The 72,089-nt window shown below is 38.3% G+C and overlaps 1 protein-coding gene across 1 annotated transcript; it reads left to right on the top strand.

Annotated features, from left to right (window-relative positions):
* Positions 1-3,216: 3,216 nt before the first annotated feature.
* LOC101279708 (zinc finger X-linked protein ZXDB-like) lies at positions 3,217-29,480 on the top strand. The gene is made up of 2 exons (XM_049704595.1): positions 3,217-5,719; positions 28,444-29,480. The coding sequence occupies exons 1-2, from the start codon at positions 3,239-3,241 to the stop codon at positions 28,480-28,482; spliced, it is 2,520 nt and encodes an 839-aa protein (XP_049560552.1). The 5' UTR covers positions 3,217-3,238; the 3' UTR covers positions 28,483-29,480.
* The last annotated feature ends 42,609 nt before the right edge of the window (positions 29,481-72,089 follow it).

The raw sequence follows: 72,089 nt of genomic DNA on the forward strand, positions 1-72,089 counted from the left end.
AAATTGGTAGAATCAATAAAAGAGTTTAGATAGCTGTTTGTAGGATAAAATATCAATATACAGAAGCCAATTGTATTCTATTTACCAGCAACAAATTTACAAAATGAACATTTCAAAGGCAGTATTTGCAAAATATGAAGTACCTAGGATAAAATGTCCTCTTATAGGAAAAATATGAAGTATTATTGGGACACATTAAGGAAGTTCTTATTAAAAGGAGAGATAGACCATATCTATTCAATAACATTCCATATTATTGACAAGGAGTCAAATCTAAAAGTTCAACGCAATCTTAATTAGAACCTCAAACAAGATTTTGGTTGAAACTTTTCTGATGAATTGATAATATAAGTGGAGTTGAGACAGGCCAAAAATAACCTAGACATTCTTGAAGAACAAGGCAGAATTGAGTGGCCTTATCCAAAGATCAGAATTGTTTATAGATCTGTAGTAATTAATATTGATATGTGGTATTTAAAATGGACAGATAAATAGAGCCATGGTACTTAATAGAGAGTACACAAACTAGCCCATACATAGGTAGATGCGTGATTTATGACACATGTGGCACTGCAAATCAAGAGTAAAAGGGCAGACTTTTCAATAAGTGGTTCACTGAGACAATCAGATATCCACATGAAGAAAAAAAATGAAACCCTACTCAACACTATACACAAACATCACTTGTAGGTGGATTATGACCTAACTGTGAAAGGCAAAACCACAAATATTTCAGAAGGAAATATAGAGAATATTTTCATTGCCCCAGGGCAGGGACAGATTTCTTGAAACAGAAAAGCACTAACCACAAGGAAAAGAATGATAAATTTGACTATGTTATAATTAAGTATGTTATAACTAAGATTTGTTCACAAAGCACGGCATAAAGCAAGAGAAAATACAAACAACAAAGCAAAGGACTATTTTGGCCACACATATAACCACCAATGGACTGGTATTTAAAACACATAAAAAACTCATTGGATCAGTAAAGACAAGATGGAAAATAGAATAGAAAAATGGTGAAAGAGTTGAACATGAACAGGCTTTTCACAGAAGAGAAAATCCAAGAGGTTCATAAACATGAGAATGTGCCCAAACTTAGTAGTGGTAAAAAACAGTAAATTAAATTCTGGCAATACTTGGTGTAGATGAAGATGTGCAGGAGCAGGAACTCTCTGTGTTACTGGTGGGATTGTAAATTGGTACAACCACTATAGAAAACAATTTGGCATCGTGTAGAAAAGCTGAAGATACGCATACTCTGTGGGCCAGTGATTCTGTTCTTGCATGTATACCCAAGAGACTTTTAAACATGAGTCCCATGAAAAATGTCCAAGAATGTTCATTGTACCATTGTTCATAATAAAAAGCTAAAAACAACCCTGGATGAACCCAGTGTTCATCCAGTGTAGAATGAAATAATCATATCATAATCACTTTGCTAAAATCATGCACTGGAATGCTAGTCAACAATGGAGACAAAAGATCTACAGCTACTAGGAACAACATGATGAGTCTCTCAAATAAATATGATACACAGTGAAAGAGGCAGGCCATAAAAGGGAGCATGCAGCATGATTCTGCTGATATAACTTCATATAAACTGTATTGTTTAGGGATGCATACAAAAGTTGTAAAGTCATATTAAAAAAAAAGCACTGAAATGATTATCACAAAGTCAAGATAACGACTATATCTATAGGGGAGGGTATGGTTTGTGATTGAGAGGAATACGGTGGATGTATTCTGGAAGGCTGGCAATGGTCTATTTCTTGACCTTCGTCCTGGTTACACGGGTGTTTGCTTTTATAAATTATCTAAACCTGGCAGATATATTTTATGCATTCCTCTATACCTCAGATTTGAAAAAAATGTTTCCTCCAAAAAATGTAATAGAAAGAAAAATATGTGATGTAGAAATTTTGATGAGGCTTGAATTGTTATGGATGAAAAACTTGATCTTTTAATCAAGAGATCAGCAAGTGTCCATTATCATTAAAAGAGGGGAAAGAAGGGATTACTTAAACTATAGGTATCCCATAATCTAGTCATCACTCTAAACCTTTCTCTTGCCAGATTAATTCACCCTGTATTTATATCAATTCCCAACTCACTGATGACAGACAAATTGAAGGATCATCATCAACATTAATAAGATCATTAGGCATCATAGGCCAAATACATTACAGTGAGACTAGGCCACCACACTTAAATGCAAGCAGGCACATTGGGGCTATTGGGCATGCAAAAGGCATCTGTGCCTTGTTCTCAGGAGAGTCCACTGCAGTAACTTAGGGTTTAACCTTATCACATTTAACTAGTACTCTTGTCCAGAGACCTCCGTGTGCTGGAGAATCTAGAGTAAGCTGAAGAATGTCCTCATCATGCTGTGAGATTGGACATAAAATTTACCATGGTGCAACCAATGGTGGAAGAGCAGAGTTGGTTTAGGTTGTGTACCTTATAGGGAGAACCCAGGAGTGGGTTGGGTTCTCCAGATTTCAATATAAATTGTTTCATCCTCCAGGCTTTGCATTTCTAGGCTGAACAGTGCTAATCTGCTTCGGCCCCACCTCTTACTCAATCTAGTCTCTGCACCAGCAGGACAAAAAATTTAACTATGCGACAAATTTTCCTAAAGACATTGCTCAAGACAGTTCTGGATATGGAAGCTTTCCAGGAAATTTTTTTAAAAGACAACCTTTTCAGTAGGAATTGGTGGCACTATGGTTGTTTAATCTTGACACATAGCGTATTCTCTCAGGAATTTTCTGTCATCCATTAATCCAGCCATCCATCCAGTAAACAATGTTTAATACAGGATAAGTGCTAACCACCATGTTTAGCACTGGGAGGGGCTGGGGGTGTGTTTATTTTGGTACATAAATCGGTAGTGAGGTACCGATTTATGTTGCATTTAGCAGATAGATAGCTAAGGTATTCATTCCAGCACCATTTCCCCTGTATCTGGGAAGACCTCCTTGATTTCCTACTAATATTAACTGTGGAACTTATTTATGTATACGAGGCTCTGCCCCTGGGCTTTCTATTCTGTTCTAGACACCCAGTACCAGAATATTTAAATCACGGTGGCGTTAAACACGCTTTTATATCTGATAGGGCCAGTTTCTGCGCATTGCACATTTTTTTTTTTTTTCCTTTCAGGAACGTGTTCGGGCCCGCGGCAGGGGGCGGGGTCGCACCTCCTCCGCGATTCTGGTTCCAGCGGAGCCTCATGGACGCGGAGATGGAAATCCCGAGGCTGCTCCCGGCTCGCGGGTCGCGACAGGGCGGCGGCGCTGGCAGCCCCGGGGGCGGCGGCCGGATCCACGGAGGTCCTGACCCGCGGGCCGGCCAGGCCCCCGCGCGCCGCCTCCTGCTGCTCCGGGGCCCCCAAGATGGCGGGCCCGGGCGGCAGCGTGAGGTGGCCCGCGCGGCCTCCCCGGGCCCGGGCCCTAGCCCGTTGGTGCCGAGGCCCGATCACGCTGGCGGCGGCGGCGGCGGCGGCGGCGGCGGCGGCGGCGGCGGCGGCGGCGGCGGCGGCGACGACGATGGCGATGACTTCTTCTTCGTGCTGCTGGACCCGGTGGGTGGAGACGTAGATTCCACGGGCGCCAGCCAGGCCGCAGGGCCCCTATGGAGGGAGGAGGCCGGGCTGGGCCCACGGTTCCATGGGCACGAAAGCGGCGCGAACCCCGAGGGCCGCCCTGCGCTGGGCCCCAGCTCCCTGTCCGCTATCCGCGCCCCAGTCCCGGCCCTGGCCCCGATTCCCGCCCCAGTCCTGGGCCCCGCCGCGGCCTTCGCGGGCACCGTCACCATTCACAAACAAAACCTGTTGTTGCGCTTCGAGAACGGCTTCCTCACCCTGGCCACGCCCCCGCCGCCAGCCTGGGCGCCTGGGGTCGCCCCTGCCCCGCAGCCCGGGGGTCTGATCGCCCCGCAAGCGGGGATCCCGCACGCCGCGCAGCCTGGGGACTGTCCCGAGCTGCTGCCCGACCTCCTGCTGGCCGAGCGGGCCGAACCCGCGCCCGCCCCAGCGCCCGAGGAGGAGGCGGAGGGCCCGGTTGCTGCTGAGAGTCCCCGCGGGCCGCTAGGCCCGGGCCAGGGCGTGGTGCTGTACCTGTGTCCTGAGGCGCAGTGCGGACAAACCTTTGCCAAGAAGCACCAACTGAAGGTGCACCTGCTGACGCACAGCAGCAGCCAGGGCCAGCGGCCCTTCAAGTGCCCCCTGGGCGGTTGCGGCTGGACCTTCACCACCTCGTACAAGCTCAAGAGGCACCTGCAGTCACACGACAAACTGAGGCCCTTTGGCTGCCCGGCAGAGGGCTGTGGCAAGAGCTTCACCACGGTGTATAACCTCAAAGCACACATGAAGGGCCATGAGCAGGAGAACTCATTCAAATGCGAGGTGTGTGAGGAGACCTTCCCCACGCAGGCCAAACTCAGCGCCCACCAGCGCAGCCACTTCGAGCCTGAGAGACCCTACCAGTGCGCATTTTCGGGCTGCAAGAAGACGTTTATCACAGTGAGTGCCCTGTTTTCCCATAACCGCGCCCACTTCAGGGAACAGGAACTCTTTTCCTGCTCCTTTCCTGGCTGCAGCAAACAGTACGACAAGGCTTGTAGGTTGAAAATTCACCTTCGGAGCCACACTGGTGAGAGACCTTTCCTTTGTGACTTTGAGGGCTGTGGCTGGAACTTCACCAGCATGTCCAAACTCCTTAGGCACAAAAGGAAGCACGACGATGACCGGAGGTTCATGTGTCCTGTAGAAGGCTGTGGGAAATCTTTCACGAGGGCCGAACATCTGAAAGGCCACAGCATAACCCACCTGGGCACAAAGCCTTTTGTGTGCCCCGTGGAAGGCTGCTGTGCCAGGTTCTCTGCTCGCAGTAGTCTCTACATTCACTCCAAGAAACACTTGCAGGATGTGGACACTGGGAAAAGCCGATGCCCAGTCTCCACTTGTAATAAACTCTTCACATCCAAGCACAGCATGAAGACCCACATGGCCAAAAGGCACAACCTGCGCCAGGATCTCTTAGCTCAGCTAGGAGCTGCAAATTCTCTTACGCCCAGCAGTGAACTTACCAGCCAAGGGCAGAATGACCTCGGTGATGCAGAGCTTGTGTCTCTCTTCTCTGATGTGCCCAGTAATAGTTCTGCTGCAGTATTGGACACCGCATTGGTGAACTCTGGGATCTTGACTATTGATGTGGCTTCTGTGAACTCAACTCTGGCAGGGAACCTCCCTGTTAATAATAATAATAATTCCTTAGGGCAGGCGGTGGACCCTCAGGCCTTGATGGCCACCAGTGACCTTCCTCAAAGTCTGGACACCTCACTCTTCTTTGGAACGACAGCCGCTGGTTTTCAGCACAGTCCCTTAGATACGGATGATGTCTCAAGTCTAAGTGTGGGGCCTTCAGGATCTCTGAGCTCTTTGACTATGAAAACCTCGAGTCAAGAGCCCCAAGCTTTGACCCCCAGCAGTAAGCTAACAGTAGACACAGATGCTCTGACTCCTTCGAGCACCCTTTGTGAAAACAGTGTCTCAGAACTACTGCCGCCAACCAAAACGGAATGGAACGTACATCCTGATTCTGACTTCTTTGGACAGGAGGAAGAAACCCAGTTTGCATTCTCCAATCCAGCAGGAAACCATGGGTCTCAGAAAGAAACAGATCTTATCACAGTGACTGGCAGCTCATTTTTGGTATGAACTAAACTCTATCCATTCCTTGCCACATGGCTTACTTTTATTGATGACACTCAATTTTAAGAGTATTCTGGGCTAAATGTTTAAATGCAGTCATTTCTTATAGGTTTGAAAAAGAACAGAGCCCTGGGCTACAAGTTTGGAGGTTTAAATTCTGATCTTGAGTCTGGAACTGACAGATTGTGTGACCCTGAACAAGTCACTTATCCTATCTGAGCCTTATTTATAAAATGAGTGGTTTGAATAGATTGTTTCTAAGGTCATTCCAGCTCTATTTTCATCATTTTGTGCTCTTCCTTGAAAATTTTAAGACCTTTTAAAATGATTAACAATTGCATGTGCTCCTAATGTAATGAAAAATGCATTGAGAGTTAATGATATGGGAAGATGTAACTGGTGTTTAACTTTAAAAATTTAATGAAAATTTTACACAGTGCTAAAATATTTCTAAAATCTTGTGGTGAGCTTAAAAAAGAAGAAAGCTGAAAATCTGGGTTGGTTCTTTTTACCTGTTTATCTTTGTAGCCTCTTTTTTTTTTTTTTTTTTTTTTGATGGAAGGCTGTGTTGGGGAAAGTCCCAGTAATTTGATGAGACTCAGGCTCAGAAATACTGACTTTGTGGTGTTGAATAAGTGGCCTTATTAAGTCATTTCCTCTCACTAACCCTCAGTTCCCTAGGTGTAAAGCTGTTATTTTAACTTACACATACCTGATGCATTGTAGACTTCTTGTATCCTAGTAGTTAGGTATGGAGAGAAAAATGTTTTGTACTTTGGCTGTTTTAGTGAATTTTTACACCTTTCCTGTCCCTCTTATTCCCTTCCTCAAAGAAATTAGCATAATTTAACACCATGCTCATGTGCAGGCACTAATGCTTTATGCAGGTTAAGAAACAGAAAAGGGAATCTCTTCCTTCCACAGATTAAGGATTTTTCTCCACGCTATTCTGTGACTTTGCCAACTTTGCCAGTGTCTTTACTCTTGCATTCAAAGCCATCCTATAGAGTGACCGGAGAGCCTGTGGTTCCAAGGAAATCTGGGAATAGGCCAGAGTAAGGTTTTTCTCCCCTCTGTGCCCTGGAGAGCTCATTGTTTGCCTTCTCCCAGAGTTGGAATGAGAGTTTTACTTTGCATTTTGAGTAAATATTGTCTGTCTTACTTGAGTATAGCATTTTACAGTTTATGTAGCACTTTCACAACTGTTATATTTGATCTTCACAATATTTTAAGATAGTTATGGCAAAATTTCAACTATAAGACATATTAAAATTTACCTAACTCTTGCTTAGGAACTCTTGTGTGTGTGTGTGTGTATGCACATCAACTTTCATTCTACTCTTCTGAGTTTCATGATGACTTTTGTTTATAACCACTTGTTCCATTCCACATTAACATATGTCTCTTACCTTCTGCCAGCTCTGCTCCCTCTCCAACCTATTCTCTAGCGTGTCCACTCCATTCCTTGCCATGATCTCTCTTTTTTTTTTTAATTAGGTAAGCCTTTTTCATGGTCACCATCTCTCAGCCATTCAGGACATGGCCCATTTTTCAGTCCCAATATTTACTGCAAGTCTGAGTGTGCATTAAGAAATTATTTTCTGGATTTAGAGGTCAGTGTGTTTATATATGAATCAAATAATAATGGAAATGTCTTATATAAGGTTTTATGAGACATGTAGTTCTTCTATTCTTCTAAAATTTTTAACGTAGTTCGGCTGGCAAACACTATTAGTTGCTGTGAAATATTCTAATCCAGTACTGTTTGTATGTACATTTGTCGATAACAATCATAGCACTTTGGCAGTGCACTTTATAATTTGCCATTTTGAAATGCATCTGTACTGTCTAATTTTTAAATTGGTTGTACTCATTCAGTGAAAAAGCAAAAAGTATACATAAATTTGAAATCCAAAGAAATGGTCAGAGTGTGATTTTTTGTAACCATTTAACAGTTCTCCCTCAGCATTTTGGAAGGATTTTTAAGCCCATTTTAGAAATGTGTTGTCATTAGTTAAGTCCTCTTAAATAAGTTATTCTTCTTTTCCTACAGATAGGAATGCAGAAATCCCAGGTGAACATGCAGGTCTTAAGCATCTGTTAATATATATAACCATAAAAATATTTAAAAATCCTGTCATTTTGTTTCTTCAATCCCTCATTAAAAACAATCATAAAATATGCTTTTGTTCTATTCTGTGGAATTGTCAAAGGAAAGATTTTACTTTTCTTGAAGATAAAAATCTTGTAATTATTTATGGGCCCACATGGTTTCTTTCAGTCAATTTGTTCAAAAGATTTCCCATTCAATACCATTTTTCCAACATGATGGTGAAAATAGCATGAAATTACAGTCAAAAGTATCAGTACAAACATAATGGTTACATTTTTGTTAGTGTTGGCATAAATTTGCCATTTAAAAAAATGGGGTATGGTTTAATGTTATCTCACTTGCTTTTTGTGCTTCTTCAGTCCTTGGTTTATTAAAATTTTGCCAATTGAAAACACAGTAACAAAATACTTTGCAGGAAGGTTTGCATCCAGGGGACTCTTGAACATATTCATCATGAGTTAAAATACCTTTATTTTGACATTTTTACCCTGGTCTCATTATAGTATTACATAATTGAAAGGCTTGAGTAGTAGAAGTGAAACTTGATAGAATATGAGGGTCATTTTTCTCTGGATTAAATACTTCATATTCCCATCCAGCAAAAATGAGAGAAGGGTATTTATGACTATTCCTTGATTCCAGATAAAGCATTGATTAATTGCCTGTTTGGGAATATCCATAATCCCTTAGTAATTTCTGATATCAAACAGATCCACTTGATGATTCGGTAATAATAAAACCTAATTTAGATGCAGCTCATTCAAAATATTGATAATAGTGATAATTGAAATATAAGGCTGAGCTGAAATTTATGTAATTTATGTTTTTGAACAAAAGATTAGCAATTTTTTAGAAAGTGAAATGTGTTTTGCACATTTAAAGAACAGGTTATCAAGCACTTTGTCAGACCACAACTATATATTAAAAGCAAAGCACTCATTACAAATGAATTTTTTATATTTTTCAAATCTGATTTGATTTGGTAACCATTTTTAAGCTAGGGACCTCATTGTATATTCTGAGTTAATTTACTGACTATATACAAAAATACAAGGTAGAAGAGTACTAGGGATGTAGATAAGAGGTATAAAATGTGAGCTACTTCTTAATTTTGGAGAGAACATAGGAATTAAATATTTCACATCTAAACAATATCAGCAAGCATGTTTTCAGACACTAACTTAATGGCTTGGAGGGAAAGGAGGGGCAGTAACTATGCTTTAATGGATGGTTAGATTTAGTTACATAGATAAGAGAATAGGTGAATTCCAGCCAGGAAAAAAAAAGCACAAGGAAAGAATTTGAAATGGAATTGGCCACACAACACGGAAAGACAACCTAGCTCAAATGCAGGACGCCTGTTTGATAAGTGCTAAGTGTTAGGCTTAGACTGCCAATATGGAGCCAATCTGAAGAGTTAAGAAAACCAGTCACAGTGGATAGGACTTTATTCTGGACATGGTTAAGAGTCAGTGAAGATATTTAAGAAGAGAAGTCAAATGATGAATATATAGAAAGTTTAATATAGTAGACATGTACAATGTGAATTTGATGAGGAGAGATGATGGGAAAATCATTTAGGAGTCTATTGTAATAATTTCAGGGTTCTGTGATGAAGGTTTGGACTGGGGTTGTGGCAGAAAAGGACAGATTGGAGATGTCTCTAAATTGGAGAAACAAATATAACTTGGTGACTGACTGAATATATGAAACATTTATAAGAAAAAGGAAGATCAGAAATGACTCTAAAGATTTTTTTTGTTGAAACTAAAAATTACATTTCTTTAACATGAACAATACGTTGAGTATTGAAGTCTTTTCAGGAATATATATTGAAAGATAATTAGTTCAGGCCATGTTTAATTTATTGGGAAGTGATAAATCAGTTATCCCTGAATAAACTATACATATTGTGGATTATACACACCACTAGACAGTGAGTGCCATTTCATCTCCCTTGGCTCCCTCATGTATTCTCAGATTTATATTCAACGTTTGTATTCTTGTTTGCCTTTGAGTACTTACAGGCCTCTTCAACCTCATACAATATCCTCCCAGAATACACTGCATCAAAATGAGCTATGTCACCTTTGTCTGACAGTTCTTTCTTACTACTACTCTCTTCCCTACTATGGATATTCAACGGATGTTTTATGTGGTACTTAGTAATATAATAAATCATTTCTCCAGAATTTGGGGGATGCTGCTTAGTCATTAATTTCAATAGTTCCTCAATATAAACTGCAAAATTGAATTTTACCTGTATTTTTCTCAGATTGGAAGTGATAGGGCTAGAATCGTCCAAAAATAACTTCCATGTGATCCTTGGGTCTCCTTACTCATAATCCCCTCTGTGACTAACTAATGTGGTGTGGGAACTCAGTCACAGGGATCACATCCTCTCTTATTTACATACCCTAGCATATTTTCTCCTTTTTCTTGTTACTCTTACCACTAATGGTGATAACTCAGGAGGAATGGAGTCCAAAGAAAGAGTGAGAGAGTAAATAAGTAGCATAAATAACTACCTAACAATTACATTTTGTTTGATGGTGAATTTTGCTGTCCTGCATTGTCAACAGAAGGCTTCATCTCATTCTAATTTTCTGCTGACATTTATGGACCTGAAAAACACTTGGCCTACAGAAAACAATTCATCATTTTAAACAAAGCCAGACAATGATTCTTAACACTAATAAAGTGTGAATCCCTTAGGAATATCTCGTATTGTTATCAGCTTATTAAGAAGCTGGTAATTATTGAGTGCCTACTCTGTGTGAGATACTATAAGGTTTAAAACAAAAGCATATTTTATCAATTCATTCAAACAAACATTTTTGAGCACATATTTGACAATTTCTGTTGTTATGCTCACAAACATTATTATCCAGACAGAGAAAGAAAATCTCAAGCAATGAAAAATAATATATAATCAAGTTCTAAATGGTTACATTTTGGAATAATAAAGGATTAAATATTAGCTGTCATTCTTAGAGTATGGACTAAAAATCGTGATAAGGAAAAATTCAATGCACAGATTATCAAAAGTATTTCCAAAAATTCTAAGAATCTAAAATTTAATCTGGCATACAGCAGTTAGATTAAACTATCCTAAATTAAAACTTAAACAAAAATTTGAGTGATAGCTTAAATAATTATAGCAAAATTCTTTGGTAAATAACTTTTAAATTATGCTTTATTTTTATTTATTCTAAATTGGAATCCTGGATGTAGTGTTATACATGAAAGTGATCATATAAAACAAATATGTTATTTTGAAAGAGAAAACTATAGAATATAAATAAATGGTGTTAAGATAAATAAAATTTCCTTTCCTTATATTACACATAATGGCAAATTTTAATTTTCTGAAATAAAAAACAAGGACTTTAATTTGAATGTAACTATTTCATATAGGTACACTAGTTGAAAAGAAGAGTATATAAATTTCATGTGATATTTAGGACTGAGAACTGGAATTTAGCATGGTGAACCCTGAGAATTCACCAATTATGTGGTGAGGGTCAGATTAGTCATCAAACAAGAATTTAAGATTATGAATAAAATATAAGTAGCTTAACATATTTGGAAAGGGGAACAAAGTCCACCATAGCAAAATAAAACTCTCTTTAGTGACAAGCAACACTACATTTCCACAATGCAAAGCAATTACAAATGGTAGCAAAAACAAAGGTATTTCAACTCTAGGCATTCTCACTTTGGAATGAAGCCAAGAAATTATTAATCTTTATCAGGACCTACTTCCCTTTCCTGTTTACACAATACAATGGAGGGATATAACTGCAGTATGAGACTACATTACACTGGATGTGGAAGAACATCTGTTTGTGGGGAAATTAGCCAAAACAGAGAGCTGAAGTGGAAATTCCTCAGGCAATGACTCAGTGAATAGAGCAGCAGTTCATTCCAGGCTAGTTCCAATTTTAGAATGTGTGCTTCTGGACAGATATTTTTTTCCTCCTGATTCATGTTGGTATTAATTAATTAATGCCAAACATAGCACTTGGTGTTTCTAAATAAATGCAACATTTTTGCCCCTTAAAGTCACCTTACGTTCCTGTGCTTCTTAGAGCTAAATTTTTTTTGTTAATTATCAATAATATCAATAAGAAGTGTCGTCAGAGGCCATGACATACTAATAGAAAAAAATGTCATATATTTATTATTTTTGCCTCACTTTCCAAAATGTTGATTAAGTAAAACTTATTTTTCTATTTTTTTTCTTTGAAGATTCACTTTCCCATGGGTATGTCATTGTTTATGTACTTAGAAAGCAATAAGACTTGGGAGCATTGTTAAATAAGTGTTTGCAATTATAACCTTAGTAATTTGACTACCTTGAAAATTGGAGAAGCCTAGGCTAGATGTACTACTTTCCTAAATAACAGAGAGGGCTTATGGAAAGGAATGAAGGACAAATTCATTGAGAAAAAAGAGATTCATTTCTGTTATTAAATCAGACTTTGTATTTATCAATCTTACTGATTAATCTTGTACATTTTACAGCATATTATAGTCTGCTTTTAGAAGACTCCATATACAGCACTGAGTCTTTCTTTAGATGAGACCTTAAAAAATTGATTTGTTTTATATTTAATTTTTATCGAATTATATTTGACATAACAATATAATGTCGGTTTCAGGTGTATGGCATAGTGATTTGATACTTTTATACGTTATGAAATGATTACCACAATAAGTCTAGTTATCATCTGTCACCATACAAAGTTGTTACAATATTATTGACCATATTCACTATGCTGTGCATTACATCCCCGTGACTTATAGCTGGAAGTTTGTACCTCTTAATCCCCTTCACCCGTTTCACCTGTTCCCCCACCTGCCTCCCCTCTGGCAACTACCAGTTTGTTTTCTGGATCTATAGTAGACATTGGATAGTCCTTTTCACTACTAAATCTATGTACCAAATCTACTGAATATTGTAAAGACTTGCTGCATAGGATCTTGTTTGCAAAGTGATTCTGGTTGTCCTTCACCTTAGATTATTTTGGGGCAAAAAATTCCTCAAAGATAAAATGTTACCTGGACTTGCAAAAATTGTTAAGGATTCTTCCCCAAAACAGAAATGAAAATAAAATTTAAACAACAAAAAAAGAAGATAAGTTTTCTCTATAGCCAAGTGTTTTGGCTTTCCTAAGTGTCTCTGGTCTACAACATCTGTATAAAAGCACAATGGCGATTTAAAAACACACCCAGTATTTTCCAGTTACAGTTAGCAATATAAAACCTTCAAATAGATGTTATTGTAACATTGGTCATCTGTCTATCTAATACTATCTGGCTTTCAGAAATTCCATGAGGATAGTAAGAAGTGAAGAGAAAAGTTTTCCAAATTTAGGCTTGCCTATTGAAATGCCAAAATGTGGTCAAATTAGATGCTGTTTATTTTACATGTTTGACGTTTTAGTGTTTGGTGCTTTCAACTATTTCTACTCCAAATAGTTGAAAAAGTATTTTAAAACTAAATGTGAGTATTTGATTCATGACATTAAAGTTGATAATTCATTTTTATTGATTTTACTTTGCAAGATTGATGCATTGTTGAATTCAGTAAACATTCAGATAACAAACTATAGGTTATCTGTTTTGAAACTGCATTATATATTTTAATCATTCCTTGCTTTAAATTTTAAGCTACCATATATTGAATCATAACTGGGTCTATGAAGTATTTTATTTGTAAAATTTATTGTTTTTTATATTTTAATTGAAACAACATATATTACATACAGATCATAAGAATATGTAGCTACATGAATTTTCACAGAGTGAGTACATCCATGTAACCACTACCCAGATCAAGAACTAGAATACTACCAGAAGCTAAAGTTCCTTCATGTCCTCTTCCAGACACTATTATCCTGAACCAAAAAAATATCTTGGCTTCTAAAACCATAAATTCAGGCCTTTGTTTGTTTCTTTGTTATTATTTATTATTATTGAGATAAAATTCATGCAACATAGCATTCACTATTTTATCCATTTTAATGTGTACCATTCAGTGGGTTTTAGTACATTCACAATGTTGTGGAATCATCACAGATGGCCATTTCCAGAATATTTCATTATTCAAAAAGAAACCCCATACCCACTAAGCAGCAATCCCCCATTCCTCCCACCCCCTAGAAACTACTAATTTACTTTCTGTATCTATGGATTTGCCTATTCTGCATATTTCATCTGAATGGAATTATACAATATGTGACCTATTGTGTCTGGATTATTTTACTTAATATAATACTGTTTTCAATGTTTGTCTGTGTTATAGCATGTATCAGTACTTCATTCTCTTTGTGGCTGAATAATGTTCCATTGTATGGGTATACCACATTTTGTTTATTCATTCATCAGTTAATGGATTTTTGGGTTGTCTCCACTTTTGGGCTATTATGAATAATGCTGCTATGAACATTTGTGTACAAATTTTTGTATGAATATATTAAAACCATAGATTAGTTTTGCTTATTTTTAAGTTTTATGATGTGTATTCCTTTTGTGTTTGACTAATAAGTCAAAATAAGTAAAATATTACTCAACAGTTTGTAAGATTCAGCCATGTTTGCATGTAGAAATAATTCACTTTTTTCTTGTACAGAATTTTATTGTATGCCTATATCATAATTACTTTTACATTCTGTTTATGGGCATTAATGTTTTCAGGTTTGGGCAAGTATTAATTATGCTGCTATGAGCATTCAAATATACCTTTTTTGGTGAGGATATGTATTCATTTCTATGAGTTATATACCAAGAAGTGGAGCTTGATATGTCTAGTTTTAGTAAATACTGTCAAACAGTTTCCAAAGGTTCTTGTACTAATTTACACTCCTACCAGCAGTTATGAATGGTCTAGTTATTCCTCAACCTGACCAGGACCTGGTAATGTTTGACTTTTTCATTTAATCATTCTAGAGTGTGTTTACTGGAATAGCATTGTAGTTTTAATTTACATTTCTCAACTAAAATCAGGAATTGTTGCCTAGGTAATTACAGAAGAAAGCTTAAGCTTATTTAAAAAATTTAGATGTAACAATTTATTTGAAATCTGCTTTATAGTGAATTTTCTGGAAGTTTCTGTGTTTCAGAGAAATAGAATGCCAAAGCAATGCATATTATGTACCTTTAGTTATTAATAAAAATCACGTTGTAAATTGACATAGAGACTTTTAAACTGTATCTCTGTATATTGCTGCTGCTATTAATTCATATTGGTAAAGTGTTTAGATAAAAATTATTGGAAAAATATGGAGATAAAATTGAACTTGGCTTGTGGTTTTTTTTTTTTTAACATCTTTATTGGAGTATAATTGCTTTACAATGGTGAGTTAGCTTCTGCTTTACAACAAAATGAATCAGTTATATATATACATATATTCCCATATCTCTTCCCTCTTGCGTCTCCCTCCCTCCCACACTCCCTATCCGACCCCTCCAGGCGATCACATAGCACCGAGCTAATCTCCCTGTGCTATGCGGCTGCTTCCCACTAGCTATCTACCTTACTTTTGGTAGTGTATATATGACCATGCCTCTCTCTCGCTTTGTCACAACTTACCCTTCCCCCCCCCCATATCCTCAAGTCCATTCTCTAGTAGGTCTGTGTCTTTATTCCTGTCTTACCCCTAGGTTCTTCATGACATATTTTTTCTTAAATTCCACATATATGTGTTAGTACATGGTATTTGTCCCTCTCTTTCTGACTTACTTCACTCCGTATGACAGACTCTAGGTCTATCCACCTCAAGACAAATAGCTCAATTTCGTTTCTCTTTATGGATGAGTAATATTTCATTGTATATATGTGCCACATCTTTATCCATTCATCTGATGTTGGACACTTAGGTTGTTTCCATCTCCAGGCTATTGTAAATAGAGCTGCAATGAACATATTGGTACATGACTCCTTTTGAATTTTGGTTTTCTCAGGGTATATGCCCAGTAGTGGGATTGCTGGGTCATATGGTAGTTCTATTTGTAGTTTTTTAAGGAACCTCCATACTGTTCTCCACAGTGGCTGTATCAATTTACACTCCCAACAACAGTGCAAGAGGGTTCCCTTTTCTCCACACCCTCTCCAGCATTTACTGTTTCTAGATTTTTTGATGATGGCCATTCTGACTAGTGTGAGATGATATCTCATTGTAGTTTTGATTTGCATTTCTCTAATGATTAGTGATGTTGAGCATTCTTTCATGTGTTTGTTGGCAGTCTGTATATCTTCTTTGGAGAAATGTCTATTTAGGTCTTCTGCCCATTTTTGGATTGGGTTGTTTGTTTTTTTCTTATTGAGCTGCATGAGCTGCTTATAATTTTTGGAGATTAATCCTTTGTCAGTTGCTTCATTTGCAAATATTTTCTCCCATTCTGAGGGTTGTCTTTTGGTCTTGTTTATGGTTTCTTTGCTGTGTAAAATCTCTGAAGTTTCATTAGGTCCCATTTGTTTATTTTTGTTTTTATTTCCATTTATGTAGGAGGTAGGTCAAAAAGGATCTTGCTGTGATTTATGTATAGAGTGCTCTGCCTATGTTTTCCTCTAAGAGTTTGATAGTTTCTGGCCTTACATTTAGGTCTTTAATCCGTTTTGAGCTTATTTTTGTGTATGGTGTTAGGGAGTGATCTAATCTCATACTTTTACATGTACCTGTCCAGTTTTCCCAGCACCACTTATTAAAGAGGCTGTCCTTTCTCCACTGTACATTACTGCCACCTTTATCAAAGATAAGGTGTCAATATGTGCATGGGTTCATCTCTGGGCTTTCTATCCTGTTCCATTGATCTATCTTTCTGTTTTTGTGCCAGTACCATACTGTCTTGATTACTGTAGCTTTGTAGTATAGTCTGAAGTCAGGAAACCTGATTCCTCCAGCTCCGTTTTTCATTCTCAAGGTTGCTTTGCCTATGCGGGGTCTTTTGTGTTTCCATACAAATTGTGAAATTTTTTGTTCTAGTTCTGTGAAAAATGCCAGTGGTAGTTTGATAGGGATTGCATTGAATCTGTAGATTGCTTTGGGTAGTAGATTCATTTTCACAATGTTGATTCTTCCAATTGAAGAACATGGTATATCTCTCCATCTACTTGTATCATCTTTAATTTCTTTCATCAGTGTCTTCTAATTTTCTGCATACAGGTCTTTTGTCTCCTTAGGTAGGTTTATTCCTAGATATTTTATACTTTTTTTTGCAATGGAAAATGGAAGTGTTTTCTTGATTTCATTTTCAGATTTTTCATCATTAGTGTATAGGAATGCCAGAGATTTCTGTGCATTAATTTTCTACACTGCTACTTTACAAAATTCATTGATTATCTCTAGTAGTTTTCTGGTAGCATCTTTAGGATTCTCTATGTATAGTATCATGTCATCTGCGAACAATGACAGCCTTACTTCTTCTTTTCCAATTTGGATTCCTTTTCTTTCCTTTTCTTCTCTGATTGCTGTGGCTGTTTGTTTTTTGTTATTGAGCTGCATGAGCTGCTTGTAAATTTTGGAAATTAATCCTTTGTCAGTTGCTTCATTTGCAAATATTTTCTCCCATTCTTAGGGCTGTTTTTTGGTCTTGTTTTTGGTTTCCTTTGCTGTGCAAAAGCTTTGAAGTTTCATTAGGTCTGATCTGTTTATGTTTGTTTTTATTTCCATTTCTCTAGGAGGTGGGTCAAAAAGGGTCTTGCTGTGGTTTATGTCATAGAGTGTTCTGCCTATGTCTTCCTCTAAGAGTTTTATAGTGTCTGGCCTTACATTTAGGTCTTTAATCCATTTTGAGCTTATTTTTGTGTATGGTGTTAGGGAGTGATCGAATGTCATACTTTTACATGTACCTGTCCAGTTCTCCCAGCACCACTTATTGAAGAGGCTGTCCTTTCTCCAGTTTATATTCCTGCCCCCTTTATTAAAGATAAGGTGACCATATGTGCGTGGGTTTATCTCTGAGCTTTCTATCCTGTTCCATTGATCTATCTCTCTGTTTTTGTGCCAGTACCATACTGTCTTGATTACTGTAGCTTTGTGGTATAGTCTGAAGTCAGGGAGCCTGATTCCTCTAGCTCCGTTTTTCGTTCTCAAGATTGCCTTGGCTATTCGGGGTCTTATGTGTTTACATACAAATTGTGAAATTTTTTCTTCTTCTGTGAAAAATGCCAGTGGTAGTTTGATAGGGATTGCATTGAATCTGTACTTAGCTTTCGGTAGTACAACAATTTTCACATTGTTGATTATTCCAATCAACAATTTTTCCAATTTCAACTTTCTTAAATTTACCAAGGCTTGATGTGTGACACAAGATATGATCTATCCTGGAGAATGTTCCATGAGCACTACAGAAAAATGTGTATTCTGTTGTTTTTGGATGGAATGTCCTATAAATATCAAGTCCATCTTGTTTAATGTATCACTTAAAGCTTGTGTTTCCTTATTTATTTTCATTTTGGATGATCTCTCCTTTGGTGAAAATGGGGTATTAAAGTCCCATACTATGAATGTGTTACTGTTGATTTCCCCTTTTATGGCTGTTAGTATTTGCCTTATGTATTGAGGTGCTCCTATGTTGGGTGCATAACTATTTATAATTGTTATATCTTCTTCTTGGATCGATCCCTTGATCATTATGTAGTGTCCTTCTTTGTCTCTTCTAATAGTCTTTATTTTAAAGTCTATTTTGTCAGATATGAAAATTGCTACTCCAGCTTTCTTTTCGTTTCCTTTGCATGAAATATCTTTTTCCATACCCTTACTTTCAGTCTGTATGTGTCCCTAAGTCTGAAGTGAGTCTCTTGTAGACAGCAAATATATGGGTCTTGTTTTTGTATCCATTCAACCAACCTGTGTCTTTTGGTGGGAGCATTTAGTCCATTTACATTTAAGGTAATTATCCATATGTATGTTCCTATTCCCATTTTCTTAATTATTTTGGGTTCGTTATTGTAGGTCTTTTCCTTCTCTTGTGTTTCTTGCCTAGTGAAGTTCCTTTAGCAGTTGTTGTAGAGCTGGTTTTGTAGTGCTGAACTCTCTCAGCTTTTGCTTGTCTGTAAAGGTTTTAATTTCTCCATTAAATCTGAATGAGATCCTTGCTGGGTAGAGTAATCTTGGTTGCAGATTTTTCTCCTTCATCACTTTCAATATGTCCTGCCAGTCCCTTCTGGCTTGCAGAGTTTCTGCTGAAAGATCAGCTGTTAACCTTATGGGGATTCCCTTGTGTGTTATTTGTTGTTTTTCCCTTGCTGCTTTTAATATGTTTTCTTTGTATTTAATTTTTGACAGTTTGATTAATATGTGTCTTGGTGTATTTCTCCTTGGAATCCCCTGTATGGGACTCTCTGTGCTTCCTGGACTTGATTAACTATTTTCTTTCCCATATTAGGGAAGTTTGCAAATATAATCTCTTCAAATATTTTATCAGTCCCTTTCTTTTCTTCTTCTTCTTCTGGAATCCCTATAATTCGAATGTTGGTGTGTTTAATATTGTCCCAGAGGTCTCTGAGACTGTCCTCAGTTCTTTTCATTCTTTTTTCTTTATTCTGCTCTGCAGTAGTTATTTCCACTAGTTTATCTTCCATGTCACTTATCCATTCTTCTGCCTCAGTTATTCTGCTAGTGATCCCATGTAGAGTATTTTTCGTTTCATTTATTGTGTTGTTCATCATTGTTTGTTTCATCTTTACTTCTTGTAGGTCCTTGTTAAATGTTTATTGCATTTTGTCTGTTCTATTTCCAAGATTTTGTGTCATCTTTACTATCATTATTCTGAATTCTTCTTCAGGTAGACTGCCTATTTTCTCTTCTTTTTTTAGGTCTGGTGGGTTTTTATCTTGCTCCTTCATCTGCTGTGTGTTTTTCTGTCTTTTCATTTTGCTTATCTTACTGTGTTTGGGGTCTCCTTTTTGCAGGCTGCAGGTTCATAGTTCCCATTGTGTTTGGTGTCTGTCCCCAGTGGCTAAGGTTGGTTCAGTGGGTTGTGTAGGCTTCCTGGTGGTTGGGACTAGTGCCTGTGTCCTGGTGGATGAGGCTGGATCTTGTCTTTATGGTGGACTGGTCCACGTCTGGTGGTGTGTTTTGTGGTGTCTGTGGACTTATTATGGTTTTAGGCAGCCTCTCTGCTAATGGGTGGGGTTGTGTTCCTGTCTTGCTAGTTGTTTGGCATAGGATGTTCATTACTGTAACTTGCTGGTCGTTGAGTGAAGCTGGGTGCTCTTGTTGAGATCGAGATCTCTGGGATATTTTTGCCATTTGATATTATATGGAGCTGGGAGGTCTCTTGTGGACCAGTGTCCTGAATTTGGCTCTCCCATCTCAGAGGCACAGCACTGACTCCTGGCTGCAGCCCCAAGAGCCTTTCTTCCACACAGCTCAGAATAAAAGGGAGAAAAAGTAGATAGAAAGAATTAGTAGAAGTAGAAAGAAAGAAAGGAGGGAGGGAAGGAGGGAGGGAGGGATGGAGGAAGGAAGGAAGGAGGGAAGGAAGGAAAAAAGACAGAAGATAAAGTAAAATAAAATAAAGTAAGATAAAATATAATAAAATTATTAAAATAAAAAAATAATTATTAAGAGAAAAAACAATGGATGTATAGTGCCCTAGGACAAATGGTGGAAGAAAAGCTATACAGACAAAATCTCACACAGAAGCATACACATACACACTCAGAAAAAGAGTAAAAGGGGAAAATATCATAAATCTTGCTCTCAAAGTCCACCTTCTTAATTTGGGATGATTCATTGTCTAAAGGAGAGAAGGAAGGAAAGAAAGAACAAAGATAAAGTAAAATAAAATAAAGTTATTAAAATAAAAAGTAATTATTAAAAAAACTTTTTTAAAAAAATGGACAGATAGAACCCTCGGTCAAATGGTGGAAGCAAAGCTATACAGACAAAATCTCACACAGAAGCATACACATACACACTCACAAGAAAAGGAAAAGGGGAAAAAATAATAAATCTTGCTCTCAAAGTCCACCTCCTTAATTTGGGATGATTTGTTGTCTATTCATGTATTCCACAGATGCAGGGTACATCAAATTGATTGTGGAGCTTTAATCCGCTGCTTCTGAGGCTGCTGGGAGAGATTTCCCTTTCTCTTCTTTGTTCTTACAGCTCCCAGGGGCTCAGTTTTGGATTTGGCCCCGCCTCTGCGTGTAGGGTGCCGGAGGGGGTCTGTTCTTTGCTCAGACAGGATGGGATTAAAGGGGTAGCTGATTCGGGGGCTGTGGCTCACTCAGCCCAGGGGGAGGGAGGGGCACGGAGTGCGGGGCGAGCCTGTGGCGGCAGAGGCCAGCCTGACATTGCACCAGCCTGAGGTGTGCCATGCCTTCTCCCGGGGGAGTTGTCCCTGGTTCCTGGGACCCTGTCAGTAGTGGGCTGCACAGGCTCTCCGTAAGGGGGGTGTGGATCGTGACCTGTGCTCGCACACAGACTTCTTGGTAGTGGCAGCAGCAGCCTTAGCGTCTCATGCCTGTCTCTGGGGTCCACCCTTTTAGCCGCAGCTTGTGCCTGTCTCTGGAGCTTCTTTAAGCAGCGCTCTTAATCCCCTCTCCTTGTGCACCAGGAAACAAAGAGGGAAGAAAAAGTCTCTTGCCTCTTCGGCAGGTCCAGACTTTTCCCGGGACTCCCTCCTGGCCAGCAGTGGCTCACTAATCCCCTGCAGGCTGTGTTCACGTCGCCAACCCCAGTCCTCTACCTGCGCTCCAACCAAAGCCTGAGCCTCAGCTCTCAGCCCCGCCCACCCTGGCGGGTGAGCACACAAGCCTCTCGGGCTGCTGAGTGCCGCTCGGCACTGATCCTCTGTGTGGGAATCTCTCCGCTTTGCCTTCCGCACCCCTGTTGCTGTGCTATCCTCCGCGGCTCTGAATCTTTCCCCCTCTGCCACCCGCAGTCTCTGCCCGAGAAGGGGCTCCCTAGTGTGTGGAAACCTTTCCTCCTTCACAGCTCCCTCCCACTGGTGCAAGTCCCGTCCCTATCCTTTTGTCTCTGTTTACTCTGTTTTCTTTTGCCCTACCCAGGTACGTGGTGGTGGTATTTCTTGCCTTTTGGGAGGTCTGAGGTCTTCTTCCAGCGTTCAGTAGGTGTTCTGTAGGAGTTGTTCCACGTGTAGATGTATTTCTGGTGTATCTGTGAGGAGGAAGGTGATCTCCGCCTCTTACTCTTCCGCCATCTTCCCGGAAACCCTTGGCTTGTGGTTTTAAATTTACTTCTGAGATTAGGAGAAAAACAGCAATTTAATATAGAATGGTTGGAATATGTGCATAGGTCACACGTTTCTTTGTGTTGGAAATGTTTCCCTGTTAGTATACAGCACATAGTTTCCCTGAAAACATTCCATGCCATCTATATATGAAAGCCCCTAAAAATAAAGCAAGGTAGAAACCAAACACAGTCATTAATTGTAAGACAGACATGAAACAACTTCAGAGGTCAACTTAAAAAAAATCTCAACCTAGAAGTTGAGAGTTATGTTTTATTCAGGACTTACTCAGGACTATAGCCCAGGATACAGCTGCTCATATATTTCTGAGAAGTTGGTCAAAGGAGTTACAGGAGGAGCCAGGATATATAGTTTTTGCTGAAAAACAAACACGTAGATGAAGAGCATAAGACTATTGCTAATCACAGAAAACAGACATCTCAAGTTAATGATTTTAGTGCCTGTTTATGTATAGTAAGATGCAAGAGTCTGGGGTCATTGAAATTATTCCTTTCATTTGCATCTTTACTGTCTAGGACCATCCTGAATTCCTCTCAGGTCACACCTTCAAGGATGGCTGCAGTGGCTGATGGCCTGATGACAGGCAACATTTGTTGTTTACCAGAATGGCACGCAGCATTCTTTGTTTACTGAAATTGCAGGCAACACTTTGTCCACAGCAACTCCTCTTGGTCATAAATTCAACCAAGGTTTGAGACATTTCCTGACCCATTTGTCCCACAGCACTAGAAAGGCTTATTCCTGGATCAGGTGAGGCTTCTCTTGATAGACACTATGTGCTAATCTTTGGATTAGGCCCTATTGATAAGCTGAACTTCTCTGGTTTGCCAGTTTTACTAGCCTATTATGATCCAGAAAATGTTTTCCCTTGTTGCTTCTTCTCATATCTAGAGTTGAACTATTATAATTATTCTATGTAGAGTTATATGTATAATCGACTGGCTCAAGATGTTTAGCCATCAATAATTTTGTTGGAGGCCTGGTTACACTTTGGGTAATGCAAGAGATAATAATCTTATAAAATAGACAGGATATACAGCTGTTAACATTAATAAAGTCATAGTACAGCAGAGAGAGGCACAAATCATAAATAATTTGAAAACAAGAGAGAACAAACTAAAACAATGATTAGTATAACTAGTTGTAATCTAGTCACAATAAGCCATTAAGTCCACAGGGGAGCCAGGTGCAGAAGCCAAATTATGGAGGGTCAAGAGAAAAAGGTAAATGTTCCATCTTCATTTACAACGGCATACTTTATCAATTTGTTGTAGGTTGATACATTACCTAAGGTTGGATGGGTCAAATGGACACACTATTGGTCCCCAAGGTTAAAGGGCCCCGAACAAGTCCACTCTATCTACCCCAGTTTAATATATATATATTTTAAAAGGGTGGAAGAAAATTACACTGAGATACCTGACTAACAGGAGTATCTTCTTGAAGATACTCATTTTATAAAAGCATCAGAATAAAATAATGATTGTATATAAAGTAAAAACTTAAAGTGCCATGGCTAAAGATCTGATTACAATGCAATTGACAAGAAACTTGGTTATTTCTGTAACATACAACATTTTAAGATACTAACTAGAGTGATGACTGATAACATTATACCAGGACATATCAGATTTTTAGGAATTCCGTATAACTTTTGGAATATCTGTATTAATGACATTTACCCATACAATATAACCTAAGAAGGTTTTATCACTATTTATTTGACAATGTTTCCCACGTAATTTAACATACCCAATAAACGTAATTAGTTTAATGATTCTCTTTGGGATGTTTCAGGGGCCCTTTGAAGCACCCCAAAGTTAGTTGGAGGTCAAAATAACCTTAATTAGAATTTGATATTTGGGAAATTTGTCAAAGATATAAAAATGTTTTAAAACACTTGGTTAAATAGGATCATGGGTCCCTGTGAAACAATCCAATACTTATTCATTCAACCAAAGTGACAAAATATTTTTAAGGCAAATACAGATCATCTAGAAGGCAAAGAAACTCACAATCTGTTATTAAAAGTAGTTTAACATTCCAAGAAAACTTTGTTCTTGTAACAGAGAGAGAAAACCAAACTCCAATCCTGCACTAGTTCACCCTCAGTAACAAAAATCATTTACCTAATTAAATTCGATCCAATCCCAGCTTGACCTTGTACAAAGCTTTTCTCAGGGTTCCCTTTTACAAACCTTCTACAACTTTCTGTGTCTGTATTAGTTTTTCCCTTATTTTCTTTCCCATCCAGAAACAACAAGCTTTAAGACAAAATCACTTTCCTTTCCCTTAACAAAGTTCATTTCCATTCTTTATACCTTCTTTTGATGAAAATACACATCCTACTTTCCTTGCACACTTAAATATTTCCCTTATTATCCCAGTAGCTTTAATTATTGGGTTGGCCAAAAAGTTAGTTCGGGTTTTTCTGTAACATCTTACAGAAAAACCCAAAGGAACTTTTTGGCCAACCCAATACCTATAATCACAATTTGAATTCTTAAAAACCTTAATCTCCAGTGAAAACTGACTAGCAAGTAATTGTGAACTCTTTGTCATATCAGAATTTCCTGATTGGCAAACATAGGACTATTCCACAACATTTGGAAACATATATCTTCTCATAGCACATTTTTCCCTTGGTGTGGTACAAACTATGGGTTTAATAAACCCAAACATCTTTAGTTTCCCTCTCATAAGGAGACAAAAGTAGGTAAACTTAGACGTGTTTAGCAGTCAATGTTCCAGTATCTTATCTTATTTTAAATGAACTGATATTTAATGAATTCTATATTTAACTTAGCAAAACTCTAAAGTTTCAAGTTACCAAAAATCTTGAGAAACTATTTTAGATAGACATACCCCAAACATAATTATTCCTAAAGAGTTCACTTGAAAACTCTTATCTCACTTACCTTTATTTCATAACTTATGAAAATATCATCATACCAAGTTGATTTTCCTTGCTGACAGTCTACAACACAAATAACATAAACTTATTGACCTTCAGTAAACTTAGTTACAATAAGAGACATGACTGTATTGATTAAACCAAAAAGCTTAAGCTGGTTTTAATACCAGATATTAATTTAATATTGAATATTTCCTAGATCATGTGAACCTGAAATTCATTCTTGCCAGTTTTCTTTATATTTAGAAATATTTAATTTGTAAGTGCTTGCTTTTCAGTCAAATAAATGGAGCTTTTTCATAAATTTAATTTTGATAATATTATCCAGAGGTAGAGACGTATTATATGTATAGTGTACACACAGACATATAAACAGACAAAACTCAAGATCTCATGGCTTCACTTTAAGACTTAGTTTTGAATCAGGTAGTACAATATAAACTTACTAGTTTATAAATAACAGTTGGAATAAGTTAAATTTATTTGCTTAGATGATTAAGGCTTTACTATTTGTGGAAAAGACTTTAAGATTTGTATTTGTCCTTGATAAATCCTTAAGGAAGCTTTGAATTAGATTTTGGTTGAAGGAGCCTATCCAGTGGTTTGAGTGTTAAAAGGCCACTTTATTTCTTTATTCCCCCCTCCCCATTTTGATTTCAGGTTTTACATGATTGGGCTAATTAGGCACAGTTTCAGGTCATTATCGGCTGTTAGTTACATTTCTGGTTTGTAGAGATTTTAAAGACACAGACATTTCCTTTGAATTCCCCAATGACCTGGTCTGCCACCTAAATGATGTTAAAAGGTTGATTTGCCCAACTGAATTTTCCTTAATTTGCTTTTTTTATATCAATGAGATTTCCAACAAAACTGGAAATCAAGTGTTTTATGTTTGGGAACTTTAGGGTTCAATTTACCATGTTTTCAAAAGTTTACACAAGGCATTCAACAAAGTCCCTCTTCTGAGTGCACAGGTTATACCCAGCGCAAAAATCTCTATTAATATTTTTATTAGCCCCTGGATGTTAACTCAGTTTTTATTTCATATTGTGTGGGCTCAAGTAACCCTGTTGGCTTCTTTTAGTATGTTTAATTAATATTTTCTAAGGGACAGATTTATATGCCCTGTCTTATAATAACAGGCAGGGGAAGCATTCCCCAGTGAGACATAATGTCTATCCCACAATATAACTGGCAAAAGAGATGTAACCATCTTATACAAAGCCCATTTCAATATACCAATTTATATAATCTTTCATCTCAATCCTATCAACTTTTATAGCTTTAACTTTAGTTTCCATTAAGAACCCATCAACAAGCTTTGGTCTCATAAGAAGTCCTAGAAGTCCTTTTTACCCACCCCCCAGACATTTTATCTATGTTTATACAAAAGCTTCGGAGTCCCCAGTGAGGGGTTGAGCCAAGGGACTCCGGCCCTTTTGTCAATCTTTAACTTGATTAATTGGCCTGTTGCCCGAAGCAATTGTTAGTCAGGTATCTCAGTGTAATTTTCTTCCACCCTTTTAAATATATGTATTAAACTGGGGTAGATAGAGTGGACTTATTCGGGGCCTTTTAACCTTGGGAACCAATAGTGTGTCCATTTGGCCCATCTAACCTTAGGTAATGTTGTATCAAAACCTTTTGCTTTAATCCCATTAACATCGGTTTTATTTATCCAATTTCTTAATACTATCTAAAGATTTCTATCCAGTTGAGAGAGTCCCTTTAGCATTTCCTTCTTATGCAGCCATAAAAAAAAGAATGAAATAATGCCATTTGCAGCCACATGGATGGACCTAGAAATTATCATATTAAGTGAAGTAAGTCAGACAAGGACAAATATCATATAATATCACTTATATGTAGAATCTAAAAAATAGTAAAAATGAACTTATTTGCCAAACAGAAACAAACTCACAGACACAAAACAAACTCACAGACACAGAAAACAAGCATGGTTACCAATGGGGAAGGGGGGAGGGATAAATTGGGAATGGGATTAACAGATACATACTATCATATATAAAATGGATAAACAATGAGGTTTTACTGCATAGAACAGGAACCTATATTCAATATCTTATAGTAAACTATAATGGAAAAGAATGGAAAAAAGATTACAGATATATACATATATATATAAATGAATCACTTTGCTGTATACCTGAAACTAACACAATATTATAAATCAACTATATTTCAATTAAAATATTTCCATCTTGTTGGGAAGAAGTCTCTAGTCTTTCCCTCAACATTTTTTTCTGTTAATCAATCTAACTAACATTAGTTAACCAATTTTTAAAAATTTTTATTGATTTAAAATGTTGTTGTTAGTTTCAGGTGTACGGCAAAGTGAATCAGTTATACATATACATATATCCACTCTTTTATTTAGATTCTTTTCCCATATAGGCCATTACAGAGTATCGAATAGAGTTCCCTGTGCTATAGAGCAGGTTACAGTTAGTGATCTATTTTATATATAGTAGTGTGTATAAGTCAGTCTCAGTCTCACAATTTATCCCTCCCCCACTTATCCCCTGGTAACTAGAAGATTGTTTTCTACATCCGTGACTCTACTTCTGTTTTATAAATAAGTTCATTTGTACCTCCCGTTTTTTTGTTTCTACCTATAAGTGATATCATACGATATTTGTTTTTCTGTGTCTGACTTACTTCCCTCAGTACGACAATCTCTAGGTCCATCCATGTTGCTGCAAATGGCATTATTTTGTTCTTCTTTATTGCTGAGTAATGTTCCATTGTATATATGTACCACACCACATCTTCTTTATTCATTCCTTTGTTGATGGACATTTAGGTTGCTTCCTTGTCCTGGATATTATAAATAGTGCTGCAATGGACATTGGGGTGCATGTATCTTTTTTGAATTATGGTTTCCTCCAGGAATATGCCCAGAAGTGGGATTGCTGGGTCATAAGGTAGTTCTATTTTTAGTTTTTTAAGGAACCTCCACACTGTTCTCCATAGTGGCTGTCCCAATTTACATTCCTACCAACAGTACAAAAGGGTTCCCTTTTCTCCACACCCTCTCCAGCATTTATTGTTTGTAGAGTTTTTTGGTGATAGCCATTCTGACTGGTGTGAAGTGATACTTCATCGTAATTTTGATTTGCATTTCTCTAATAATTAGTGATGTTGGGCATCCTTTCATGTGCTTTTTGGCCATGTGTATGTCTTCTTTGGAGAAATGTCTATTTAGATCTTCCCCCCATTTTTTTATTGGGCTATTTGTTTTTTTGATATTGAGCTGCATGAGCTGCAACTAACCAATGTTTTTATTAGCATCTATAAGACCCATAGAGGTGAAGCCAAGACCGCAAATAAGGCTTCCCAAACCATTTTTTTCTTGTTGTTATTTGTTTTAACCTAAGGTAGTTCTTAGGTTAGCTGTTATATGTTTTTTTACTCACCTTCTAATTTGTTTTTTCCTTTTTAAAATAGGTACCAATAAAACAGCTGTTCATAATGAGAACTCTCTAAAAATTTACCAGTTTAGAAGTTTCTCCAATTTAAAGGATCCATCATCTGACCACTGACAACTCAGACCAATAATACTCAAGAGGCATCCCCACAAGACAGCGCAAAGGATATAGCCTTCACAAGATCTAGAAAGTTTACTCCCCAAAAGAGTCTAAGAAAGTAAAGGGCCTCATTGTACAGGCAGATACACGAAGGTTAAGATGGCAAAGGACCCTGAGAGTTGGCACAGACAAGAAAAAGACTGCTCAGAATCCCAGTCTATTTGACTGGCTGCCAAATACACAGGATATGTACCTTCTGGATGGCAGAGGCCAAGCTCTCAAACAAAAGGGAAAAAATGCCTAAGAAGATCAGTTAGAACATCTACATGTCAATGACACAGGGAGAGAAATGCAAATTCCCCCTAGAAGGGCTTTTGTTCCTTTAGGGTCAGAATTCTGAAGACATTTTATCAAGCTGGATTTTTCTAGCTGCTCATGCAAAAAACGAAGTAATTTTTGTATGTCAAAAGAACTCCAATTAGGCTATTTTAAGTGAGATTTCCTTTAATTATCAATTAAGCAAGTACATATAAGTATACATTCTTTATGCACATAATAAAATCTTCCGAGTGCCTCTCAACTGAGGATAACCGACTCCGTGTCTTTCAACTGAGCAAAATCTTCCCAGCATCTTTCAACCGAGGGAACTCATTCAGTGGTACTCAGGTACCTCTTCTTGAAACTAACTTTCAAGGAACACCTACTCCTCCAGTGAGGAGTTTAACACCACTGAATAAAACTTAGGATCAACAGCCAATAATGGGAGATCCAAGATCAAGGAGAGACTCAGCCAAATTCATTTGGACTCTCCAAGGAGGTGACCAGGCACAAGGGGCCCTCTCCTGGTACCAAAGCTCTGATTCTTCATGGAGTTCAGGTGAAGGAGAGAAGTATGCTCTGGATCCCTTTGTGGTCACCAAAACTGCTGACTGAATAAAAGCACTACCTAAAAGTTGAGATTTATGTTTTATTCAATGGCCTCCTGAAAACTCTAGCCCACTATAGATCCTCTCAGATACTTCTGAGAAACTATACCAAAGAGGTAAGTGAGGAGTCAGGTAATATAGGAATTTTTGCTGAAAAAAAATGTAGTAAAACATCAAAAGATTATTGCTGATCAAGAAAGACAGACATCTCAAGTTAATGATTTTAGTGCCTTTCCATGTATGGTAAGATGCAAGAGTCTGGGCTTATTGAAATTATTCCTCTCGTATGCATCTTAACTATCTAGGGCCAGTATCCTCCTTTTCTCCATCCTGAACTTCCCTCAGAGTGCACTGTCAGGGGTGGATCAGTGGCTGATGGCGTGATGGTCAAAACATCTTTTGTTTAAGGGAATGTCAAGCAACATTTTATACTTACTGAAATGGCAGGCAGCAGTTTTTTGTCCATACAGAGAATACTGTGTGTTTCAAACCAAAGTTTCAAAAGAGTTCCAAAAGGAAGATTAATTCCTATGTAAATAAAGAAATTCAACAAAGAAGACATTTCCTTGACAGCAGTAATTACAGTTTAAAGGAAAATATAAATAGGTTAGAAACTGATTTTTTTAACATCTTTATTGGAGTATAATTGATTTACAATGGTGTGTTAGTTTCTGCTTTATAACAAAGTGAATCAGCTATACATATACATATGTCCCCATATCTGTTCCCTCTTGCGTCTCCCTCACTCCCACCCTCCCTATCCCACCCTTCCAGGTGGTCACAAAGCACCAAACTGATCTCTATGTGCTATGCGGCTGCTTCCCACTAGCTATCTATTTTACGTTTGGTAGTGATATATGTCCATGCCACTCTCTCATTTTGTCCCAGCTTACCTTTCCCCCTCCCCATATCATCAACTCCATTCTCTAGTAGGTCTGTGTCTTTATTCCCATCTTCCCCCTAGGTTCTTCGTGACCATTTTTTATTGGGTTGCATGTATATGTGTAAGAATAGTATTTGTTTTTCTCTTCCTGACTTTCTTCACTCTGTATGACAGACTCTAGGTCCATCCACCTCACTACAAATAACATTTCATTTCCATTTATGGCTGAGTAATATTCCATGGTATATATGTGCCACATCTGCTTTATTCATTTATCTGTTGTTGGACATTTAGGTTGCTTCCATGTCCTGGCTATTGTACATAGAGCTGCAATGAACATTTTGGTACATTACTCTTTTTGAATTATGGTTTTCTCAGGGTATATGCCCAGTAGTGAGATTGATGGGTCATATGGCAGTTTTATTTTTAGATTTTTAAGGATCCTCCATATGGTTCTCCATAGTGGCTGTATCAATTTACATTCCCACCAACAGTGGAAGAGGGTTCCCTTTTCTCCACTCCCTCTCCAGCATTTATCTTTCATAGATTTTTTGATGATGGCCATTCTGAGCAGTGTGAGATGATATCTCATAGTAGTTTTGATTTGCATTTCTCTAATGATTAATGATGTTGAGCCTTCTTTCATGTGTTTGTTGGCAGTCTGTATATCTTCTTTGGAGAAATGTCTATTTAGGTCTTCTGCCCATTTTTGGATTGGGTTGTTTGTTTTTTTTGATATTGAGCTGCATGAGCTGCTTGTATATTTTGGAGACTAATCTTTGTCAGTTACTTCATTTGCAAATATTTGCTCACATTCTGAGGGTTGTCTTTTCGTCTTGTTTACGGTTTCCTTTGCTTTGAAAAGCTTTTAAGTTTCATTACTTCCCATTTGTTTATTTTTGTTTTTATTTCCATTTCTCTAGGAGGTGGGTCAAAAAGGATCTTGCTGTGATTTATGACATAGAGTGTTCTGCCTATGTTTTCTTCTAAAAGTTTGATAGTGTCTGGCCTTACATTTAGGTCTTTAATCCATTTTGAATTTTTTTTTGTGTATGGTGTTAGAAAGTGTTCTAATTTCATTCTTTTACATGTAGCTGTCCAGTTTTCCCAGTGCAACTTATTGAAGAGGCTGTCTTTTCTCCACTGTATATTCTTGCCTCCTTTATCAAAGATAAGGTGACCATAAGTGCATGGGTTTATCTCTGGGCTTTCTATCCTGTTCCACTGATCTATATTTCTGTATTTGGGCCAGTACCATACTGTCTTGATTATTGTAGCTTTGTAGTATAGTCTGAAGTCAGGGAGCCTGATTACTCCAGCTCCGTTTTTCTTTCTCAAGATTGCCTTGGCTATTCGGGGTCTTTTGTGTTTCCATACAAATTGTGAAATTTTTTGTTCTAGTGGTAGTTTGCCAATGGTACTTTGATAGGGATTGCATTGAATCTGTAGATTGCTTTGGGTAGTAGAGTCATTTTCACAATGTTGATTCTTCCAATTGAAGAACATGGTATATCTCTCCATCTATTGGTATCACCTTTAATTTCTTTCATCAGTGTCTTCTAATTTTCTGCATACAGGTCTTTTGTCTCCTTAGGTAGGTTTATTCCCTGGTATTTTATTCTTTTTGTTGCAATGGTAAGTGGGAGTGTTTTCTTAATTTCATTTTCAGATGTTTCATCATTAGTGTATAGGAATGCCAGAGATTTCTGTGCATTAATTTTGTATCCTGCTACTTTACCACATTCATTGATTAGCTCTAGTAGTGTTCTGGTAGCACCTTTAGGATTCTCTATGTATAGTATCATGTCATCTGCAAACACTGATAGCTTTACTTGTTCTTTTCCAATTAAGGATTACTTTTATTTCTTTTTCTTGTCTTATTGCTGTGGCTAAAACTTTCAAAACTATGTTAAATAATAGTGGTGAGAGTGGGCAACCTTGTCTTTTTCCTGATCATAGTGGAAATGGTTTCAGTTTTTCAACATTGAAGACGATGTTCGCTGTGGGTTTGTCATATATATCCTTTATTATGTTGTGGAAAGATCCCTCTATGCTTACTTTCTGGAGAGTTTTTATCATAAATGGGTGTTTAATTTTGTCGAAATCTTTCTGTGCATTTCTTGAGATGATCATCTGGTTTTTCTCCTTCCATTTGTTAATATGCTGTATCACATTGATTGATTTGCATATATTGAAGAATCCTTGCATTCCTGGGATAAACCCAACTTCTTAATGGTGTATGATCCTTTTAACGTGCTGTTGGATTTGTTTGCTAGTATTTTGTTGAGGATTTTTACATCTATGTTCATCAATGATATTGGCCTGTAGTTTTCTTTCTTTGTGACATCTTTGTCTAGTTTTGGTATCAGGGTGATGGTGGCCTCATAGAATGAGTTTGGGAGTGTTCCTTCCTCTGCTATATTTTGGAAGAGTTTGAGATGGATACATGTTAACTCTTCTCTAAATGTTTGACAGAATCTGCCTGTCAGCCATCTGGTCTTGGGCTTCTGTTTTTTGGAAGATTTTTCATCACAGTTTCAATTTCATTGCTTGTGATTGGTCTGTTCATATTTTCTATTTCTTCCTGGTTCAGTGCCAGAAGGTTGTGCATCTCTAAGAATTTGTCCATTTCTTCCAGGTTGTCCCTTTTATTGGCATATAATTTCTTGTAGCAATCTCTCACGATTCTTTGTATTTCTGCAGTGTCAGTTGTTACTTCTTTTTAAATTCTAATTCTATTGGTTTGAGTCTTTTCTCTTTTTTTTTGTTGATGAGTCTAGTAAACAGCTTATCAATTTTGTTTATCTTCTCAAACAACCAGCTTTTGCTTTTATTGATCTTTGCTATCATTTCCTTCATTTCTTTTTCATTTATTTTGATCTGATCTTTATGATTTCTTTACTTCTGCTACCTTTGGGGTTTCTTGTTCTTCTTTCTCTATTTGCTTTAGGAGTAAGGTTAGGTTGTTTATTTGAGATGTTTCCTGTTTCTTAAGGTAGGATTGTATTGCTATAAACTTCCCTGTTAGAACTGCTTTTGCTGCATCTCGTAGGTTTTGGGTCGTTGTGTTTTCATTGTCATTTGTTTCTAGGTATTTATTGATTTCCTCTTCAACTTCTTTACTGATATTTGGGTTATTTAGTAGTGTATTGTTTAGCATCTATGTGTTTGCATTTTTCACATATTTTTTTCCTGTAATTGATACCTAGTCTCATAGCGTTGTGGTCAGAAAAGTTACTTGATATGATTGCAGTTTTCTTAAATTTACCAAGGCTTTATTTGTGACTCAAGATATGATCTATCCTGGAGAATGTTCCATGAGCACTTGAGAAGAATGTGTATTCTGTTGTTTTGGGATGGAATGTCCTATAAATATCAATTAATTCTATCTTGTTTAATGTATCATTTAAAGCTTGTTTTTCCTTATTGATTTTCATTTTGCATCATCTGTCCACTGGTGAAAGTTGGCTATTAAAGTCCCCTACTGTGATTTTGTTACTGTTGATTTCCCCTTTTATGGCTGTTAGTATTTGCCTTATGTATTGAGGTGCTCCTATGTTGGATGCATAAATATTTACAATTTTTATATCTTCTTCTTGGATTGATCCTTTGATCATTATGTAGTGTTCTTCTTTGTCCCTTGTAATAGTCTTTGTTTTAAACCCTATTGTTTCTGATATGAGAATTGCTACTCCAGCTTTCTTTTGATTTTCATTTGCATGGAATATCTTTTTCCATCCCCTCACTGTAAGTCTGTGTGTGTCCCTAGGTCTGAACTGGGTCTCTTGTAGACAGCATATATACGGGTCTTGTTTTTGTATCCATTCAGCCAGTCTGTTTCTTTAGTTGGAGCATTTAATATGTTTACATTTAAGGTAATTATCATTATTTATATTCCTATTACCATTTTCTTAACTGTTTTCGCTTTGTTTTTGTAGGTCTTTTCCTTCTCTTGCGTTTCCTGCCTAGAGAAGTTCCTTTAGCATTTGTTGTAAAGCTGGTTTGGTGGTGCTGAATTCTCTTTGCTTTTGCTTGTCTGTAAAGGTTTTAATTTCTCTGTCAAATCTGAATGAGATCCTTGCTGTGTAGAGTAATCTTGCTTGTAGTTTTTTCTCCTTCATCACTTTAAATATGTCCTGCCACTCCCTGCTGCCTTGGAGAGTTTCTCCTGAAAGTTCAGCTGTTAATCTTATGGGGTTTCCCTTGTGTGTTATTTGTTATTTTCCCTTGCTGCTTTGAATAATTTTTTTTGTATTTAATTTTTGATAGTTTGATTAATATGTGTCTTGCCATGTTTCTCTTTGGATTTATCCTGTATGGGACTCTTTGTGCTTCCTGGACTTGTTTAACTGTTTCCTGTCCCATATTAGGGATGTTTTCATCTGTAATGTCTTGAAATATTTTCTCAGTCTCTTTCTCTTCTTCTTTGGACTCCTATATTTCAAATGTTTGTTTGTTTAATGTGTCAGAGATCTCTGAGACTGTCCTCAATTCTTTTCATTCTCTTTTCTTTATTTTGCTCTGCAGTACTTATTTCCACTATTTTATCTTCCAGGTCACTTATCCGTTCTTTTGCCTTTGTTATTCTGGTATTGATCCCTTCTAGAGAATTTTTAATTTCATTTATTGTATTGTTCATCACTGTTTGTTTGCTGTTTAGTTCTTCTAGGTCCTTGTGAAACGTTTCCTGTATTTTCTCCATTCCATTTCCAAGATTTTCGATCATCTTTACTCTCATTATTCTGAATTCTTTTCCAGGTAGACTGCCTATTTCCTCTTCATTTGTTATGTCCAGTGGTTTTTTTGCCTTGCTCCTTCATCTGCTGTGTGTTTCTCTGTCTTCTCATTTTGCTTAACTTACTGTGTTTGGGTCTCCTTTTCACAGGCTGCAAGTTTGTAGTTCCCATTGTTTTTGGTGTCTGTCCTCAGTGGCTAATGTTGGTTCAGTGGATTGTGTAGGCTTCCTGGTGGAGGGGACTAGGGCCTGTTTTCTGGTGGATGAGTCTGAATCTTGTCTTTCTGGTGGGCAGGTCCACATCTGTTGGTGTGTTTTTGGGTGTCTGTGGCCTTATTATGATTTTTGGCAGCCTCTCTGCTAATGATTAGGGTTGAGTTCGTGTCTTGCTTGTTGTTTGGCATATGGTGTCCAGCACTGTAGCTTGCTGGTCATTGAGTGGAGCTGGGTCTTGGCATTGAGATTGAGATCTCTGGGAGATAATCTTCATTTGATGTTATGTGGAGCTGGGAGGTCTCTTGTGGACCAGTGTCCTGAACTTGGCTCTCCCACCTCAGAGGCACAGCTCTGAAGCACCAAGCACAGCTGGAGCACCAAGAACCTGTCATCCCCAGGGATCAGAATAAAATGGAGAATAAAAAGAAGGAAAGGAAGAAGATAAAATAAAATATAATAAAGTAAAAAAATAATATAATGTTATTAAAATAAAGAAAATACTTTTTAAAAATATTTTTGAGCAAAAAAAAGACAGACAGACAGAACCCTAGGACAAATGGTAAAACAAAGCTATACAGACAAAATTACACACAGAAGCATACACATACACACTCACAAAAAGTTATAAAGGGAAAAAAATATATTTGTCATTGCTCCCAAAGTCCGCCTCCTCAACTGTGGATGATTCGTTGTGTATTCAGGTATTCCACAGATTCAGGGTACATCAAGTTGATTGTGGAGATTTAATCCTCTGCTCCTGAGGCTGCTGGGAGAGATTTTCCTTTCTCTTCTTTGTTTGCACAGCTCCTGGTGTTCAGCTTTGGATTTTCACCCACCTTTGCGTGTAGGTCGTTTGAGGGCGTCTGTTCTTCACTCAGACAGTATGGGGTTAAAGGAGCAGGTGAGTCGCGGGCTCTGGCTCACTCAGGCCTGTGGGAGGGAGGCGTATGGACGTGGTGCGTGCCTGCGGTGGCAGAGGCCAACATGACATTGCACCAGTGTTAGGCGCGCTGTGTTCTCCCAGGGAATTTGTCTCTGGACCACAAGACACTGGCAGTGGTGCCCTGCACAGGCTCCCAGGAGGGGAGGTGTGGATGGTAACCTTTGCTTGCACACAGGCTCCTTGGTGGCTGCAGCAGCAACCTTAACGTCTCATGCCCGTCTCTAGTGTCTGCGCTGATAGCCGCAGCTCGCGCGCATCTCTGAAGCTCCTTTAAGCGGCACTCTTAGTCCCCCCTCCTCACGCACCAGGAAACAAAGAGGCAAGAAAAATTCTCTTGCCTCTTCGGCAGCTCCAGACTTTTTCTTGGACTCTCTCCTGGCCAGCTGTCATGCACTAGCCCCCTTCAGGCTGTGTTCAGGCAGCCAACATCAGTCCTCTCCCTGGGATCCAACCAAAGCTGAAACCTCAGCTCCCAGCCCCACCCCCACCCCGGCGGGTGAGCAGACAAGCCTCTCGGGCTAGTGAGTGCTGGTTGGCACTGATATTCTGTGCGGGAATCTCTCCGCTTTGCCCTCCACAGCACTGTTGCTGTGCTCTCCTCTGTGGCTCTGAAGCTTTCTCCCCGCCACCCACAGTCTCCGCCAGTGAAGGGTCTTCCTAGTGTGTGGAAACCTTTCCTCCTTCACAGCTCCCTCCCTGTAGTGAAGGTCCCATCCCTATTCTTTTGTCTTTGTTTTTTCTTTTTACTTTTGCCCTACCCAGGTACATGGGGAGTTTCTTGCCTTTGGGGAAGTCTGAGGTCTTCTGTCAGCGTTCAGTAGGTGTTCTGTAGGAGTTGTTCCACATGTAGATGTATTTTAGATGTATTTGTGGAGAGGAAGGTGATCTCCCCATCTTACTCTTCCACCATCTTGAAGCTCCTTCAAAAGTGATTTTATTTAAAGTGTTCATATTTTCAATTCATTAGTATATTTATTTTTGGAAACATTTTTTGCTTAGTTGAGATAGCACTAGTGCCTGGACCTAAAGCTCTCAAACTTTTTTTTATTATCACACTCTTATAACCAAGCCTTGGGTACCTATTGACATGGATTCAAATCCCAGTTCTGCTTCTCACTCATAATGGGACCTTGAACAAATCACTCCACCTTTCTAAGCCTCAATTCCCCCATGTGCAAAACCAGGTAATGAAACCTGGTTTTGCAGAGTCAATAAGGTTTGGATGTATATAAAAGTCTTTGAATATTGTGAGGTAGTACACAGATGTAAAGGGAAACCTAAAACTAAGGAATTCTTATATCCAATTTTAGACTCCATAAACTTTGCAAAACCCTAATTTAGAATGAAAAATAGCAACATTTTAATCTAAATAAAAGGGCAGACCACATTAGAATCAGGATTAGATGAATATTTATGATCAGGTTGGGGTTACAATAAGACAAATATTCAGGTTTAGGTTACAATAAGACAAATATTCAGATAAAATTTTTTCCAAATATTTGTACCAAAATATGTAGTACAAATACATACACCTCAGTACAAATCTATCTATATATACATATGTATGGACTGGCAACTTATATTTATTTAAAACTAAAGAGCATTTAATGAACTTAATGAACACAAACTTTTACCTAATGATAATTGTTTCAGGTAGATAAAACAAATATTAATTAAATATTAATTCCGAATTAACAGTGAATAAACTGAGGCAAGGAGACATCAAAGGATAAGACTTGAGTTCATATAATTATTTGGTGACAGAACAAGAGTGCAATCCCAGGCTCTCTGACTCTCTGATATGTGATATGATTATTAACTCTCTACAGCCTGAAACCACTTAAGCCCCAGGTACTATCCATGGAGATGCGATATACACTGCTGCTGTTTTCAAGTAAAAACTAAATTTCCATAGAAACCCAAAGCATACTCACACAAACAACAGTTTTATGAAACAATATTTAACTTTTCCAAAACCCAGCCACTCTTAAATGTTTATGATATTCTATTCTATTCTATATTACTCTACTCTATTCTATTCTATTTAAAAGACATGCTAGGCATGACTCACTAAATTGATTTCATGATTATGTGAATTTCCTATTGCTGTATATCAAATTACCACAAATTTCAGAGTTTAAAATGACATCCAGAGAATATAGCTTCAAGCTGGCAGAGGAGTAAGACGTGGAGATCACCTTCCTCCCCACAAATACATCAAAAATACATCTACATGAGGAACAGCTCCTATAGAACACCTACTGAATGCTGGCAGAAGACCTCAGACTTCCCAAAAGGCAAGCAACTCCCCACATACATGGGTAGGGCAAAAGAAAAAAAACAGAGACAAAAGAATAAGGATGGGACCTCACGTCTGGGAGGGAGCTGTGAAGGAGGAAACGTTTCTCCACACCAGGAAACCGTTTCACTGGAGGAGACTGGGGGTGGGCGGGAGAGGGGAAAAGCTTTGGAGCCATGGAGGAGAGTGCAGCAACAGGGGTACAGAGGGTAAAGTGGAGCGGTTCCCACACAGAGGATCACTGCCAACCAGCACTCACCAGCCTGCGAGGCTTGTCTGCTGACCCACTGGGGTTGGTGGGGACTGGGAGCTGAGGCTTGGGATTTGGTCAGATTCCAGGGAAAGGACTGAGGTTGGCTGCGTGAATACAGCCTGAAGGGGGCTAGTGGACCACAACTAGCCAGCAGGGAGTCTGCAGAAAAGTCTGGAACTACCTAAGAGGCAAGAGTCCATTGTTTCAGGGTGTGAAAGGAGAGGGGATTCAGAGCACCACCTAAACGAGATCCAGAGATGGGCACGAGCTGCAGCTATCAACGTGGACCCCAGAGATGGGCGTGAGATGCTAAGGCTGCTGCTGCCATCACCAAGAGGCCTGTGTGCAAGTACAGGTCACTATCCACACCTCCCCTCCCTGAAGCCTGTGCAGCGCACCACTGCCAGGGTCCTGTGATCCAGGGACAACTTCTGCAGGAGAACACAAGGTGCGTTTCAGGCTGGTGCAACGTCACACTGGCCTCTGTCACTACAGGCTTGCCCTGCATTCTGTAACCCTCCCTCCCTCTGCCCTGAGTGACCCAGAGCCCCCTAATCAGCTGCAATGTTAACCCTGTCCTGTCTGCGTGGGGAACAGATGCCCTCAGGTGACCTACATGCAGAGGCAGGCCAAATCCAAAGCTGAATCCCAGGAGCTGTGCAAACAAAGAAGAGAAAGGGAAATCTCTCCGTGCAGCCTCAGGAGCAGCAGATTAAATCTCCACAACTGAATTGATGTACCCTGCATATGTGGAATAACTGAACAGACAATGAATCCTCCCAAAATCGAGGCAGTGGACATTGACAGAAACTGTAGGCTTGGGGTTTGCTTTCTACATCTAATTTGTTTCTGGTTTTAGGTTTTTCTTAGTTTAGTATTTAGAGCTTATTATCATTGGTAGATTTGTTTATTGATTTTGTTGCTCTCTTCCTTTATATATATATATTTTTTCCCATTTTCTCCTTTGTTGAGTGTGTATGTGTGTGCTTCTTTGTGTGATTTTGTCTGTATAGCTTTGCTTTTACCATTTGTCCTAGGGATTGGCTGTTGTTTTTTTTCTGAGTATAGTTTTTAGCACTTGTTATTATTGCTGCATTTGTTTTTTGGTTTGGTTGATCTTTTCTTTCTTTCTTTACTTTTTTATTTTTAATAATATATTTTTTATTAAATTAAAAACAAAATAGTGGAAATAACTACCACAGGGCTGAAAAGAAAAAAGCATGAAAAGAATTGAGGAAAGTCTCAGCGACTTCTGGGACACCATTAAACTCACCAACATTTGAATTATAGGGGTCTCAGAAGAAGAAGAGAAAGAGAAAGGACTGAAAAATATTTGAAGAGATTATAGTTGAAAACTTCCCTAATATGGGAAAGGAAATAGTCAATCAAGTCCAGGAAGCACAGAGAGTCCCATATAGGATAAATCCAAGGAGAAACATGCCAAGATATATATTAATCAAACTGTCAAAAATTAAATACAAAGAAAAAATATTAAAATCAGCAAGGGAAAAACAACAGATAATATACAAGGGAATCCCCATAAGGTTAAGAGCTGATCTTTCAGCAGAAACTCTGCAAGCCACAAGTGAGTGGCAGGACATATGTAAAGTGATGAAAGGGAAAAGCCTACAACCAACATTACTCTAGCCAGCAAGGATCTCATTCAGATTCGATGAGGAATTACAACTTTCACAGAGAAGCAAAAGCAAAGAGAATTCAGCACCACCAAGCCAGCATTGCAACAAATGCTAAAAGAACTTCTCTAGGCAGGAAACACAAGAAAAGGAAAAGACTCACAATAAAAATCCCAAAACAATTAAGAAAATGGTAATAGGATCATATGTATTGATAACTACTTTCAATATAAATGGATTAAATGCTGCAAAGAAAAGACATAGACTGGCTGAAATGATACACAAACAAGACCCATATATATGCTATCTACAAGAGACCCACTTCAGACCTAGGGACACATACAGACTGAAAGTGAGGGAATGGAAAAAGATTGTCAATGAAAATGGAAATCAAAACAAAGCTGGAGTAGCAATTCTCATATCAGACAAATTACACGTTAAAACAAACACTATTACAAGAGACAAAAAAAGACACTGCATAATGATCAAGGGATCAATCCAAGAAGAAGATATAACAATTGTAAATATTTATGCACCTGACAGAGGAGTACCTCAATATATAAGGAAAATGCTAACAGCTATAAAATGGGAAATCGACAGTAACAAAATCATAGTAGGGAATGTTAATACCCCTCTTTCACCAATGGACAGATCAACAAATATGAAAATAAATAATGAAATATAAGCTTTAAATGACATATTAAACAAGATGGACTTAATTGACATTTATAGGACTTTCCATCCAAAAACAACCAAATACATTTTCTTCTCAAGTGCTCATGGAACATTCTCCAGGATAGATCATATCTTGGGTCACAAATCAAACCTTGGTAAATTTAAGAGAATTGAAATCTTATCAAGTATCTTTTCTGACCACAACACTATGAGACTAGATATCAATTACAGGAAAAAAGCTGTGAAAAATGCAAACACATGGAGGCTAAACAATACACTACTAAATAACCAAGAGATCACTGCAGAAATCCAAGAGGAAATAAAAAAATACGTAGAAACAAATGACAATGAAAACACAGCGACCCAAAACCTATGGGATGCAGTAAAGCATTCTAAGAGGAAAGTGTGTAGCAACACAATCCTACCTCAAGAAACAAGAAACATTTCAAATAAACAACCTAATCTTACACCTAAACCCATTAGAAAAAGAACAACAACAAAAATCCCCCAAAGTTAGCAGAATGAAAGAAATCATAAGGATCAGATCAAAAATAAATGAAAAAGAAATGAAGGAAACAATAAATAAGATCAATAAAACTAAAAGCTGGTTCTTTGAGAAGATAAACAATATTGATAAACCACTAGCCAGACTCATCAAGAAATTAAGGGAGAAGACTCAAATCAATAGAATTAGAAATGAAAAAGGAGAAGTAACAACTGACACTGCAGAAATACAAAGGATCTTGAGAGATTACTATAAGCAACTGTATGTGAATAAAATGGACAACCTGGAAGAAATGGACAAATTCTTAGAAAAGCACAACCTTCTGAGACTGAACCAGGAAGAAATAGAAAATATAAACAAACAAATCACAAGCACTGAAATTGAAACTATGATTAAAAATCTTCCAACAGGGGCTTCCCTGGTGGCGCAGTGGTTGGGAGTCCGCCTGCCGATGCAGAGGACACGGGTTCATGCCCCGGTCTGGGAAGATCCCACATGCCGTGGAGTGGCTGGGCCCGTGAACCATGGCTGCTGAGCCTGCGTGTCCGGAGCCTGTGCTCCACAACGGGAGAGGCCACAACAGTGAGAGGCCCGCGTACCGCAAGAAAAAAAAAAATCTTCCAACACAAAAAGCCCAGGGCCAGATGGCTGACAGGCGAATTCTATCAAACATTTAGAGAAGAGCTAACACCTAACCTTATCAAACTCTTCCAAAATACAGCAGAGCGAGGAACACTCTCAAACTCATTCTACGAGCCCACCATCACCCTGATACCAAAACCTGACAAAGATGTGACAAAGAAAGAAAACTACAGGCAAATATCCCTGATGAACATAGATGCAAAAATTCTCAACAAAATACTGGCAAACAGAATCCAACAGCATATTTATAGCATCATACAGGGCTTCCCTGGTGGCGCAGTGGTTGAGAGTCCGTCTGCTGATGCGGGGGATGTAGGTTCATGCCCCGGTCCTGGAGGATCCCGCATGCCGCGGAGCGGCTGCACCCGTGGACCATGGCCGCTGGGCCTGCGTGTCCAGAGCCTGTTGCTCCACGGCGGGAGAGGCCACAACGGTGAGAGGCCCACATACCACACACACAAAAAAAAGCATCATACAACATGATCAAGTGGGGTTTATCCCAGGAATGCAAGGATTCTTCAATATATGCAAATCAATTAATATGATAAACCATAGAAACAGATTGAAAGGGAAAAACCATATGATCATCTCAGTAGATGCAGCAAAAGCTCTTGACAAAATTCAACACCAATTTATGATAAAAACTCTCCAGAATGTTGACAAAGAGGAAACTTACCTCAACATAATAAAGGCCATATATGACAAACCAACAGCCAACATCTTTCTCAATGGTGAAAAACTGAAGCCATTTCTACTAAGATCAGGAAAAAGACAAGGTTACCCACTCTCACCACTATTACTGAACATACTTCTGGAAGTTTCAGCCACAGCAATCAGGGATAATAATAAAATAAAATAAAAATAAAATAAAAGGAATCCAAATCAGAAAAGAAGAAATAAAACTGTCAGTGTTTGCATATGGCATGATATTATACAAAGAGAATTTCAAAGATGGTACCAGAAAACTACTAGACCTAATCAATGAATATGGTAAAGTAGCAGGATATAAAATTAATGCACAGAAATCTCTTGCATTCCTATAAACTAATGATGAAAACTCTGAAAGAGAAATTAAGGAAACACTCCCATTTACCATTGCAATAAAAAGAATAAAATACGTAGGAATAAACCTACCTAAGGAAACAAAAGACCTGTATACAGAAATCTATAAGACACTGATGAAACAAATTAAAGATGGTACAAACATATGGAGAGATATACCATGTTCTTGGATAAGAAGAATGAACATTGTGAAAATGACTCTACTACCCAAAGCAATCTACAGATTCAATGCAATCCCTATTAAACTACCAATGGCATTTTTCACAGAACTACAAAAAAAAAATTTCACAATTTTTATGGAAACACAAAGACCCCAAATAGCCAAAGCAATCTTGAGAAAGAAAACTGGAGCTGGAGGAATCAGCCTCCCTGGCTTCAGAATATATTACAAACTAAACTAACCAAGAGAGTATGGTACTGGCACAAAAACAGAAAGATAGATCAATGGAACAGGATAGAAAGCCCAGAGATAACCCCATCCACATATGGTCACCTTATCTTTGGTAACGGATGCAAGAATAAACAATGGAGAGAAGACATCCTCTTCAATAAATGGCGCTGGGAATACTGGACAGCTACATGTAAAAAATGAAATTAGAACACTCACTAACACCATACATAAAAGTAAACTCAAAATGGATTAAAGAATTAAATGTAAGGACAGACAGTATAAAACTCTTAGAGGAAAACATAGGCACAGCACTGTGTGATATACATCACAGCAAGATCCTTTTTTCCTCACCTCCTAGAGAAATGAAAATAAAAACAAAAAAACAAATGGGACCTAAGGAAAATGAAAACTAGTTGCACAGCAAAGGAAACCATAAAGAAGATGAAAAGACAACCCTCAGGAAGGGAGAAAATATTTGCAAATGAAGCAACTGACAAAGGCTTAATCTCCAAAATATACAGGCAGCTCATGCAGCTCAATATCTGAAAAACAACAACCCCATCCAGAAATGGGAAGAAGATCTAAATACACATTTCTCCAAAGAAGACATGTAGATGGTTTAAAAGCACATAAAAAGATGCTTAACATCACTAATTATTAGAGAAATGCAAATCAAAGCTACAATGAGGTATGACCTCACACCTTTCAGAATGGCCATCATCAGAAAATCTAAGGACAGTCTTTAAAACTTGGCCGGCCCTTTTGCCTTTCTTCATAAACTTCAAAGAGACTTCCTTCAATCTCGGTACTTTTCAAAAAAGGGTTTATATAAACTCTAAAATGCAAATCCATAGGGCAATTATTTCCAGAATCCTAGCTAGCTTCCAATAAAACATATTTTCTATGTGGTATCCATACTTATCAGTATCTGCCTGTTAACTGGATTGTATCATTTTATTGATCTAATCTTATTAGCCCTTATCATATATTTAATCTAGTGCCTCCCTTTTCTCACCTTAACTACTCTATTAACCCTGATTTAAGTTTTTCAATACTAGATGACCCAAAAGTTCTGGAAACACATGGTATGACAAGTTCAGGTACAGAATACTAGCACAGGAAGGAGGTTGTGATCTTTATTTCTCACAAGGTTCTCAAGAAACTTTGAACAAGAGTTTAAAATATTGGAAGTAGACCAAAAATATTTGACTGATTCAATAGATCATGTCTGGGCAACCTCTGTGCCTAAAGCTGCTGATGTGTAAGTCACTCAAAATTTTCTCTAGAACTCCCACAATTTCTATGCTCTGCTCCAGAAAATGACCAGGACTGTGGACCATCATGCCAAAATCATCATCACTGCCAAAGGACTACAGAACTTGCAGTGAGCAGTTCTCTAGTGTTATGTGACATTGGACATGATGTTGATTTCCAGAGGGGGCACTGGTACAGTAGTGTAAAGTGACTGCTGTTCATATGTTCTCAGAAAACTCTCTAATGTGTATACCACCACCAAAAGTTTTCAGATTTCAGAACAATAAATCTATCAGATCACCACTTCTGTCTTTATTCTACCATGTAAGGATTCTTCAAGTCCAGTGTCCAGGAATCTTCTCGATTGACTCATTTAAACCTCAAATCGTGGTTTAACTCCTTTAGTCAACCTTTAATAATTATTATTTTATTATATTCTAAGGTATACTTCTCATTAAATGTCTGGTCTCTAAGACTCTCCAACAGCTGTCAGTCTAAAAGCACACTCAAAAGATAACAAAGCTAGTTCTTTAAGGTCAATAAGAACTTGAAGGCTAATCCACTGCTGAAAACTACTTGCACAAACCTCAAATTTGCAATGACTCTTATTCCACCCAGAATAGTGTTTAAGGGTAGACTTTACCTGTCTTAACAACAGGGGAACTAAGCAAGTGTTTACAATTGCTCATTTCTTACCCTCTGCTTTTTCTTGACCAAACTTGAGTCACACTTCTCTCCTTCTTTCAGACTCCTGAGCTCTGCTTGCTCTCAAGGCTGAGCAAGCACTAAAAATTAGAATATTCTCCCTTATAAGTTTATCCTAATAATCAGCTGACTACAGTGAGACACTTCCTGTCAGATCCCACTGGTCATTTCCCCTTGTTTGTCCAAATTTTCCTTAAAACTTTCTACTAATCTTTGCTTACCCTTCCTTAACCTATAAAAGGAAAATATTTTTCTGTTTGATTTTGAGACACTTGTAGATTTCTGAGATTGGAACGTTCCTCTTATTACCACAGACATTCTTCTGAATAAAGTAACTCTCTATCAAAGTCTAAGTTTCTTTTACTTGACAAGTTACAGGCCATCTGACTTCTTGGAAGCGCAAGCTCATCAAGTTGTGCTCATAGACTTATTTTAGATCAGTGGCTGGTATAAATAGAGTCCTAAGATAGAGATGGTTCCTATAACCTACATGAAGTTAAATATCTAACTTCTGAGTTTGTTTCAATGTTAATATTCAATGTTATCTCAAGTAATTAAAAGATAATTCTATGTAGAAAAGTATGAATGAAAGTATAGGGGAGTAGGGTGAGCCATCTTCAATTAAACTTTGCAGATTTACAAAGCTGTTTTCACTTTGAAATACCAAAGAAATATGTCATCCTTAAGAATAATCTATTTGAAAGATGCCAGCGATTATTCTGAGTACAGTTGTTGATTAAAATAATGATAACTTGAGAATTTGTGTTGTGTTCAATCCCCGCTTTCACTCTCTCTCTCCTCTACCTTTATTTTTATCTCTCCCTCTTTCTCTATCTCTGTTTTGTCTGTTTCCTTCTTTCTCTACCTTCCTCTGTCTCTGTTCCCTCCCTCCCTCCCTCCCTCCCTCCCTCCCCTCCCTCTCTTCCTCCTCTCCCCTCCTTCCCTCCCTTCCTTCTTTCCTTATTTTCAGTTAGTTTTGGAATTCTCTCATGAACAATTACATGTTTTCTCAAATATAGCAATGAACATCACATGTGGAAGCTAATGATCTAAGAAAAAGATTACTTGAAATGGTCCAATACCCCATAGAAATTTAGAAAATGCTATTTTAACCATTATGTTCTTGAATTTTCCATGAGGAAATATCAAATTACAAACAATCCTCTAAAAAATTATGGTCCTGCACTCTCCAAAAGCGACAACATTAATTAAAGACAAGGAAAGACTGTGTCACAGACTGGGAGAGAATAAGGAGGCATAACAACTCTCATTCTAGCCTCAGACCTGAGGAGAATCCATCTTTAAATTCATATGAATCTTAATCTTTATTTTATGACAAGAGTTATTTTCAGGTCATAATCACATCACTCGTTCTTTAAAGTATTTTTTTCTTTTTTCTTTTTTTTTGCTTGTTTTTGTCTGCAAGAAACTGACTTTACATTTTTTGTGGGGTTATTTTTGACAAAAAATTGTATATATTTAAGGTACACAATGTGAAGTTTTAAAAATATGTAGATATTGTGAGATGATAAACACAAACTAATTAAAATAGCCATTATATACCATAGTCTATAATAATTTATATAAAAATATACAAATAATTGTTATATAAATTATTATAGACTATAGTCACTTTCTGTACATTAGGTATACAGTATTTGTAAATCTTTTTTTTTTTTTTTTTACAATTGAAAATTTGTACCATTTGATTAATACCTCCACATTTTCCCACACCATCCCCAAACTAAGGTAACCACCACTCTGTTAGCATGAAGATCCCTCATGAGATCATGTAATATTTATCTTTCTGTGTCTGGCTTATCTCGTTTACCATGATGTCTTCTAGGTTTATCCATATTGTCACAAAGGAAAGAGTTCCTTTTATGTCTGAATAATATTCCTGTATATGTGTGTGTGTTTATATATATATTCTTTATTTGTTCATTGCCTGATGGACATTTAGCTGTTTCCAAATCTTTTCTACTGTGAATAATGCTGCGATGAATATGGATGTGGATACCTCTTGGAGATGGTGATTTTATTTCATTTGGATATACACACAAAAGTGGGATTACTAGATCATATGGTAGTTCTATTTTTAATTTCATGAGGCCCCTCCATACTGTTTTCCATACAGGCTATACCTTTTCCATTCTCACCAACAGTGTATAATGGTTCACTTTTCTACACATTCTCTCCATCATTTGTTACCTCTTGACATTTTGATAATAGCAATCTTAACAGGTGTGAAGTGATTGCTAACTGTTGTTTAGATTTGCATTTCCCTAAAGACTAGTGATGTTGAGCATATTTTCAAATACTTGTTGGCAATTTGGATACCTTCTTTGTTTTTTTTTGTTGTTGTTTTACATTGTTATTTAAAAAAATTTTTTAACATCTTGACTGGTGTATAATTGCTTTACAATGTTGTGTTAGTTTCTGCTGTATAACAAAGTAAATCAGCTATAGGTATACATATATCCCCATATCCCCTCCCTCTTGTGCCTCCCTCCCACGCTCCCTATCCCACCCCTCTAGTTGGTAACAAAGCACTGAGCTGATCTCCCTGTGCTATGCAGCTGCTTCACACTAGCTATCAATTTTACATTTGGTAGTGTATATATGTCAATGCTACTCTCTCACTTTGTCCCAGCTTCCCCTTCCACCTCCCTATGTCCTCAAGTCCCTACTTTATGTTTGCATCATTATTACTGTCCTGCCACTAGGTTCATCTGACCATTTTTTTTAAGATTCCATATATATGTATTAGCATATGGTATTTGTTTTTCTTTTTCTGAATTACTTCACTCTGTATGACAGGCTCTAGATCCATCCACCTCACTACAAATAACTCAGTTTCGTTTCTTTTTATGGTTGAGTAATATTCCATTGTATATATGTACCACATTTTCTTTATCCATTCCTCCATTGATGGACAATTAGGTTGTTTCCATGTCCTGGCTATTGTAAATAGTGCTGCAGTGAACATTGGGGTGCATGTGTCTTTTTGAATTATGGTTTCCTCTGGCTATATGCCCAGTAGTGGGGTTGCTGGGTCACATGGTAGTACTATTTTTCATTTTTTAAGGAACCTCCATACTCTTCTCCATAGTGGCTGTATCAATTTATATTTCCACCAACAGTACAAAAGGTTTCCCTTTTCTCCACAACATCTCCAGCATTTATTATTTGTAGATTTTTTGGTGATGGCCATTCTGACTGGTGTGAAGTGATACCTCATTGTAGTTTTACCTTTAATCTCCTACACTTATATTGCCCCTCTGCTTTCTATCTCACCACTGGTAACCTCTAGTTTGTTCTTTGTATCTGTGAGTGTGCTTGTTTTTTGTTATATTCACTAGTTTGTTTCATTTTTTAGATCCCACATATAAGTGATATCATACAGTATTTGTCTTTCTCTGTCTGACTTATTTCACTTAGCATAAGACCCTCCAAGTCCATCCATGTTGTTCCAAATGGCAAAATTTCATTCTCTTTTATGGCTGAGTAATGAAAATTGTATTATAATTGTATTAAGCAATGCTGCAGTTTAAGAAATGGGAAAGTCCCTGTACTCCTCTAATACTAATAAAATATTGCACTTCCTCAAATTGGACTTGACATTAAAATAACAGTTGTAGCAAAATATATCTCAGTAAAAATATGACAGTGCTGAATATAATGTACCTTTTGTCCTGTATAGGAAGGTTTTGCCTAATAAATGACATGGCTTGTTTGGGTGAAACCTACCAGAACATTCCATCCTTGGGAGGAAAAATAACTACAGTGAGGAATGACTCTCAGATGGTGAGATTTAGGATTCTGCCACTAAGTTCTGCCCAGAAGTCTACAGTGACCAACTCCTCTTCACTCTCTTGTAGACAGCATATATACAGGTCATGTTTTTGTATCCATTCAACCAGTCTATGTCATTTGGTTGGAGCATTTAATCCATTTACATTTAACACATTATTGACTGTGGGATTTTTTTGCAGAAACTACCACCTGTGGCAGGTGATTTGTTATGTAAGTGAATATTGATACACCATGTTTTTGTAAATATCAACAACTTTTTTTGCACTTAATGCATTTATTTGAAACTTTGTACATGTCTTACTAAAGGATTCTAATATTTCGTTTGAGTGTGATAGGCAGTATAGCAGGCACCTATGTGCAGGGGAACAGAATATCTACTACAAATATATCATGTTTCACGGTGCTTTCCCTGAAAAGAGTGGATTCTACACTTTATGGCAGCATTTTTTTTCCTTTGGGTATTAATTCTTCTAGAATACGTTTTTGATTTTACCTGAGAGCAGACAAGATGGACTTTGAGGGGGCTCTTTTAGATGTTACAAGAAGGACCAGGTGGGGAACTACCACTACATTCACCAGAAAGGTCAGTTACCCATTCTTTACTACTGCTAACAAAAATTGCTTGTAAGTTATTTTATTCTGTGCATTAAGGATGAAATAAATTTTATTTTATTTTATTTTTAACATCTTTAATGGAGTAAAATTGCTTTACAATGTTGTGTTAGTTTCTGCTGTATAACAAAGTGAATCAGCTATATGTAAACATATATCTCCATATCTACTCCCTCTTATGTCTCCCTCTCACATTCCCTATCCCACCCCTCTAGGTGGTCACAAAGCACCAAGCAGATCTCCTTGTCCTAAGTGAATGCTTCCCACTAGCTATTTTACATTTGGTAGTGTATATATATAAAAGCCACTCTCTCACTTCGTCCCAACTTACACTTCCCCTTCCTGGGGTCCTCAAGTGCATTCTCTATGTCAGCATCTTTATTCCTGTTCTGCCCCTAGGTTCTTCAAAATAATTTTTTAAAAACACTTTTTTACTTTCCATATATATGTGTGAACATATGGTATTTGTTTCTCTCTTTCTGACTTACTTCACTCTGTATGAGAGACTCTATGTCCATCCACCTCACTACAAATAACTCAATTTTGTTTCTTTTTATGGCTGAGCAATATTCCATTGTATATATGAGCCACAACTTCTTTATCCATTTACCTGTTGATGGAGATGTAGGTTGCATCCATGTCCTGGCTATTGTAAATCGTGCTACAATGAACAATGTCGTACATGACTCTTTTTGAATTATGATTTTATCAGGGATTATGTTCAGTAGTGGGATTGCTGGGTTGTATGGTAGTTCTGTTTTTAGTTTTATAAAAAGCCTCCATACTGTTCTCCATAGTGTCTGGGTCAATTTACATTCCCACCAACAGTGTAAGAGGGTTCCCTTTTCTCCACAAACTCTCCAGCATTTATTGTTTGAAGATTTTTTGATGATGGCCATTCTGACTGGGGTGAGATGATAGCTCATTGTAGTTTTGATTTGCATTTCTCTAATGATTAGTGATGTTGAACATCCTTTCATGTGTTCATTGGCAATCTTTATATCTTCTTTGGAGAAATGTCTAATTAGGTCTTCTTCCCTTTCTTGGATTGGGTTATTTGTTTTTTTGATGCATGGGCTGCTTATATATTTTGGAGATTAATCCTTTGTCAGTTGCTCCATTTGCAAATATTTTCTCCCATTTTGAGGGTTGTCTTTTCATCTTGTTTATGGTTTCCTTTGCTGTGTAAATGCTTTAAAGTTTCATTAGGTCCCATTTATTTATTCCTGTTTTTATGTCAAGTTCTCTAGGAGGTGAGTCATGAAGGATCTTGCTGTGATTTATGTCATAGAGTGTTCTGCCTATGTTTTCCTCTAAGAGTTTTATAGTGTCTGGCCTTACATTTAGGTCTTTGATCCATTTTGAGTTTATTTTTGTGTATGGTGTTAAGGAGTGTTCTAATTTCATTCTTTTACATGTAGCTGTCCAGTTTTCACAACACCAGTTATCCAAGAGGCTGTCTTTTCTACATTATATATTCTTGTATCCTTTATCAAAGATAAGGTGACATATGTGCATGGGTTTATCTCTGGGCTTTCTGCCCCATTCCATTGACTATATTTCTGTTTTTGTGCCAGTACCATACTGTCTTGATTACTCTAGCTTGGTAGTATAGTCTGAAGTCAGGGAGCCTGATTCCTCCAGCTCCATTTTTCTTTCTCAAGATTGCTTTTTGGTATTCGGGGTCTTTTGTGTTTCCATACAAATTGTGAAATTTTTTGTTCTTGTTCTGTGAAAAATGTCAGTGGTAGTTTGATAGGGATTGCATTGAATCTGTAGATTGCTTTGGGTAGTAGAGTCATTTTCACAATGTTGATTCTTCCATTCCAAGAACATGGTATATCTCTCCATCTGTTTGTATCACCTCTAATTTCTTTCATCAGTGTCATAGTTTTCTGCATACGGGTCTTCTGTCTCCTTATGTAGGTTTATTCCTGGCTTTATTTTTCTTTCTGTTGCAGTTGTAAATGGGAACGTTTCCTTAATTTCTCTTTCAGATTTTTCATCATTAGTGTATAGGAATGCAAGAGAATTCTGTGCTTTAATTTTGTATTCTGCTACTTTACCAAATTCATTGATTAGCTCTAGGGGTTTTCTGGTAACATCTTTAGGATTCTCTATGTATAGTATCAGGTCATCTGCAAACAGTGACAGCTTTACTTCTTTTCCAAATTGAATTCCTTTTGTTTCCTTTTGTTCTCTGATTGCTGTTGTTAAAACTCCCAAAACTGAATAACAGTGGTGACAGAGTGCCCTTGTCTTATTCCTGATCTTAGTGAAAATGTTTTCAGTTTTTCACCATTGAGAAGGGTGTTGGCTGTGGATTTGTCATATATGGCCTTTATTATGTTGAGGTAAGTTCCCTGTATGCCAAGTTTCTGGAGGGTTATTATCATAAATCGCTGTTGAATTTTGTTGAAAGCTTTTTCTGCATCTACTGAGGTGATCATATGGTTTTTCTCCTTGAGTTTGTTAATGTGGTTTTTCGCATTGATTGATTTGCATATATTGAAGAATTCTTGCATTCCTGGGATAAACCCCACTTGATCATGTTGTAGGATCCTTTTAATGTGCTGTTGGATTCTGTTTGCTGGTATTGTGTTGAGGATTTATGCATCTACGTTCATCAGTGATATTGGCTTGTAGTTTTCTTTCTCTGTGACATCTTTGTCTGATTTTGGTATCAGGGTGATGGTGAACTCGAAGAATGAGGTGGGAGTGTTCCTCCCTCTGCTATATTTTGGAAGAGTTTGAGACGGATAGATGTTAGGTCTTCTCTAAATGTTTGATAGAATTTGCCTATGAAACCATCTGATCCTGGCCTTTGTTATTTGGAAGATTTTTAATCACAGTTTCAGTTTCAATTTCAGTGCCTGTGATTGGTCTGTTCATATTTTCTATTTTTTCCCAGTTAAGTCTTGGAAGGTTGTGCTTTCCTAAGAGTTTGCTCATTTCTTCCAGGATGTCCATTTTATTTGCATATAGTTGCTTATAGTAATCTCTCATGATCCTTTGTATTTCTGCAGTGTCAGTTGTTACTTCTTTTTCATTTCTAATTCTATTGATTTGAGTCTCCTCTGTTTTTCTTGATGAGTCTGGCTAGTGGTTTACCAATTTTGTTTAACTTTTGAAATAACCAGCTTTTAGTTTTATTGATCTTTGCTCTTGTTTCCTTCATTTATTTCTGATCTGATATTTATGATTTCTTTCTTTCTGCTAACTTTGGTGTTTTTCATGTTCTTCTTTCTCTAACTGCTTTAGTTGTAAGGTTAGGTTGTTTATTTGAGATGTTTATTATTTCTTAATGTAGGCTTGTATTGCTATAAACTTCCCTCTTAGAACTGGTTTTGCTGCATCCCTTAGGTTTTGGGTCATCGTGTTTTCATTGTTATTTGTTTCTACATATTTTTTGAATTCCTCTTTGATTTCTTAAGTGATCTCTTTGGTTTTTCATAGTGTATTTTTTTTGCCTCCATGTGCTTTCTTTTTTTATACTATTTTTTCCTGTAATTGATATCTAGTCTTAGAGCATTGTGGATGGAAAGACACTTGATACAATTTCAATTTTCTTAAATTTACCAAGGTGTGATTTGTGACCCAAGACATGATCAGCCCTAGAGAATGTTCCATGAGCACTTGAGGAGAAATTGTAATCTGTTGTTTTTGGATGGAATGTCCTATAAATATCAATTAAGTCCATCTTGTTTAATGTGTCATTTAAAGCTTGTGTCTCCTTATTTATTTTCATTTCGGATGATCTGTCCATTGGTGAAAGTGGAGTGTTAAAGTCCCCTACTATGATTGTGTTACTCTCATTTTCCCCTTTTATGGCTGTTAACATTTGCCTATATATTGAGGTACTCCTAAGTTGGGTGTATAGTTATTTACAAGTGTTATATCTTCTTCAATTGATCACGTGATCATTATTAAGTGTCATTTTTTGTCTCTTTTAATACTCTTTATTTTAAAGTCTATTTTGACTGATATGAGAATTGCTACTCCAGCTTTGTTTTGATTTCCTTTTGCATGGAATATCTTTTTCCATCCCGTCACTTTCAGTCTGTATGTTTCCCTAGGTGTGAAGTGAGTCTCTTCTAGACAGCATACATACAGGTCTTGTTTCTGTATCCACTCAGCCAGTCTATGTCTTTTGGTTGGAGCATTTAATCCATTTACATTTAACATTATTATCAATAGGTATGATCCTATTAAGATTTTCTTAATTGTTTTGTCTGTGATTTTGTAGGTCTTTTCCTTCTCTTGTGTTTCCTGCCCAGAGAAGTTCCTTTAGCATATGTTGTAAAGCTGGTTTGGTGTTGCAGAATTCTCTTCACTTTTCCTTCTCTGTAAAGGTCTTAATTTCTCCATTGAATGTGAATGAGATCCTTGCTGGGTACGGTAATCTTGGTTGTAGGATTTTACCTTTCATCCCTTTAAATATGTCCTGGCACTCCCTTCTGGCTTGGAGAATTTCTGCTGAAAGATCAGCTGTTAACCTTATGGGGATTCCATTTTATGTTATTTGTTGCTTTTACCTTTCTGCTTTTAATATTTTTCTTTGTACTTAATTTTTGATATTTTGATTAATATGTGTCTTGGCATGTTTCTCCTTGGATTTATATTGTATGGCACTCTCTGTGCTTCCCTGACTTGATTAACTATTTCCTTTCCCATATTAGGGAAGTTTTGAACTATAATCTCTTCAAATATTTTCTCAGTCTATTCTTTTTCTCTTCTTCTGGGACCCCTATAATTCGAATGTTGGTGCATTTAATGTTGTCCCATAGGTCTCTGAGACTGTCCTCAAATCTTTGCATTATTTTTTCTTTATTCTGCTCTGTGGTAGTTATTTCCACTATTTTATCTTCCAGGTCACTTATCCTTTCTTCTGTCTCAGTTATTATGCTATTGATTCCTTCTAGAGAATTTTTAATTACATTTATTGTGTTGTTCATCATTGTTTATTTGCCCTTTAGTTTTTCTCAGTCCTTGTTAAACGTTTTTTGTATTTTCTCCATTCTATTTCCAAGTTTTGGATCATCTTTACTATCATTATTGTGAATTCTTTTTCAGGTAGACTGCCTATTTCCTCTTCATTTGTTTGTTCTGGTGGGTTTTTACTGTGCTCCTTCATCTGCTGCATATTTTTCTGTTCTCATTTTGCTTCACTTACTGTGTTTAGCGTCTTCTTCTCACAGGCTGAAAGTTCATAGTTCCCTTTGTTTTTTTTTCTGCCCCCAGTGGGTAAGGTTCGTTCAGTGGGTTGTGTAGACTTCCTGGTGGAAGGGACTGGTGCCTGTGTTCTGTTGGATGAGGCTGGATCTTGCCTTTCTGGTGGACATGGCCACATCTGTTCATGTGTTTTTGGGTGTCTGTGAACTTATTATGTTTTTAAGCAGCCTCTCTGCTAATGGGTGGGTTTGTGTTCATGTCTTCCTAGTTGTTTGTCATGGGGTGTGTAGCACTGGAGCTTGCTGGTCATTGAGTGGGGCTGTGTGGTAGCATTGAGATGGTGATCTCTGGGAGAGCTGTCACCAGTTGATATTACATGGGGCCAGGAGGTCTCAGTGGTCCAATGTCCTGAACACGGCTCTCCCACCTCAGCGTCTCAGGCCTGACACCTGGCTATAGCACCAAAACCTTGTCTGCCACAGAGCTCAGAAGAAAAGGGAGAAAAAGAAACAAAATTAATTAAATTAAATTAATTAAAATTAAAAATGAAAGAGTATTAAAATAAAAACTTTTAAAATATTAAAAAAAGAGGAGTACAACCAAACCAATAAAGAAATCCACCAATGATAACAAGTGCTATAAACTATACTAAGATAAACATAAAAATCAGGAACTAGTCAGCCGCATACAGCAAACTCCTTGTCTACAGTTGACTCCAAAGTCCACTGCCTCAATTTTGGGATGATTCCTTGTCTATTCAGGTATTCCACAATTGCAAGGTACATCAAGTTGATGTTGGACTTTGATCTGCCACTCCTGAGGCTGCACTGCGAAATTTCCCTTTCTCTTCTTTGCACAGCTCCTGTGGTTCAGCTTTGGATTTGGCCCTGTCTCTGCATATAGGTCACGCTCTGGCATCTGTTCTTCACCGAGACAGGAGGAGGTTAAAGGAGATTGCTGATTAAGGGACTCTGGCTCACTCAGGCCAGGGGGAGGGAGGGGTACAAAATTCAGGGCGAGCCTGCGATGGCAGAGGCTGGCGTGACGTTGCAACAGCTTGAGACATGCTTTGTCTACTCCCAGGGAAGTTGTCCATGGATCACGGGACCCTGGCAGTGGCGGGCTGTACAGGCTCTCAGAAGGGGAGTTACGGATAGTGACCTGTGCTTGCACACAGGATTCTTGGTGGCTGCAGTAGCAGCCTTAGCATTTCATGTCCGTCAGTGGTGTCCATGCTCATAGCCGTAGCTCGCACCCATCTCTGAAACTCGTTTAAGCAGTGTTCTGAATTTCCTCTCCTTGAACACCCTGAAACAATGGTCTCTTGACTCTTAGGCATTTCCAGACTTTTCCGCAGACACCCTCCCAGTTAGCTTTGGTGCAGTAGTCCCCTTCAAGCTGTGTTCATGCAGCCAACCCAGTCCTCTCCCTGGGATCTGAAACTCCAAAGCCTGAGTGTCAGCTTCCAGCCCTTGCCAGCCCCAGCGGGTGAAGAGAAGCCTCTCAGGCTGGTGAGTGCTGGTCAGGCCTGATCCTCTGTGCAGGAATCTCTCCACTTTGCCTTCTGCACCACTGTTGCTGCACTGTCCTCTGTGGCTCCAAAGCTTCCCTCATGCCCACTCCATGTTTCCCACAGGGAAGGGGCTTCCTAGTGTGTGGAAACTTTTCCTCCTTCACAGCTCCCTCCCAGAGGTGCAGGCCCTATCCCTATTCTTTCGTCTCTGTTTTTTCTTTTGCCCTATCCATGTACTTTGGGATTTTCTTGCCTTTTGGGAGGTCTGAGGTCTTCTGCCAGCATTCAGTAGGTGTTCCGTAGGAGTTGTTCCACATGTAGATGTAGTTTTGACGTATTTGTGGGGAGGAAGGTGATCTCCACATCTTACTCCTTCACCATCTTGAAGATCCTTCACTTGGGGTAGAATAAATTTTAAATGCATTGGATAAACCACAATTAGTTAAATATAGACCCACTTTCTTATACCATTGTAACAGGGAAGAGCCAAATCTGAGTACATGTTCAATCTGTTTCTCTTACTTTAACCTTTGATTCCCATTGCTTTTGTTCACTGAAAGGATACTTTCTATACATAATGGCCTGCATTGGGGAACACTGCCCCTCTGCCTGAATGTTAAACCAAAGTGTCTTTGTTCTGGGAAACATCCGGACCCTGTCCACCTGTGGATGGCTCCAAGAAAGAAGAAATTTGCCACATCCCCTCCCCGAGGCTGGCCATTCCAGGGGGTATTTGGAAAATTTCTGCACTTTTTACTTTACTTCCTCATCTTCTCCCCCTCTTTGTGTTATAAAAGAAACTGGCATCCAAACCCCGATAAGATCATTTTTCAGAGACACTAGTCTGCCATCTTCTCAGTCTGCCAGCTTTCCAATATAGTCATATTCCTTGCCTCAACACCTCGTCTCTGATTCATTAGCCTGTCGTGCAGTGAGCAGAGTGAGCTTGGACTCAGTATACCATCACGAGTTTTCTGGAAGATATTGAAGTTTGCCAGGTATTGATCAGTCTGACCAACTCCTTTCCTATATGTATTATACTCTAACATACAAGTTGGCTTAGCTATCTGATGGCCAGTCCTCTTGTCTTCCTTTCCTCTATATGCTAAGGAAGTGTCATGAATAGTTGTCACCATGCGGATTAGCCTCACATCTTTCCATATAAGAAGAATCTGTTCTCCCTTCCATAAGGATATCATTTATCCCCTCTGTAGATTTTTATATTTCTCCTTTAACTGGTTTGGTAGACCATGATTCTCTTTTATAGTCCCACAAACTCTGGTTTTATTTTTCAACAACATTTCATATGTGGACACACTGTTGTAATAATTGTCTTGGTAAATATGGTGCCATGAACAAAGATAAGATTGTAGGACCGATAACATTGTTTCCTGCAGTTTCTTTCCTTCACCTATGTAAATCTCAAGGTTGCATATATATCCAGTTTCACTTTCACTAACCGTCCTGACCAAAATTCCATATTTTGTAAGTTTTCCAGGATTATAGGTTTTGAATCTGAGTCGTCCTCTCCGCTTTATCATTGCCTCCTCAGGTGATAGCTCTTGTTTGGGTATATAGATCAATAGAAATTTTGGTAGAAAATAATCCAAAATAGGTTTAACTTCTGAAATTCTGTCTGCAGGAAGTGGAGTTTCTGAGTTACCATTAAAGTGAAGAAATGTCATTATTTGTTCAAACCTTCTTCTCATGATAATCTTTGTAAAGATAGGTGTTTCAAGTAAGGGACCAATCGACCAATATTATTTCCATTATGACTTTCTTATTTGTCCCATCAAAATTATTAATCTAAGAACCTTCTTCATGTCACTATTGGTTACATCAGTCCATTTTAAAGCCTTATCATACTTTTTATATGATTTTTCATTCTGTTTGTGATACAAGTTTGTTTGAAAAGCGACCAACTTGAAAAAGTAGTTACCAAAAATTAATTCTGTTATTTCACTAACACTTTGCAGGTTTTTACATTTAATAGTTATACCTGACACATTTATAAAGTCTTCTAATTTTCATGAAATGTTTTCTTCAAGCCACTCTTCTGTAGAAGCAAAGGACCATTCTCTAGCACCATGAGTTACATTTCCACTTTCCGTATCAGAATCATTCACTAAGTTTTTTTTGTCTTTTTCTTGGTCTGATAAATAGTCACATCATCTGAATCAGAACTATATTCTGAAGAACTATTATCTTCTGAGACACTAGTATATATGTTGCTCGGACAATCAGAGAAAGTTTCTGCATAAAATTCACCAAATAATTCTTCTTCACTCAAAATTTCATGATGAGTCATTTTTGAAAACTTTATAATAATAAACTGGCATTTATAATATACACAAGGTTGGAACAAAAACCTAACAGAGAAAAAGTGAATGATAATGACAATCATAAGTTGTATAATGAACCTTGATCAATTTTAAGCTCTAACAACTTTGCACAAAGATGTTAAATTTATCACTGGCTAAAAATGTATTGATACATCTCCAATCAATAACGTTTGGGTAAGTCTCTGGTGAATTGTTAAAGTAATTATCGATATGTATGTTCCTATTGCCATTTTCTTAATTGTTTTGGGCTTGTTTTTGTAGGTCTTTTTTCTTCCCTTCCTCTTTTGTTCTCTTCTCTTGTATTTCCCGCCTAGAGAAGTCCCTTTAGTGTTCATTGTAAAGCTGGTTTGGTGGTGCTGAATTCTCTTAGCTTTTGCTTCTCTGTAAAGCTTTTGATTTCTCCATTGAATCTGAATGAGAGCCTTGCTGGGAGAGTATGCTTGGTTGCAGGTTTTCCCCTTTCATCCCTTTAAATATATTACCTAGCCACTCCCTTCTGGCCTGCAGAGTTTCTGCTGAAAAATCAGCTGATAACCTTATGGGGATTCCCTTGTATGTTATTTGTTGCTTTTCTCGTGTTGCTTTTAATATTTTTATTTGTATTTAATTTTTGTTAGCTTGATTAATATATGTCTAGTCATGTTTCTCATTGGGTTTATCTTGTATGGGACTCTCTATGCTTCCTGGACTTGGGTGACTATTTTCTTTCCCATGTTAGGAAGTTTTCAACTATAATCTCTTCAAATATTTTATAAGACCCTTTCTCTTCTTCTTCTGGAACCCCTATAATTTGAATATTTGTGCATTTAATGTTGTACCAGAGGTTTGTGTGACTGTTCTTATCTCTTTTCATTCTTTTTTCTTTATTCTGTTCTGTGTCAGAGATTTTCACCATTCTGTCTTCCAGCTCACGTATACATTCTTCTACCTCAGTTATTCTGCTATTGATTCCTTCTTGTGTATTTTTCATTTCAGTTACTGTATTGTTCACCTTTATTTGTTTGTTCTTTATTTCTTCTAGGTCTTTGTTAAATATTTTTTGTATCTTCTTGAACTAGCTTCCATTCTTTTTCTGAGATCTTGGATCATCTTTATTGTCATCACTCTGAATTCTTTTTTTCAGGTAGATTGCCTATCTCCTCTTAATTTAGTTGTTCTTGTAGGTTTTTATCTTGCTCCTTCATCTGAAAGATATTTCTTTGTCTTCTCATTTTGTCAGACTTACTGTGTTTCTGGTATCCTTTCTGTAGGCTGCAGGATTGTAGTTCCTCTTGCTTCTGGTGTCTGCCCCCTGTGGGTGAGGTTGGTCCAGAGGCTTGTGCTGTTATTCCCCCTGATAGGGGGTTTGATTGGTGTTGTGGTGACCAGAGCCTGTCCTGGATATGGAGGAGGGCCTCCCCTTTGCTCTGCAATTTTCACTGCCCTCTCACAGGTGGGGTTCTCTCCCTAGTTGTTGGAGCAGAGACCCCCAGGTCTGTTTCTTAGCTGTGTTTCTGATCTGCAGTGTGAGGTAAGTGGGATTGGAGCACTCCCTCGGAGAGAAGCGACTGAGTATTCCTCCTCTGGATGTGTTCAACTGTGAATGTGCTTTGTTGTGTCCCCTTTCTCCCATCGTTTGGGCTCACAAAGTACACTGTTGTTGGCACTGCTCTTAGTCCCACCTTAACTGTGGGTATGCCATCTATTGGCCCTGGGGACTCTCAGGTGTTGTTTTCACCAGGCCAGTGGTGCAAATCAGGTCCCAGGACTGCAATAATGATGCACCTGGACCCTTTGTGGGAGCTATGGAGGAAGCTCAGACTCTGGCCTGTCCCAACCCCTGCATGTATATGCCCACAAAGCCCACAGCTGCTAAAGCGAGACCCATCCCAGATGCAGGAGCACTTGTCCTTTCAGATGTTTCACAGATGCTGAATTTAGGAAGCCATCAGCGGAGATGTAACTCCATGATTCACGCAGCTGTGAGGAGAGATTACAGCTCTTCTTCCTTAGTCACACGGCCCCCAGGGCTCAGCTGTGGTTTCAGCCTCACTGCTGCATGTGTCCCTACTGCCCCTCCCAAACTCTGCACCAGAGGTTGCTGGAGCACACAAAGCCCTTCAGAGAGGAAGGGGCCGAGGTGACAATTGGGTGAGCAGGCCACCCAGGTGGGAGGTTGCTGGGTTAGCAATTGGAATGTGCAAGACTGTCAGGCAGCAACAGGGGATCAGGGAGAGTGGGTCACCCAGGCAGGTAGAAGGGTGTGGAGGAGGTGATGGCATGAGCATGTGAGCCGGCTCCAGTGGGAGTCTTCCCTAGTGCCCGTGGAGGAGAGAGGCTACAATGGCGGTGCCGCCTTTTGTGCATCACTCAGCAATGGTGCTTCACTTCTGTGGAGGTCTGGGCTTCATCCATGAGCACTCCCAGTTGTGGAGTTCCTCTCTCCCACCCCCTCAGGATGTCTCCTCACAGCCAAGAGCCATCTCCTCTCCAGGTCTGCTTCCCAAACCCCATGTTCCCACACCCAGCCCCCCTGTGCACTGGACAGCAGTCTCAGGCGGGAGCATGCAGGGCTGTGGCATGGACCATCTGTGTAGTTCTCACTCTGTCTTGCCTACCGCAGACCCATTGTTGGGCTCTCCTCTGAGCCCCCAAGGCTCCCATTCTGTCCCAGATGACCTCACCATTGAGGGGGCTTCCCCAGATGCAGAAACCTCTTCTCACCCTCAGCTCTCCTCCAGGGCTGCAGGTCCCATTCTGCTTCCTCTCCTTTTTACCTTCTTTCTTTCATCTTATCTGGTTATGTGGTGGTCTTTCTTGTCCTTTTAGGTGTCCAAGGTCCTCTGCTAGTGTTCATCAGGTGCTCTGTGAGAATTGTTCCATTTGTAGTTGTATTCTTGATGCTTTTGTGGTGAGAGATGAACTCCAAGTCCTCCTACTCCTCTGCCATCTTGGAGAGGCAAAAATGATTTTTAAAATTTTCTTTTCTTTCCTCTTCTTCTCTCTCTCTCCCCCCTGCTTTCTTTCTTTCTTTCTTTCTTTCTTTCTTTCTTTCTTTCTTTCTTTCTTTCTTTCTTTCTTTCTTTCTTTCTTTTCTTTCTTTTTCTTTCTTTCTTTCTTTCTTTCTTTCTTTCTTTCTTTCCTTCTGCTATTGAGTTTATGAATTCTTTACATATTTTGGATATTAATATTCCTTATCAGATATATAACGTCCATACATTTTCTCCCAGTCTGTAGGTTGCTTCATATTTTGTTGATCATTCCTTTTACTGTGATGAAGCATTTTACTGTTATGTAGTCACACTTGTTTGTTTTTGCTTTTATTACCTTTGCTTTTTGTGTACAATCCAAAGGAATCATTGACAAACCAATGTCAAGGAGCTGACTTCCTATGATCTCTCCTCGAATTATTATGTTTTTAGGGCTTAGGTTAAAGTCTTTAATTCATTTTGATTTTCTTTTTGTGTATGGTATAAGATTGTGTTCTAGTTTCATTCTTTTGCATGTGGCTGTCTAGTTTTCCCAACACCATTTACTGAAGAGACTTTCCTTTCGCCATGGTACTTCTTGGCTTTTTTGTTGCAAATTAATTGACAATACATGCATGAGTCTATTTCTGGGGCCTCTATTCTGCTCCAATAATCTATGTGTTTATTTTTATGACAATATCATACTGTTTTGATTATTATCTGCTGTTTAGCTGTGTAATTTTTTAATAAAATCAGAAAGCATGACGCTTCCAGCAGTTTTTTTTTTCCCTCAAAACTGCTTTTGCTATTCCAGGGGTTTTGGGATCCATACACATTTTTAAATTGTTCATTCTTTTTCTGTAAAAAATTCTATTGGAATTTTGATAAGGATTGCATTGAATATGTAGAGTGCTCTGGGTAGTATGGACAGTTTAACATATCAATTCGTCCAATCTGCAAACATGGAATACCTTTCAATTTATTTGTTTCTTTTCAATTTTATTCATTGTCTTACAGTTCTGGAGTACAAGTTTTTCATCTCCTTGGCTAAATTATTTTCTAGATACGTTATCCTTTTGACGAAATTGTAAATGAGATTGATTTCTTAATTTCTCTTTCTGATAGTTCTTGGTAGTATGTAGAAAAACACAGTTTTTCTGTATATTGAATTTCTATCCTGCAACTTAATTAGTTGATTAGTTCTAACACGTTTTTTTTGGTGGAGTCTTTAGGGTTTCTATCATGTCATCTACAGTGACAGTTTTACTTCTTCTTTTCCAAATTGGAAGACTTCATTTCTTTCTCTTGCCCAATTACTCTGTCTGGGATTGCCAATATTATGGTGAATAAAATGGTGAGAACAGGCATTTTTGTTTTGATACTTATACTAGAGGAAGGTATCAACTGTTCACCTTTGTATATGATGTTAGCTGTGGGATTGTCATATATTGCTTTTATTATGTTGAAGTACATTTTCTCTATGTCCATTTTGTTGAGAGTTTTCATTATAAATAGATGTTGAATTTTATGTAATGCTTTTCTACATTTATTGAGATGATAATATGATAGTTTATATTCATTTTGTTCATGTGATGTATTACATTAATTGATTTGTAAGTGTTGAAACATTCTTGCATCCCCAGAATAAAACCCACTTGATCATGGTGTCTGATTCTTTTAATGTATTGTTGAATTTGGTTTGATAATATGTTGTTCAGAATTTTGCATCTATAGTCATCAGGAAAAGTGATGTGTAATTTTATTTTCTTGTAGTGTTCTTGTCTGGTTTTTGTAGCTGGGTGATGCTCATTTCATAAAATGGGTTTCAAAGTATTCCTTCCTCTTCTATTTTTTGGAAGAGTTTAAAAGGATTGATGGGGGACGAGGGGAAGATGGCAGAAGAGTAAGATGCGGCGATCACCTTCCTCCACATAGATACACCAGAAATACATCTACACGTGGAACAACTCCTACAGAACACCTACTGAATGCTGGCAGAAGACCTCACACCTCCCAAAAGGCAAGAAACTCCACACGACCCTGGGTAGGGCAAAAGAAAAAGAATAAACAGAGACAAAAGAATAGGGATGGGACCTGCGCCAGTGGGAGGGAGCTGTGAAGGAGGAAAAGTTTCCACACATTAGGAAGGCCCTTCGTGAGTGGAGACTACAGGTGGCAGAGGGGGAAAGCTTCAGAGCCTCAGAGCCATGGAGGAGAGCACAGCAACAGTGGTGTGGAGGGCAAAGCGGAGAGATTCCCGCACAGAGGATCAGTGCCGACCGGCACTCACCAGCCTGAGAGGCTTGTCTGCTCACCGACCGGGGTGGGCAGGGCTGGGATCTGAGGCTCCGGCTTCGGTCGGAGCTCAGGGAGAGGACTGGAGTTGGCGACATGAACACAGCCTGCTGGGGGTTAGTGCACCACGACTATCTGGGAGGCAGTACGGGGGAAAAGTCTGGACCTGCCGAAGAGGCAAGAGGCTTTTTCTTCCCTCTTTGTCTCCTGATGCGTGAGGAGAGGGGATTAAGAGCACTGCTTAAAGGAGCTCCAGAGACAGGCGCAAGTCATGGCTAAAAGAGTGGATCCCAGAGACGGGCAGGAGATGCTAAGGCTGCTGCTGCCGCCACCAAGAAGGCTGTGTGCAAGCACAGGTCACTATCCACACCCCTCTTCTGGGAAGCCTGTGCAGCTCGCCACTGCCAGAGTTCCATGATCGAGGGACAACTTTCCCGGGAGAATGCACGGTGCGCCTCAGGCTGCTGCAACGTCTCGCCGGCCTCTGCCGCTGAAGGACCGCCCCGCACTCCGTGCCCCACACTCCCCCCGGGCTGGGTGAGCCAGGGTGACCGAAGCTGCTGCTCCTTTAACCCCGTCCTGTCAGAGCGAGGAACAGATGCCCTTCAGCGACCTACATGCAGAGGTGGGGCCAAATCCAAAGCTGAGTCCCGGGAGCTGTGCGAACAAAGAAGAGAAAGGGAAATCTCTCCCAGCAGGCTCAGAAGCAGCGGATTAAAGCTCCACAATCAACTTGGTGCACCCTGCATCTGTGGAATACATGAATAGACAATGAATCATCCCAAATTGAGGAGGTGGACTTTGAGAGCAAGATTTATGACTTTTTCCCCTTTTCCTCTTTTTGTCAGTGTGTATGTGTATGCTTCTGGGTGAGATTTTGTCTGTATAGCTTTGCTTCCACCATTTGTCCTAGGGTTCTATCCGTCCGTTTTTTTAAAAAATTTTTTTCTTAATAATTATTTTTTATTTTAATAACTTTATTTTATTTTACTTTATCTACTTTCTTTCTTTCTTTCTTTCATACCTTCCCTCCTTTAGACAACGAATCATCCCAAACTGAGAAAGGGGACTTCAAGAGAAAGATTTATGATTTTTCCCCTTTTCCTCTTTTTGTGAGTGTGTATGTGTATGCTCCTGTGTGAGATTATTTATGTATATATATTTTGTGTGTGTGTTACGTGGGCCTCTCACTGTTATGGCCTCTCCCATTGCAGAGCACAGGCTACAGATGCACAGGCTCAGCAGTCATGGATCACGGGCCCAGCTGCTCTGCGGCATGTGGGCTCTTCCCAGACAGCGGCACGAACCCATTTCCCCTGCATCGGCAGGCAGACTCTCAACCACTGCACCACCAGGGAAGCACCTGTGTGAAATTTTTTCTGTATAGCTTTGCTTCCACCATTTGTCCTTGGGTTCTAACCATTCATTTTTTTGTTTGTTTTTAAAAATTTTTTCTTAATAGTTATTTTCTATTTTAATAACTTTATTATATTTTATCTTACTTTATTTTACTTTATCTTCCTTCTTTTTTTTTAAACATCTTTATTGGGGTATAATTGCTTTACAATGGTGTGTTAGTTTCTGCTTTACAACAAAGTGAATCAGTTATACATATACATATGTTCCCATATGTCTTCCCTCTTGCATCTCCCTCCCTCCCACCCTCCCCATCCCACCCCTCCAGGCTGTCACAAAGCACCGAGCCAATAGCCCTGTGCCATGCGGCCGCTTCCCACTAGCTATCTACCTTACTACGTTTGTTAGTGTGTATATGTCCATGACTCTCTCTCGCCCTGTCACAGCTCACCCTTCCCCCTCCCCATATCCTCAAGTCCGTTCACCAGTAGGTCTGCGTCTTTATTCCTGTCTTACCCCTAGGTTCTTCATGACATTTTTTCCCTTAAATTCCATATATATGTGTTAGCATACAGTATTTGTCTTTTTCTTCTGAATTACTTCACTCTGTATGACAGACTCTAGGTCTATCCATCTCATTACAAATAGCTCAATTTCGTTTCTTTTTATGGCTGAGTAACATTCCATTGTATATATGTGCCACATCTTCTTTATCCATTCATCCGATGATGGGCACTTAGGTTGTTTCCATCTCTGGGCTATTGTAAATAGAGCTGCAATGAACATTTTGGTACATGACTCTTTTTGAATTTTGGTTTTCTCAGGGTATATGCCCAGTAGTGGGATTGCTGGGTCATATGGTAATTCTATTTGTAGTTTTTTAAGGAACCTCCATACTGTTCTCCATAGTGGCTGAACCAATTCACATTCCCACCAGCAGTGCAAGAGTGTTCCCTTTTCTCCACACCCTCTCCAGCATTTATTGTTTCTAGATTTTTTGATGATGGCCATTCTGACTAGTGTGAGATGATATCTCATTGTAGTTTTGATTTGCATTTCTCTAATGATTAATGATGTTGAGCATTCTTTCATGTGTTTGTTGGCAGTCTGTATATCTTCTTTGGAGAAATGTCTCTTTAGGTCTTCTGCCCATTTTTGGATTGGGTTGTTTGTTTTTTTATTATTGAGCTGCATGAGCTGCTTGTAAATTTTGGAGATTAATCCTTTGTCAGTTGCTTCATTTGCAAATATTTTCTCCCATTCTGAGGGTTGTCTTTTGGTCTTGTTTATGGTTTCCTTTGTTGTGCAAAAGCCTTGAAGTTTCATTAGGTCCCATTTGTTTATTGTTGTTTTTATTTCCATTACTCTAGGAGCTGGGTCAGAAAGGATCTTGCTGTGATTTATGTCATAGAGTGTTCTGCCTATGTTTTCCTCTAAGAGTTTGATAGTTTCTGGCCTTACATTTAGGTCTTTAATCCATTTTGAGCTTATTTTTGTGTATGGTGTTAGGGAGTGATCTAATCTCATACTTTAACATGTACCTGTCCAGTTTTCCCAGCACCATTTATTGAAGAGGCTCTCCTTTCTCCACTGTACATTCCTGCCACTTTTATCAAAGATAAGGTGACCATATGTGCGTGGGTTTATCTCTGGGCTTTCTATCCTGTTCCATTGATCTATCTTTCTGTTTTTGTGCCAGTACCATACAGTCTTGATTACTGTAGCTTTGTAGTATAGTCTGTAGTCAGGGAGCCTGATTCCTCCAGCTCCTTGTTTCATTCTCAAGATTGTTTTGGCTATTCGGGGTCTTTTGTGTTTCCATACACACTGCGAAATTTTTTGTTCTAATTCTCTGAAAAATGCCAGTGGTAGTTTGATAGAGATTGCATTGAATCTGTAGATTGCTTTGGGTAGTAGAGTCATTTTCACAATGTTGGTCCTTCCAATCCAAGAACATGGTATATCTCTCCATCTATTTGTATCATCCTTAATTTCTTTCATCAGTGTCTTATAATTTTCTGCATACAGGTCTTTTGTCTCCTTAGGTAGGTTTATTCCTAGATATTTTATTCTTTTTGTTGCAATGGTAAATGGGAGTGTTTTCTTGATTTCACTTTCAGATTTTTCATCATTAGTATATAAGCATGCCAGAGATTTCTGTGCATTAATTTTGTATCCTGCCACTTTACCAAATTCATTGATTAGCTCTAGCAGTTTTCTGGTAGCATCTTTAGGATTGTCTATTTATAGTATCATGTCATCTGCAAACAGTGACAGCTTTACTTCTTTTCCCATTTGGATTCCTTTTATTTCCTTTTCTTCTCTGATTGCTGTGGCTAAAACTTCCAAAACAATGTTGAATAATAGTGGTGAGAGTGGGCAACCTTGTCTTGTTCCTGATCTTAGTGGAAATGCTTTCAGTTTTTCACCATTGAGGATGATGTTTGCTGTGGGCTTCTCATATATGGCCTTTATTATGTTGAGGAAAGTTCCCTCTATGCCTACTTTCTGCAGGGTTTTTATCATAAATGGGTGTTGAATTTTGTCAAAAGCTTTCTCTGCATCTATTGAGATGATCATATGGTTTTTCTCCTTCAATTTGTTAACATGGTTTATCACATTGATAGATTTGCGTATATTGAAGAATCCTTGCATTCCTGGAATAAACCCCACTTGATCATGGTGTATGATCCTTTTAATGTGCTGTTGGATTCTGTTTGCTAGTATTTTCTTGAAGATTTTTGCATCTATGTTCATCAATGATATTGGCCTGTAGTTTTCTTTCTTTGTGACATCCTTGCCTGGTTTTGGTATCAAGGTGATGGTGGCCTCATAGAAGGAGTTTAGGAGTGTTCCTCCCTCTGCTATATTTTGGAAGAGTTTGAGAAGGATAGGTGTTAGCTCTTCTCTAAATGTTTGATAGAATTCGCCTGTGAAGCCATCTGGTCCTGGGCTTTTCTTTGTTGGAAGATTTTTAATCACAGTTTCAATTTCAGTGCTTTTGATTGGTCTGTTCATATTTTCTATTTCTTCCTGATTCAGTCTTGGCAGGTTGTGCATTTCTAAGAATTTGTCCATTTCTTCCAGATTGTCCATTTTTTTGTTATAGAGGTGCTTGTAGGAATTTCTGATGATCTTTTTTATTTCTGCAGTGTCAGTTGTTACTGCTCCTTTTTCATTTCTAATTCTATTGATTTGAGTCTTCTCCCTTTTTTTCTTGATGAGTCTGGCTAGTGGTTTATCTATTTTGTTTATCTTCTCAAAGAACCAGCTTTTAGTTTTATTGATCTTTGCTATTGTTTCCTTCATTTCTTTTTCATTTATTTCTCATCTGATTTTTATGATTTCTTTCCTTCTGCTAGCTTTGAGGTTTTTTTGTTCTTCTTTCTCTAATTGCTTGAGGTGCAAGGTTAGGTTGTTTATTCGAGATGTTTCCTGCTTCTTAAGGTGGGCTTGTATTGCTATAAACTTCCCCCTTAGAACTGCTTTTGCTGCATCCCACAGGTTTTGGGTCGTTGTGTCTCCATTGTCATTTGTTTCTAGGTATTTTTTGATTTCCTCTTTGATTTCTTCAGTGATCACTTCATTATTAAGTAGTGTATTGTTTAGCTGCCATGTGTTTGTGTTTTTTACAGATCTTTTCCTGTAATTGATATCTAGTCTCATGGCGTTGTGGTCAGAAAACATACTTGATACAACTTCAATTTTCTTAAATTTACCAAGGCTTGATTTGTGACCTACGATATGATCTATCCTGGAGAATGTTCCATGAGCACTTGAGAAAAATGTGTGTTCTGTTGTTTTTGGATGGAGTGTCCTATAAATATCAATTAAGTCCATCTTGTTTAATGTATCATTTAAAGCTTGTGTTTCCTTATTTATTTTCATTTTGGATGATCTGTCCATGGGTGAAAGTGGGGTGTTAAAGTCCCCTACTATGAATGTGTTACTGTCGATTTCTCCTTTTATGGCTGTTAGTATTTGCCTTATGTATTGAGGTGCTCCTATGTTGGGTGCATAAATATTTACAATTGTTTTATCTTCCTCTTGGATCGATCCCTTGATCAATATTTAGTGTCCTACTTTGTCTCTTTTAATAGTCCGTATTTTAAAGTCTATTTTGTCTGATATGAGAATTGCTACTCCAGCTTTCTTTTGGTTTCCATTTGCATGGAATATCTTTTTCCATCCCCTTACTTTCAGTCTGTATGTGTCTCTTGGTCTGAAGTGGGTCTCTTGTAGACAGCATATATAAGGGTCTTGTTTTTGTATCCATTCAGCTAATCTGTGTCTTTTGGTGGGAGCATTTAGTCCATTTACATTTAAGGTAATTATCGATATGTATGGTCCTATTCCCATTTTCTTAATTGTTTTGTGTTTGTTATTGTAGGTCTTTTCCTTCTCTTGTGTTTCTTGTCTAGAGAAGTTCCGTTAGCATTTGTTGTAAAGCTGGTTTGGTGGTGCTGAACTCTCTCAGCTTTTGCTTGTCTGTAAAGGTTTTAATTTCTCCATCAAATCTGAATGAGATCCTTGCTGGGTAGAGTAGTCTTGGCTGCAGGTTTTTCTCCTTCATCACTTTCAGTATCTCCTGCCACTCCCTTCTGGCTTGTAGGGTTTCTGCTGAGAGATCAGCTGTTAACCTTATGGGGATTCCCTTATGTGTTATTTGTTGTTTTTCCCTTGCTGCTTTTAATATGCTTTCTTTGTATTTAATTTTTGACAGTTTGATTAATATATGTCTTGGCATATTTCTCCTTGTATTTATCTGTATGGGACTCTCTGTGCTTCCTGGACTTGACTAACTATTTCCTTTCCCATATTAGGGAAGTTTTCAACTATAATCTCTTCAAATATTTTCTCAGTCCCTTTCTTTTTTCTCTTCTTCTTCTGGAACCCCTATAATTTGAATGTTGGTGCGTTTAATGTTGTCCCAGAGGTCTCTGAGACTGTCCTCAGTTCTTTTCATTCTTTTTTCTTTATTCTGCTCTGCAGTAGTTATTTCCACTATTTTATCTTCCAGGTCACTTATCCATTCTTCTGCCTCAGTTATTCAGATATTGATCCCATCTAGAGTACTTCTAATTTCATTTATTGTGTTGTTCATCATTGCTTGTTTCATCTTTATTTCTTCTAGGTCCTTGTTAACTGTTTCTTGCATTTTGTCCATTCTGTTTCCAAGATTTCGGATCATCCTTACTATCATTATTCTGAATTCTTTTTCAGGTAGACTGCCTATTTCCTCTTCATTTGTTAGGTCTGCTGCATTTTTATCTTGCTCCTTTATCTGCTGTGTGTTTTTCTGTCTTCTCATTTTGCTTATCTTACTGTGTTTGGGGTCTCCTTTTTGCAGAGTGCAGGTTCATAGTTCCCACTGTTTTTGATGTCTGTCTCCAGTGGCTAAGGTTGGTTCAGTGGGTTGTGTAGGCTTCCTGGTGGAGGGGACTAGTGCCTGTGTTGTGGTGGATGAGGCTGGATCTTGTCTCTCTAGTGGGCAGGTTCACGTCTGGTGGTGTGTTTTGGGGTGTCTGTGGCCTTATTATGATTTTGGTCAGCCTCTCTGCTAATGGGTGGGGTTGTGTTCCTGTTTTGCTAGTTGTTTGGCATAGGTTTTCCAGCACTGTGGCTTGCTGGTCATTGAGTGAAGCTGGGTGCTGGTGTTAAGATGGAGGTCTCTGGGAGATTTTTGCCATTTGATATTATGTGGAGCTGGGAGGTCTCTTGTTGACCAGTGTCCTGAAGTTGGCTCTCCTACCTCAGAGGCCGAGCCCTGACTCCTGGCTGGAGCACCAAGAGCCTTTTATCCACACGGCTCAGAATAAAAGGGAGAAAAAGTAGAGAGAATTAGTAGAAGTATGAGAGAAGGAAGGAAGGAAGAAATAAGCAAAGAAGGAAAGAAGGCAAGAAAGAAAAAAAGGAGAGAGGGAGGGAGGGAGGAAGGAAGGACGGAAGGAGGGAGAGAAGGAAAAAAGACAGAAAGAAAGAAGATACAGTAAAAATAAAGTATAATAAAGTTATTGAATTAAAAAATACTTATTTAGAAAAAACAAAGAAAAGGGACGGATAGAACCTTAGGACAAATTTTGGAAGCACAGCTATACAGAGAAAATCTTACACAGAAGCGTACACATACACCGTCACAAAAAGAGGTAAAGGGGGAAAAATCATAAATCTTGCTCTCAGAGACCACCTCCTCAATTTGGGGTGATTCGTTTTCTAAAGGAGGGAAAGAAGGAAGGAAGGAAAGAAAGAAAGAAAGATAGAAAGAAAGAAAGAAAGAAGGTAAAGTATAATAAAGTTATTAAAATTAATTATTAAGAAAAAAAATTTTTTTAAAAAACCATGGACGGATAGAACCCTAGGACAAATGGTGGAAGCAAGACTATACAGAC

This window comes from Orcinus orca, chromosome X (genome assembly GCF_937001465.1).
Source record: "Orcinus orca chromosome X, mOrcOrc1.1, whole genome shotgun sequence".
NCBI lineage: Eukaryota > Metazoa > Chordata > Mammalia > Artiodactyla > Delphinidae > Orcinus > Orcinus orca.

Bases quoted from the DNA above. Each gene is read 5' to 3' on its own strand.
- LOC101279708 (XM_049704595.1), top strand. From the start codon at position 3,239: ATGGACGCGGAGATGGAAATCCCGAGGCTGCTCCCGGCTCGCGGGTCG. The intron at 5,720-28,443 runs GTATGAACTAAA...TTTTTAAAATAG, and splicing joins TGACTGGCAGCTCATTTTTG to GTACCAATAAAACAGCTGTT.